Source organism: Pecten maximus, chromosome 3, assembly GCF_902652985.1.
Source record: "Pecten maximus chromosome 3, xPecMax1.1, whole genome shotgun sequence".
In the NCBI taxonomy this organism is placed as follows: Eukaryota; Metazoa; Mollusca; class Bivalvia; order Pectinida; family Pectinidae; genus Pecten; species Pecten maximus.
The window spans coordinates 43249308-43314988 of record NC_047017.1 but is presented as its reverse complement, the minus strand read 5'-3'; the positions used below and the strand labels follow the sequence as shown (position 1 = coordinate 43314988).

Genomic DNA, 65681 nt, shown 5'->3' with positions numbered 1-65681 from the left:
CCGACGATGTAATAGAAGACACACGTAACGAGACTACCGTGGGTTACCGACGATGTAATAGAAGACACACGTAACGAGACTACCGTGGGTTACCGACGACGTTATAGAAGAGACACGTAACGAGACTACTGTGGGTTACCGACGATGTAAATGAAGAGACACGTAACGAGACTACCGTGGGTTACCGACGATGTAATAGAAGAGACACGTAACGAGACTACAGTGGGTTACCGACGATGTTATAGAAGAGACACGTAACGAGACTACCGTGAGTTACCGACGATGTAATAGAAGATACACGTAACGAGACTACTGTGGGTTACCGACGATGTAAATGAAGAGATTTGTAACGAGACTACCGTGGGTTACCGACGATGTAATAGAAGAGACACGTAACGAGACTACCGTGGGTTACCGACGATGTAATAGAAGAGATTTGTAACGAGACTACCGTGAGTTACCGACGATGTAATAGAAGAGACACGTAACGAGACTACCGTGGGTTACCGACGATGTAATAGAAGAGACACGTAACGAGACTACCGTGGGCTACCGACGATGTAATAGAAGAGACGCGTAACGAGACTACCGTGGGTTACCGACGATGTAATAGAAGAGACACGTAACGAGACTACCGTGGGTTACCGACGATGTAATAGAAGAGATTTGTAACGAGACTACCGTGAGTTACAGACGATGTAATAGAAGAGACACGTAACGAGACTACCGTGGGTTACCGACGATGTAATAGAAGAGACACATAACGAGACTACCGTGGGTTGCTGACGATGTAATAGAAGATACACGTAACGAGACTACCGTGGGTTACCGACGATGTAATAGAAGATACACGTAACGAGACTACCGTGGGTTACCGACGATGTAATAGAAGAGACACGTAACGAGACTACCGTGGGTTACCGACGATGTAATAGAAGAGACACGTAACGAGACTACCGTGAGTTACCGACGATGTAAATGAAGAGACACGTTCCAATATGATAAAAAAAAAATATTACAACATAGTCATGCTTCCATGCATTTACATATAATGTCATTATGATGATATAAAAAAAAATTATGATTACAACGGTTATAAAGCTAGATATTTTCAATACGACAGTCATCAATAGTTATTCTTCAACTTCAATTGTCCATGGTGTTGGAAGTTAAGGAGTATTGATGAAGCCGGGGCCTCCTGAGTTAGGCGTTACTGTACACTAGCACATCTTAATGTATATTTCATCCTAGATCGATGAAGTGTGATCCTCAGTGATTTTTCTGTTAACAACAGATATATTCAAGTACACGAAATCTTGTAAATTATTTTGCGTTAATATGCGTTTAGAGCTAAACATTAATTTATGGCCAACGAACAAGTCTAAAACTGAATGATGAGGTCACATCGCGCTATGATCGTACTTTCTGCATTGTCTTTCCGTATCGGAACACACGGTAGGCAGCCGGACACAAGATCCGGAATCGTGACAGGCACACAGGTCTATCGGCTGGGATGGTGACACCGACAAACTGTAAATTATACATACAAGGCTTACACAACGTGAAGTGACAGAGGGATCGACTTAAAGACGATGCTATGCATACATATGGTGTCTATAATGCTTTATTCCTTCTTTGCGAATCTTACGGTGCAGATTTTACCGTCTCTAGATAAAGACCAAATGTGACTTCATTTTTTTTCTACTTTTGCGCCACAGCGCATTACTTTTGAAATGAATATTTATTAAGACACAAGCAATCGTAAACCGAACATGTAGAGGAGCACGCGCACTCCTGTAGGGGGTCTTACGGTAGATGAAAGTGTTTCCAGTGTGGTGTTAATCAAGTTACCTAGTGGAAAGAATGTCATTTATAATTATCAACAATGAAGATGAAAACACCATCAGGGTCGGTATGAGTTTGAACAGCGCCTTTACTGTCTGTGTGCTGTTGTATCATACATGTATCATACTGGTACAATAAACCCACATCTGTAAATCAGTCCCGATACTATATACTATATACCCACAGACAATATCTGTAAATCAGTCCTGATACTATATACCCACAGACAATATCTGTAAATCAGTCCCGATACTATATACCAACAGACAATATCTGTAAATCAGTCCTGATACTAATACCCACAGACAATATCTGTAAATCAGTCCTGATACTATATACCCACAGACAATATCTGTAAATCAGTCCTGATACTATATACCCACAGACAATATCTGTAAATCAGTCCCGATACTATATACCAACAGACAATATCTGTAAATCAGTCCTGATACTAATACCCACAGACAATATCTGTAAATCAGTCCTGATACTATATACCCACAGACAATATCTGTAAATCAGTCCTGATACTATATACCTACAGACAATATCTGTAAATCAGTCCTGATACTATATACCTACAGACAATATCTGTAAATCAGTCCTGATACTATATACCCACAGACAATATCTGTAGATCACCTCTGATTCTATATACCCACAGACAATATCTGTAGATCAGTCCCGATACTATATACCCACAGACAATATCTGTAGATCAGTCCTGATACTATATACCAACAGACAATATCTGTATATCAGTCCTGATTCTATATACCCACAGACAATATCTGTATATCAGTCCTGATACTATATACCAACAGACAATATCTGTATATCAGTCCTGATTCTATATACCAACAGACAATATCTGTTAATCAGTCCTGATACTATATACCAACAGACAATATCTGTATATCAGTCCTGATACTATATACCAACAGACAATATCTGTTAATCAGTCCTGATACTATATACCCACAGACAATATCTGTATATCAGTCCCGATACTATATACTATATACCCACAGACAATATCTGTATATCAGTCCTGATACTATATACCCACAGGCAATATCTGTATATCAGTCCTGATACTATATACCCACAGACAATATCTGTAAATCAGTCCTGATACTATATACCCACAGACAATATCTGTATATCAGTCCTGATACTATATACCCACAGACAATATCTGTTAATCAGTCCTGATACTATATACCAACAGACAATATATGTAAATCAGTCCTGATACTATATACCAACAGACAATATATGTGTATCAGTCCTGATACTATATACCTACAGATAATATCTGTAAATCAGTCCTGATACTATATACCCACAGACAATATCTGTAAATCAGTCCTGATACTATATACCAACAGACAATATCTATAAATCAGTCCTGATACTATATACCAACAGACAATATCTGTAAATCAGTCCTGATACTAATACCCACAGACAATATCTGTAAATCAGTCCTGATACTATATACCCACAGACAATATCTGTAAATCAGTCCTGATACTATATACCTACAGACAATATCTGTAGATCAGTCCTGATACTATATACTATATACCAACAGACAATATCTGTAGATCAGTCTCGATACTGTATACCAACAGACAATATCTGTATATCAGTCCCGATACTATATACTATATACCCACAGACAATATCTGTATATCAGTCCTGATACTATATACCCACAGACAATATCTGTAAATCAGTCCTGATACTATATACCCACAGACAATATCTGTATATCAGTCCTGATACTATATACCCACAGACAATATCTGTTAATCAGTCCTGATACTATATACCAACAGACAATATATGTAAATCAGTCCTGATACTATATACCAACAGACAATATATGTGTATCAGTCCTGATACTATATACCTACAGATAATATCTGTAAATCAGTCCTGATACTATATACCCACAGACAATATCTGTAAATCAGTCCTGATACTATATACCAACAGACAATATCTATAAATCAGTCCTGATACTATATACCAACAGACAATATCTGTAAATCAGTCCTGATACTATATACCCACAGACAATATCTGTGTATCAGTCCTGATACTATATACTATATACCCACAGACAATATCTGTAAATCAGTCCTGATACTATATACCCACAGACAATATCTGTAGATCAGTTCTGATACTATATACCAACAGACAATATATGTAAATCAGTCCTGATACTATATACCAACAGACAATATCTGTAACTCAGTCCTGATACTATATACCAACAGACAATATATGTAAATCAGTCCTGATACTATATACCAACAGACAATATCTGTAAATCAGTCCCGTTATAATACCCACAGACAATATCTGTAGATCAGTCTTGATACTATATACCCACAGACAATATCTGTATATCAGTCCCGATACTATATACCCACAGATAATATCTGTATATCAGTCCATATACTATATACCAACAGACAATATCTGTATATCAGTCCCGATACTATATACCAACAGACAATATCTGTAATTCAGTCCTGATACTATATAATATATACCCACAGACAATATCTGTAAATCAGTCCTGATACTATATACCAACAGACAATATATGTAAATCAGTCCTGATACTATATACCAACAGACAATATATGTGTATCAGTCCTGATACTATATACCTACAGATAATATCTGTAAATCAGTCCTGATACTATATACCCACAGACAATATCTGTAAATCAGTCCTGATACTATATACCAACAGACAATATCTATAAATCAGTCCTGATACTATATACCAACAGACAATATCTGTAAATCAGTCCTGATACTAATACCCACAGACAATATCTGTAAATCAGTCCTGATACTATATACCCACAGACAATATCTGTAAATCAGTCCTGATACTATATACCTACAGACAATATCTGTATATCAGTCCTGATACTATATACCCACAGACAATATCTGTAGATCAGTCCCGATACTATATACCCACAGACAATATCTGTAGATCAGTCCCGATACTATATACTATATACCCACAGACAATATCTGTATATCAGTCCTGATACTATATACCCACAGACAATATCTGTAAATCAGTCCTGATACTATATACCCACAGACAATATCTGTATATCAGTCCTGATACTATATACCCACAGACAATATCTGTTAATCAGTCCTGATACTATATACCAACAGACAATATATGTAGATCAGTCTTGATACTATATACCCACAGACAATATCTGTATATCAGTCCCGATACTATATACCAACAGACAATATCTGTATATCAGTCCCGATACTATATACCAACAGACAATATCTGTAATTCAGTCCTGATAATATATAATATATACCCACAGACAATATCTGTAAATCAGTCCTGATACTATATACCCACAGACAATATCTGTAGATCAGTCCTGATGCTATATACCCCCAGACAATATCTGTAAATCAGTCCTGATACTATATACCCACAGACAATATCTGTAAATCAGTCCTGATACTATACACCCACAGACAATATCTGTAAATCAGTCCTGATACTATATACCAACAGACACTATCTGTATATCAGTCCTGATACTATATACCAACAGACAATATCTGTAGATCAGTCCTGATACTGTATACCAACAGACAATATCTGTAGATCAGTCCTGATACTATATACCCACAGACAATATCTGTATATCAGTCCCGATACTATATACCCACAGACAATATCTGTAAATCAGTCCTGATACTATATACCCACAGACAATATCTGTGTATCAGTCCCGATACTATATACCCACAGACAATATCTGTAAATCACCCCTGATACTATATACCCACAGACAATATCTGTAAATCAGTCCTGATACTATATACCCACAGACAATATCTGTATATCAGTCCTGATACTATATACCCACAGACAATATCTGTATATCAGTCCCGATACTATATACCCACAGACAATATCTGTAAATCAGTCCCGATACTATATACTATATACCCACAGACAATATCTGTACATCAGTCCTGATACTATATACTATATACCAACAGACAATATCTGTAAATCAGTCCTGATACTATATACCCACAGACAATATCTGTAAATCAGTCCTGATACTATATAATATATACCCACAGACAATATCTGTATATCAGTCCTGATACTATATACCCACAGACAATATCTGTAAATCAGTCCTAATACTATATACCCACAGACAATATCTGTATATCAGTCCTGATACTATATACCCACAGACAATATCTGTATATCAGTCCTGATACTATATACTATATACCCACAGACAATATCTGTATATCAGTCCTGATACTATATACCCACAGACAATATCTGTATATCAGTCCTAATACTATATACCCACAGACAATATCTGTATATCAGTCCTGATACTATATACCGGCAGACAATATCTGTATATCAGTCCTGATACTATATACCCACAGACAATATCTGTAAATCAGTCCTGATACTATATACCCACAGACAATATCTGTATATCAGTCCCGATACTATATACCCACAGACAATATCTGTATATCAGTCCTGATACTATATACCCACAGACAATATCTGTAAATCAGTCCTGATACTATATACCCACAGACAATATCTGTAAATCAGTCCTGATACTATATAATATATACCCACAGACAATATCTGTATATCAGTCCTGATACTATATACCCACAGACAATATCTGTAGATCAGTCCTGATACTATATACCCACAGACAATATCTGTAAATCAGTCCTGATACTATATACTATATACCCACAGACAATATCTGTAGATCAGTCCTGATACTATATACCCACAGACAATATCTGTATATCAGTCCCGATACTATATACCCACAGACAATATCTGTATATCAGTCCTGATACTATATACCCACAGACAATATCTGTATATCAGTCCTGATACTATATACCAACAGACAATATCTGTATATCAGTCCTGATACTATATACCCAGACAATATCTGTAAATCAGTCCTGATACTATATACCAACAGACAATATCTGTAAATCAGTCCCGATACTATATACCCACAGACAATATCTGTAAATCAGTCCTGATACTATATACCAACAGACAATATCTGTATATCAGTCCTGATACTATATACCCACAGACAATATCTGTGTATCAGTCCTGATACTATATACCCACAGACAATATCTGTAAATCAGTCCCGATACTATATACTATTACCCACAGACAATATCTGTATATCAGTCCTGATACTATATACCCACAGACAATATCTGTATATCAGTCTCGATACAATATACCCACAGACAATATCTGTAGATCAGTCCTGATACTATATACCCACAGACAATATCTGTAAATCAGTCCTGATACTATATACCCACAGACAATATCTGTATATCAGTCTCGATACTATATACCCACAGACAATATCTGTATATCAGTCTCGATACAATATACCCACAGACAATATCTGTAGATCAGTCCTGATACTATATACCTACAGACAATATCAGTATATCAGTCCTGATACTATATACCAACAGACAATATATGTAAATCAGTCCTGATACTATATACCCACAGACAATATCTGTATATCAGTCTCGATACAATATACCCACAGACAATATCTGTATATCAGTCCTGTTACTATATACCCAGATACAATATCTGTATATCAGTCTCGATACAATATACCAACAGACAATATATGTAAATCAGTCCTGATACTATATACCCACAGACAATATCTGTATATCAGTCTCGATACAATATACCCACAGACAATATCTGTATATCAGTCTCGATACTATATACCCACAGACAATATCTGTAAATCAGTCCTGATACTATATACCCACAGACAATATCTGTGTATCAGTCCTGATACTATATACTATATACCCACATACAATATCTGTAGATCAGTCACGATACTATATACCCACAGACAATATCTGTATATCAGTCCTGATACTATATACCTACAGACAATATCTATATATCAGTCCCGATACTATATACCAACAGACAATATCTGTATATCAGTCCTGATACTATATACCCACAGACAATATCTGTGTATCAGTCCCGATACTATATACCCACAGACAATATCTGTAGATCAGTCCTGATACTATAAACTTTATACCCACAGACAATATCTGTATATCAGTCCTGATACTATATACCCACAGACAATATCTGTAGATCAGTCCTGATACTATGTACCCACAGACAATATCTGTAGATCAGTCCTGATACTATGTACCCACAGACAATATCTGTTAATCAGTCCTGATACTATATACCAACAGACAATATCTGTATATCAGTCCCGATACTATATACCCACAGACAATATATGTAGATCAGTCCTGATACTATATACTATATACCCACAGACAATATCTGTAAATCAGTCCTGATACTATATACTATATACCCACAGACAATATCTGTATATCAGTCCTGATACTATATACTAACAGACAATATCTGTAAATCAGTCCTGATACTATATACCCACAGACAATATCTGTATATCAGTCCTGATACTATATACTAACAGACAATATCTGTAAATCAGTCCTGATACTATATACCCACAGACAATATCTGTGTATCAGTCCCGATACTATATACCCACAGACAATATATGTAGATCAGTCCTGATACTATATACTATATACCCACAGACAATATCTGTAAATCAGTCCTGATACTATATACCCACAGACAATATCTGTGTATCAGTCCCGATACTATATACCCACAGAAAATATATGTAGATCAGTCCTGATACTATATACCCACAGACAATATCTGTAAATCAGTCCTGATACTATATACCCACAGACAATATCTGTGTATCAGTCCCGATACTATATACCCACAGACAATATATGTAGATCAGTCCTGATACTATATACTATATACCCACAGACAATATCTGTAAATCAGTCCTGATACTATATACTATATACCCACAGACAATATCTGTATATCAGTCCTGATACTATATACCCACAGACAATATCTGTGTATCAGTCCCGATACTATATACCCACAGACAATATATGTAGATCAGTCCTGATACTATATACTATATACCCACAGACAATATCTGTAAATCAGTCCTGATACTATATACCAACAGACAATATCTGTATATCAGTCCTGATACTATAAACCCACAGACAATATCTGTAAATCAGTCCTGATACTATATACCCACAGACAATATCTGTATATCAGTCCTGATACTATATACCAACAGACAATATCTGTATATCAGTCCTGATACTATATACCCACAAACAATATCTGTAGATCAGTCCTGATACTATATACTATATACCCACAGACAATATCTGTAAATCAGTCCTGATACTATATACTATATACCCACAGACAATATCTGTATATCAGTCCTGATACTATATACCCACAGACAATATATGTAGATCAGTCCTGATACTATATACTATATACCCACAGACAATATCTGTAAATCAGTCCTGATACTATATACTATATACCCACAGACAATATCTGTATATCAGTCCTGATACTATATACTAACAGACAATATCTGTAAATCAGTCCTGATACTATATACCCACAGACAATATCTGTAAATCAGTCCTGATACTATATACCCACAGACAATATCTGTAAATCAGTCCTGATACTGTATACTATATACCCACAGACAATATATGTGTATCAGTCCCGATACTATATACTATATACCCACAGACAATATATGTGTATCAGTCCCGATACTATATACTATATACCCACAGACAATATATGTGTATCAGTCCCGATACTATATACTATATACTCACATACAATATCTGTAGATCAGTCCTGATACTATATACCTACAGACAATATCAGTATATCAGTCCTGATACTATATACCAACAGACAATATCTGTAAATCAGTCCCGATACTATATACCCACAGACAATATCTGTAAATCAGTCCTGATACTATATACCCACAGACAATATCTGTAAATCAGTCCTGATACTATATACCCACAGACAATATCTGTAAATCAGTCCTGATACTGTATACTATATACCCACAGACAATATATGTAAATCAGTCCTGATACTATATACTATATACTCACAGACAATATCTGTAGATCAGTCCTGATACTATATACTATATACCCACAGACAATATCTGTGTATCAGTCCCGATACTATATACTCACAGACAATATCAGTATATCAGTCCTGATACTATATACCCACAGACAATATCTGTAAATCAGTCCTGATACTATATACCAACAGACAATATATGTAAATCAGTCCTGATACTATATACCAACAGGCAATATATGTAAATCAGTCCCGATACTATATACCCACAGACAATATCTGTAAATCAGTCCCGATACTATATACCCACAGACAATATCTGTATATCAGTCCTGATACTATATACTATACACCAACAGACAATATATGTATATCAGTCCCGATACTATATACTATATACCAACAGACAATATATGTATATCAGTCCCGATACTATATACTATATACCAACAGACAATATCTGTATATCAGTCCTGATACTATATACCCACAGACAATATCTGTATATCAGTCCTGATACTATATACCCACAGACAATATATGTACATCAGTCCTGATACTATATACCAACAGACAATATCTGTAGATCAGTCCTGATACTATATACCCACAGACAATATCTGTACATCAGTCCTGATACTATATACCCACAGACAATATCTGTATATCAGTCCTGATACTATATACTATACACCAACAGACAATATCTGTATATCAGTCCTGATACTATATACCCACAGACAATATCTGTAAACCAGTCCTGATACTATATACCCACAGACAATATCTGTAAATCAGTCCTGATACTATATACCCACAGACAATATCTGTATATCAGTCCTGATACTATATACCCACAGACAATATCTGTATATCAGTCCTGATTCTATATACCCACAGACAATATCTGTAAATCAGTCCTGATACTATATATACCAACAGACAATATCTGTATATCAGTCCTGATTCTATATACCCACAGACAATATATGTAAATCAGTCCTGATACTATATACTATATACCCACAGACAATATCTGTAAATCAGTCCTGATACTATATACCAACAGACAATATCTGTATATGAGTCCCGCTATTATATATATATATATACCTACTGTATGCTATATTAGGTATGGTGTCTGTAGGAATGTTATATACTTAGGATACCTGTGTAATAGGTTACCTATTGTTATATACTTAGGATACCTGTGTAATGGGTTACCTATTGTTATATACTTAGGATACCTGTGTAATGGGTTACCTATTGTTATATACTTAGGATACCTGTGTAATGGGTTACCTATTGTTATATACTTAGGATACCTGTGTAATGGGTTACCTATTGTTATATACTTAGGATACCTGTGTAATGGGTTACCTATTGTTATATACTTAGGATACCTGTGTAATGGGTTACCTATTGTATCTATATCAGGTATGGTGTATGTAGGAATGTTATATACTTAGGATACCTGTGTAATAGGTTACCTATTGTATCTATATCAGGTATGGTGTATGTAGGAATGTTATATACTTAGGATACCTGTGTAATAGGTTACCTATTGTATCTATTTCAGGTATGGTGTCTGTAGGAATGTTATATACTTAGGATACCTGTGTATGTTTAGGCTATATTTCATTTCCCACTAAAGTAGATTTTAGAAATGCCGGAAACGGGAATTACAGAAAACTTCCGCCCTTGTTTGACACGCACCTGGACTTTAGTGTTTGGGAGGAGACTCGTCGGTATATTAAACTCCTTCTTGTGGGGGATATTTCTTGAATTTTTGATGTTCCGTTAATGTGTAACAGATGAAAGACCTAATAATGAAAATCACGTGTCATTAATAAACATTTCTGGTCTAATTAGATCGCGTCATGTACGTTTGACCTTACAATGAACTGGTTTTCCACGTGATTTATTTGTTCAACTGCAAACATTTGGGATTTTAAAGCGCTACAAAGAAAAACGTGATTATGAAAAAATCTTATTTGTTTGGATACAAAGTACTATTATAATTCTTGATAAATGTCTATCACAAGTATGTTGGTATGTCTTCCTTAGGACAATGGGTTTTTTAAGGGTTTTTTTAATACACATGACATTAATTTGATTTGTATGACGTAACGCTCCATACGACCGTTTCCTGTCAGTCACCTTACACTATATTTGTAAAGTTCAGGTTATGTAAGCACGCGAAAGATCTGGCGCAGTATTGTTTAAGTTAGTATAGGTCAAAGTCATTTTAAAAGTGAAGATAAGCGTACACAGAACATCATGCGCCAGCGTCCTCTGAATCTAATTAAGACAGTACATACACTTTTGTAATATACTAGTTTTTGGATCAATATTTTGGGTAAAATGGACTGCCAAAAACAGTGTTTATTTTTCAAGAGTAACCTTAATATAAGGAATCGCCCATACGTACTGACCACCAAGTTTCTAAATGTGATATATTCGGATACTTAATCTATCCTGAAATTTTGAATTACTTATTATTCCTCTATATTCAAAACAGTATAAATATCTTGTGGGTAAGTTGCAAAGTACTATATCGCAGCAGCATATCTATGAATTAACAATTTATGGATTTGAATACCATGTAAACCGCTCTAGGATTATTAGTAGTCTGACACTGTAAACGTGTTAATTTACGCTAGTGGCGAATTTTCGTCAAATACACGAAGGTTATTCGTGTGTATTGTTCTGTGATGAATCTGATACTTATAGAACAAGTGTGAAAAGAAAAATGAGGGAAATAAACCCCATCCGTTATGCTTTCCTTTCAAAATAACCACCATCCGTACGTCACATATCGAAATCACAAAATTGATCCCCGCGGAAATAACCCCCACCGTAAAGTTTACGTATCGAAATCACGAAATTGATTCCAGCGGAAATTATACCTATCGAAATTACAAAATTAAAACCCCCGCGGAAATAACCCCCTTCCGTAAAGTTTACCTATCCAAATCATGACATTAAACCCCTCGGAAATTTACAGCATACAACACAAACGATTATGACTACCACATATATAATCCGTACCACCTGTCTATTAAGATCTAAGTATCTATGCTCAATACACCAAAGTTTTTCGGCTGTGAAAATTGCCCCCTTCTTCACAGCAAGAAGTGTTGATGGCACTAGTACATGAATATATTGTATCAAATAATTAGATGGTTGCACATGTTGAGATATCTAAGTATATTTTAGAGTATCTTTAGGCATATGTGATCTTAATTTGCTTCGAAGCCTTCTTGAACAAAGCTAAAGGTCTGAATGGCTGGAGCACTGTATCGCTGTTGGTTTATGTAGAAGTGTTTTCGGAACACTCACTTCGGCGGTCTTCCTTGAATATTTTGAAGTTCTCCGAGATTAAGAATTTCCGCTATTTCTGTCGAATCTCTATACAAAATCTGTGTATAAGAAAAGATAGCTTGTGAAATGACTTAAGAAAGGGTGATGTATAGGATTCCCCGTGTACAAGGTGCACAAACTGTTTAAAAGAGATAGGATTTTGATAGGATCATTCGGAGTAACTCATCATTTGACGTTAGCTAAAGCTGTGTCGTGTGTTTGCCTTTTAATCTAATAGCAGTCGACATAGAGTTATATCTACAATACAATGATTAATTTACTGTCAATTATTCCGGTAAGTGTCGTCTTCCTCCTCCACGTGATTACGTCGTAAATCGATTGTCTTAGTGCTCGTTTAAACAGTAAGCGAAGGTTTTGGTCTGGATAAGACAGTGCAGCAAACATTCACGGTTACGTGTTACTTGTGTTAGATACATATTTTACCCATTTCAGTTATAGGTAGATTTTGCCATTCGCCACTGACTGACATCTCTAGCTAATATTCCTAGTGATGTTTTATGTTCTAGAAAAACGTATTGGTTTGTTTTCTTGCATATAACACAGTTATATCCTTTCTGAATAGTTTAACTCTTCTTGCTCCTAACATGGCATATAACACATTCTTTATCTCAAGGGAAATAAACATTCGGTAAGTATCTTATAAATAATAATAGAGTTTGATCAAATGTTCTGATAGGTACACCTAATACTACTCGGATACCCTTATCTACACAACAAGATTTCCAATTACAAATGACAGGACGCAGACAAAATATTTCCAAAACTTCGGGGACTTACAAGATAAAATCAATGTTCAATATTTGTGTTACTTCATTAGGACTCGAGGGTGTGTGTAAGTGTCATTGTCTTTAGGGGTTCCTGGCTTGGAAGTCATTTTAGGAGAACAACCTGTTTTATCTGTAACAACATGAAGTTTCAGATACATACATAATGATATAGGCAAGATCTACCTATACTATATAGGAATTAGTGTGTATGGTGTATCATGTGTATTTTTAGCATACAATATGATCCATTTTGTTGAAATATCATGATGACAATGATTACAACGAGTGTTGAAATGATGTATCAATGTTATGATGATAATTGATGTAAGGGTGAGATATCGGTATCGTTATATATACTAGTACTTTGTTTGAACGTGATGGTAGTGACTATGACAGTGGAGGTACGTAGTGATATGTGTAATTACAAAGTCATGAAATACTGCAGGTATAGTAATGTACTGATGTTGTGATGAAATGATGATGCAGAGATTAAATGGAGATATCATTATGGAATAATGATATACATGTAGTTATGAAAGGATGATGTAATGGCGATGTAGTGATGGCACGATGTTGTAGAGAAGTAGTGTTTGATGATGTAATGATGTACATATATGTAATGGCGATATAATAACGAAATAATGATGTAGAGACGAAATGATGATGTAATAATGTAATGGCGATGGAGTGATGACATGATGTTGTAGAGAAGTAGTGTTTTATCATGTAATGGCGATATAATAACGAAATAATGATGTAGAGACGAAATGATGATGTATTGATCATGTAGTGATTAAATGATGATGATGATGATGATGGCTGTGGATATGTAGGTCAAATATGGGGTTACATATGTAGTTAATCCTCAACATGAGAACTATGGTTGTTAAAATCATAATATGATGATATCGTACAATACGCCAGGTATATCAACACGTCTGATTTCATATAGTACACTACAACTGGCTATCAACACGTCTGATTTCATATCGTACAATACAACAGGCTATCAACACATCTGATTTCATATCGTACAATACAACAGGCTATCAACACATCTGATTTCATATCGTACAATACAACAGGCTATCAACACGTCTGATTTCATATCGTACAATACAACAGGCTATCAACACATCTCATTTCATATCGAACGATACAACAGGCTATCAACACATCTGATTTCATATCGTACAATACAACAGGCTAGCAACACGTCAGATTTCATATCGTAAAATACAACCTGCTATCAACACGTCTGATTTCATATCATAAAATACAACAGGCTATCAACACATCTGATTTCATATCGTACAATACAAGTGGCTATCAAACCGTCTGATTTCATATCGTACAATACAACCTGCTATCAACACGTCAGATTTCATATCGTAAAATACAACAGGCTATCAACACATCTGATTTCATATCGTACAATACAACAGGCTATCAACATATCTGATTTCATATCGTACAATACAACAGGCTATCAACACATCTCATTTCATATCGAACGATACAACAGGCTATCAACACATCTGATTTCATATCGTACAATACAACAGGCTAGCAACACGTCAGATTTCATATCGTAAAATACAACCTGCTATCAACACGTCTGATTTCATATCATAAAATACAACAGGCTATCAACACATCTGATTTCATATCGTACAATACAAGTGGCTATCAAACCGTCTGATTTCATATCGTACAATACAACCTGCTATCAACACGTCAGATTTCATATCGTAAAATACAACAGGCTATCAACACATCTGATTTCATATCGTACAATACAACCTGCTATCAAACCGTCTGATTTCATATCGTAAAATACAACAAGCATATCAGCAAGTCAGATTTCATATCGTAAAATACAACAAGCATATCAACAAGTCAGATTTCATATCGTACAATACAACAGGCTATCAACACGTCTGATTTCATATCGTACGATACAACAGGCTATCAACACGTCAGATTTCATATCGTTCAATACAACAGGCTATCAACACGTCTGATTTCATATTGTACGATACAACAGGCTATCAACAAGTCAGATTTCATATCGTAAAATACATCCTGCTATCAACACGTCTGATTTCATATCGTAAATACAACAAGCATATCAACAAGTCAGATTTCATATCGTAAAATACAACAGGCTATCAACACATCATATTTCATATCGTAAAATACATCCTGCTATCAAGACGTCAGATTTCATATCGTAAAATACAACAGGCTATCAACACATCTGATTTCATATCGTACAATACAACAGGCTATCAACACGTCTGATTTCATATCGTACGATACAACAGGCTATCAACACGTCTGATTTCATATCGTACAATACAACAGGCTATCAACACGTCTGATTTCATATCGTACGATACAACAGGCATATAAACGTGCGAGATACATGTCTGAGAGGGTTTAAGGAGGCTGCGTTATGTTCGTGTTTGTCCCCTTGTAATGGCACAGAATCGGTATCGACTTTATAGTGCTGCCTCACTGAAGCATTCTGCCAAAGACACCAAGCAGGACACCTCACCCAGTCACATTATGCTGACAACAGTCATCTCACTTCCGAAAATATTAATCGCTAAGCAGGACTAGTGACTACGATCTTTTATGGACTCGGCCAAGGGACAGTGCCAAAATCCTTCCTCACACCGGCGAACACTCAACTTAAGTTATTTAATTATAATTTTTTCTAAAAGTGATACAAAAGTGTGATTTTGACCAATTTCTGGCTAGTTACTAACTCGATACCAACTTAACCACGGTGAATTATACAAAAGCATTGCTAAAATAATATCCATCGAATTTTCAGTTGGGTTGAAAAGAGTCCGTGGCATGTGGAGAATATACAAAGACAACGAAGAATCCGGGGAAATCTGATTTACTAAAAAACTCAGCTATCAGGGTTAAGTCGATTAGAATTTATTCTACCAACCCAAACATCCCATTTGATTACAACGACAATATGACAGCAGTTCGCGTTAAAAACATCCCACTCCCAACAGAAGACGACCAGAGAAAAATGGCCATTTCAGTTTACATCTGTGAAGTTGTAAACATGTAGAGGGAGAGACTTAGAGGTGACAGTTTTCTCAATAACTGTAAAACAGGTGATATAATATTGATCGTCAAAGACCTCAAATCCCCTCTCTCTTCACTCATGGAGATAGGGAAATACAGTGAAGTACATAGGCCAACCAAATGATAATAACAATTCAAAATGTGGAAATCGTCTGAGGAAGGGACACATTTCAAAATACTGTACCAAAGATAAGATCTGTAGAGAATGCATACAGCCAGGCCACATAGAATGCCACATCAAATGATAAAACAACACAGGTACGGATGACTCCAGGACTCTGACGAGGAGAAGTGTTCAGATGGCGCTTGATAAGGTACAGGACAATGTAAAGATAGGGGCGATACCAGTCTTGCAGAAAACCAGAAACACACGGCCAAAGACTTTTTGTGGAAGCTTCTGAAAATCCGCCTCATACTCATACTAAGAGGGACGCCATAAAGCAGACAAAAAAATAAACACTATCAATCAGAATAAAGGTGACGGACAAAGTGTGTGGCAATTTTATGAAGGATACTCCTTCAAGGAAGTCTAGCCACCTGCGTTTTGCTGTCCGTTCTTCTTCAGATGATATTAGCATGTCAGTTTGATGCTAAGAAAAAGACGTAGAATACTATGTATGTCTTCATTGTTTATTGCTGATGAATTCCAAAATTAAACAGATGGAAAGTAACCATATGATGTATATGATGAGCCGACCTGATAAGCCGGATATTTGTAGTTTCCAAAAAATAAGAATAGTAGTAATACAATTTATATATGCATATATCACTAATTATGTTTTTTTAAACAAAATAATAAATGCGAACGTGTAATGAGCGAAAGCCCTCTTGTGAGAGGACGATAATAAATGTCAAAAAAGGATATTTTTGAATTAAAAACAAAAACAAAACAAAAAAACATTGTAGGTATATCAAGCATTTGATGGGATGGATTTTGTTGAATTTTTTTTTCTTTTTTTTTTTTGAAATGTTTGCGTTATGTTAGCAAAAAGAGTATTATCATTCATTTCTTGAAAATACAAAGTAGGATATATCCTTTTTCTCCGTGTCCGAACAATACCGCGTGTGTGTGCACCAAATTTTGATTCCAGTTCTACAGACGTGCCTGCGTGTTAGGTGACTTTGATCCTGGTTAAATGAACCACCACCCCGGGGGTAAGGTATGGCAAAATGGGTCCAATTGACTACGATTTAAAATGACCCTGGGGTATCACGTTTGCCCTGATGAAAGTTAAAATTTACATGTACTATATATCATATAGGAAAATTGTATTTTCAGCATCAGTTGTTACTTTAGTAAATTTCTATTGGAAATATTTCAAACTTTTAAATTTGAAATATCAGTTTGGGATGGCAGTTGGACGGTATGCACATATCCGTATTGATTAATTATCCCTGATATATCAAAAAGTTTGTTCTAAATCAGTTGTCTTATATTTCGCAGCTGTTTTCAAGCAAATAAACACCTTTTAGGTTATCTTGTTTGTTATAGATTTCAGTTTACGGGGTGTCGCTGTGTGTATTTTTGTTACTGTTATAACTTTAGTTATACATAGCTGTTCCATTGCAGTAATTGGAAGCATTACACCCAAGTGTTTATTCTGGATACTATCCTGACATTTTAATTGATAAATTAGTTATTTTTCTGATCATTTTTATGGCATTCGGATTTTGGAAACCGATTTGTTGTTTATTTTACAGTTGATGAGGCCATGCCTTGCTAATCAGAACTAGTACCCACATCCTCGGCTGACAGAGCTGTGGGGTTATATCTCGGCAAGCATGTAGGTTATATACGGAGAGCAATGAGCGCACACCGATATAAGTTTATGGCAGTAAGTACAATGGATCGAACTGTGTATGGATGTGGTTCCTATACCAGGTACAAAACCACCAACTTTATAAACAGATGTATGTGTAGAGTCTAACGTTTAAGTAGGGCAACTCTGATACCATACCTTAAATATGGGAATTTGGAATAATTCTCAAGGTAATGAAAACAGTTTTCGATATACATATCTTGTCTGCAGCTTTAGAATGTTTTGTGTCAGGATCAAAGACTCATTGTTAACCAGTTCATTGGTCCCAGACATCAATAGCACCTATCGCGTTGTCGATACATATTACTGATAATTACAGAATGCATACTAACTACATCCAAGCAAAAGACGGTCAATCTCATCGACATACTACCTTGTGGTCCATTCTATCTTACACAAAAGGGCTCCCACACAGTCAGTTTATTGTGTTTTCCACGAGGCATTCATATTGACTTTATTTATATTTATCTTTTTTCGCTCCCGATGATTTATCTAAATAATATTACATGAACACATACATATGTGTGTTACATCATCTATGATTGCATATAGCGCAATAATCATATTTTATAAATATGTTATGAAAAGACAATTATATTTCATGGTGCGAATCCTATAATTTGGTCGTGAACAATGTGTCCAAAACGATGAGTTTTAAACAATCTCCAGGTAGCAATCATGTTCCACGAGTTATGATTTTACACTGTTATGGCGGGCAAGTTTCCATCTTATTACATAAACGCTGCTATTATCGCCTACAATTTTGATGAATCGTCTGTAATCTTGACGTCTGGATGATAATTCATGTTTAAATTAAAACCCCACAGGGAGGAGGAGGTGAACGGGTTATCACTATCCGATAGACTTGTCATATGTAGGAGGGAGGGGAGGTAACCGGGTTATCACTATCCAACAGACCTATCCTATTTTAAAATGTAAACAGCGTTTAGATTCATTCCTCAAACGAACCAACAAATGTAAACTTCAAAACTTTTGACAAAAAATATAATATATCAGCAGGGAAAAATCCATCGTCATCACAGAGGCTTGAACAATATTTACAGACCGAAGGCAAATGTGTGTTGATTTTCAATCTGTGCTTCGGTGACCATCTCGTTTGCCTTTACTCCTGCTATTTTCCTTTGACACAAACGAGTGGAGAGCGATTTTTTATATTACTACAGCAAGCGAAAAACTAACTCAATGCCATACACTGTATTATACCTGTCGTCGGTATTATATTAAGCATGTCTGCTTCTTGAACACCTGATTCATTAGCCAATATTTTCTAACACATTCTAGGAAATTGATTGGGATTTAGGCCAAATAATTTTAAGACAACGTTGGTACATGCATATCGACTGCTCCTATGTGGAATCAAATGATCAACTGAAAAAAAAACAATGAATCTTATTGCAATACTAGAGCCATGTTGAAGACCCTTTAACAAACAAATGGATGAAATCGATATTACGAATCTAGATATTGAGAGACATTATAATGTAAATCTTCAGGAAAGGTAAAAATGACGTTGATAAAAAGCATGGCAGACAACGTGATGATAAAAACATGCTTAAAAAGTACATCCCTCTTACATTGTAAAGAGATATCCTTATAAAAACGGTAGAGAGATAGGAAAGCGAGGTGTAATGAAAAACAATAAAAAGTTAGGAGAACGTGAGGCGAACGTGAGGAGAACGCGAATATGCTACCACTGTCAAAAGTAAGACCTCACCCTGATAAAAACCCTGACTGACATACTACCTATATAAGGTCACTACGAGATCAATCATACAAATGTTAATGATAAAATCATCTATAACAATCGGGAAACCGGTGTTGTTAAACAACGGAATATGTATACTAAAGGCAACCGAAGCAGAAATGATCTCAGACCTTGGAAGGATCTAAGTATCCTTCGTGTATATACTAGGGCAGAAGTGTAACTCAGAATTGACAAACGAAGACAGAGCTTTGACAAAGTACAGATTAATGTGCAGACCATTGAAAATGTACGAGAATACGACCAGGTAGTCAGGAAGGATATGCGTCTTCTGCTTCATTGACGCTACCTGCCATATAAATCTACTGAGAACCGAGGCTGTGACAAAGAACAATTAAACATATCTACAAGCAACCCCATAAATATCTGCCCTGGTAATATAGGCTCGATAATTATGAATGAACAGAAAATGGTGTCATTTTACCGAATGGTATTCCTGGGCCTTCTGAGACATTTACAACATCTAAACTATCAAATGATCTCAGGTTGTTGTGCACCCCACCAGGCCGTGGCTTAATCAAGGTTCCTTAACTTAAGAGAGTATTTTAACTTAAAATTTCCATAGGAAAGCATTATAGAAACAGCTTTAAATTGTGTAAGGATTTTCCCGTGGGATATATAAGTTAAGGAATATTGATGATACTGGTCCCAGACAAAAAATTACAATAGCTGTTCAAAAAGGCCTGTAGCTCGAAACCTATTCATCATTTTATATTAAGTAATCAATAGAAAATTAAATTGCTTAATTAAAAAGTTCAACAGGAGAAAACAGTGTTACATCAACAACAAAATTAGACATTGTCCACGACAGCCCATAAAGGAAAGAACAAAGATCAGGCCAATAACTGACACTACTGGATTCGGTTAACAGATGATGATAGTACTATAAAACCATAATCATTACCCGGTATGTACAATTATGTATCAAATTGAACTGTCGTATTAAATTAAGGACAAATACGTCCACTGAACGAAATACCAATCAGAGGGAAAACCTATCGACCTGTCCCTAGGATTTACTCTGTCAAAATGCAAAGGGTGCATCTGATATCTTTGTCGGACGGCTGTCAATATATCATAAAGGGGCCATTGACAGTTCGGACAACAGTGAGCCATGGAAGGTCAACTTAACCTTGGAGAAGTTGACACAGGTGCTGATGTCACCGCCATACCAGAAAATACTTTTCAAAAGTTAGGAACATTGAAGTTAATGATGTCAGACCGCATACTGATAGGGCTTGGAAAGACTCGTCTAAATGTCGCAGGTAAGTTCATTGGAGAACTGAAATCGGAGAAGTCCAAGACCTCGACAGAGATTTATGTCGTCAGAGGGTTAAGCAAGCCATTACTAGGGAGACCAGCTATTGAGAAGCTTGATATGGTGAAACATGTAGCTTCTGTCCAGTCAGAAGAATATGTCGCGAAATACCCTACACTTTTTAAGGGACTTGGAAAACTAAGCGGAGAAAATGAGATAAAGCTTAGAAGTGACTGCAAACCAGTTGCAGTGTCAACACCTAGACGTATACCACTACCGCTTTTGGACAAAGTGGAGGCAGAGCTAAAAAGGATGGGGAAAATGGGTGTTATATCGCCTGTTGATGAACCAACAGACTGGTGTGCGGGCTTAGTTGTGGTTCCAAAGAAAAACAACACTGTGAGACTGTGTGTGGACTTGACTCAACTCAATAAGTCTGTGAGAAGGGAAAATCACCAACTACCCAGTACAGAAGATACCCTACACAAGTTGACTGGTGCAAAGGTGTTCTCAAAACTTGATGCTAACAGTGGGTTCTGGCAAGCACCACTCGCGCAGTCATCGAGATTACTAACAACATTCATAACGCCATTTGGACGATACTGTTTCAACAGACTGCCATTCGGAATCACGTCAGCATCCGAGTATTTCCAGAAACGCATGCAGGCACTACTCACAGGGCTACCAGGGGCACTGTGCCAAATGGATGATATATTGATTTTCGGAGAAACTCAGGAAGAGCATGATGTGAGACTCCAGATTGTACTAAGGAGACTTGTTGAAGCCGGAATCACTCTCAACAGCGATAAGTGTCAGTTTTCAAAGGACAGAATTATCTTTGTTGGTCATGTGATTGATGCCTCAGGAATCCAACCTGACCCCAAAAAGGTTGAGGCCATTGTCAACTTCCAAGCTCCAACCAATGTACCAGAGTTACGACGGTTCTTAGGTATGGTAAACCAAATTGGAAGATTTACTCCCAATCTCGCAGAGCATAGTAAGCCTATTCGAGATCTACTCCAGAAGGAAAGCTCGTGGATTTGGGAAGATCCACAGATACAGGCATTTGACCGTATCAAGAAGGAACTCAGTTCTACACCATTGTTAGCCTTATGTGACCCAAAGGCTTGTACCAAGATCTCTGCCGCCGCATCATCATTTGGATTAGGTGCAGTCCTTCTTCAATGCCCTGAAGGAAGTGGAGACAAATGGAAACATGTTGTGTATGCATCAAGAGCAATGAGCAGTACAGAACAGCGTTATGCCCAAGTAGAGAAAGCTGTCAAATGGGCATGTGAAAAATTCGCCGATTTCATTATTGGGGTGACATTCCAAATAGAGACTGACCACAAACCCTTCGTATCTCTTCTGGGATCAAAAACAATGTCAGATTTGCCACCAAGGATCCAGCGTTTCAGAATGAGGCTGGCGCGATACCAATACGAAGTAAACCATGTTCCCGGAAAGTTTCTGTACACTGCCGACACTCTTTCGAGAGCACCACTGCAAAGTACGACAGTAGAGGAAGAAGAGTTTCAGAATGATGTTGAGGCCTTTGTTGACAGTGTTATAAAATCATTACCAGCCAGTGAAAAGCGTTTGGAGGAGCTACGTAGAGCAGTTCACGAAGACAGCGTGTTAAGTGTAATCGTGAAATATTGTCACGATGGCTTGCCAGGGTTCGAACAACCATCTACAAACATCGCGACGCGACCGTATTGGCAAGTTCGAGAGGAGTTATCTCTATGCCAGGGATTGTTGATGCGTGGAAACCGTCTGAGAGCGGAAATGCTTCAGAGGATACACGAGGGCCATCAGGGCATCGTAAAATGTCGTGAACGTGCGCGAAATTCTGTATGGTGGCCAAGAATCAATCACGAGATCGAGGACATTGTGAGAAACTGTACAGTATGTGTCAAACAGAAAACTGACCATGCTGAACCCTTGAGACCAACTGACTTTCCAAAACGACCTTGGCAGAAGGTTGGCACTGATCTATTCCAAATAAAGAACGCGAACTACTTGCTCGTTGTCGATTACTTTTCGAGATACACTGTATATTGAAATTGCCTTGTTGAAATCAACAACATCCCAGGCAATCGTGAACCATATGCAGTCAATATTTGCAAGGCACGGAATACCCGAGACTGTAGTGTCGGATAATGGTCCGCAATATACGAGTGAAGTGTTTGTGAAATTCGCAAAGGAATATGGATTCTGCCATGAGACTAGCAGTCCATATTACCCTCAAGGTAATGGTGAGGCGGAACGCGCAGTGCAGACTATCAAACGTGCGATAAGGAAAGCAAACGATCCATATCAGGCTTTACTAGCCTATCGCGCAATACATCTAAAGTGCGGATATAGTCCAGCAGAACTTTTGATAGGTAGGAGGTTGCGTACAACTCTCCCCGAAAACCCTCAAAACCTTACTCTATGGCCAGACTTGGCTAAGATCTGCGAAAGGGAGACTCGGGAACGAGCGATGCAAAAGGAGAACTTTGACATTTCCCATCAGGCCAGATCCTTACCTAAACTACAACCAGGTCAGACGGTATGGGTATGAGGGCCAGGCGCAGGATTCGGTGGGACTGTGACATCCTCAGTAACGCGCGCGTCGGTCGTTAATGCTAGGTCCTACGTTGTAGAGACACCTACCGGACAATAGGTCAGGAGTAACAGACGCCACCTGGTGTCAGCACCCATGTTGGTGCCAGAGCAAGATGAGGCTTTGAACAGTCCTACTCCGACTGTAGAAACTTCAGACATTCCAAAATCTCCAGAGATACTTAACGTTAGTCCTAAAGACACTGTTCAAGTTCAGAGTACATGCAATACTAGTTCTACTTCAGGTAGAGTAGTTACATAGGATGAACTTGTAGCTGTACATAGAGTCTATGTTTACATACTGTGTTTATTGTAAGAGACGCTCATAGTTCTGATTCAGAACATGAACTGTGTTAACTTTTATAAATGTGTTCATAACACTTTGTTCCTAGTCATTTCTAGTTCGCTGTTTTGATATAGTTGATAGTGTTAGAGTATTTCTTTACAGTGTTTAAAGCAACAGCCTGAGAAAGGGAGATGTTATGTTAGTCATAGTTACGTATTTGTGTACGTGCGTATTACGTCATATGTTTTGGGGTTACACAATAAAGAGCACATGGCACGCCAAGACGAGTTTTGTTTCTGTATCCAGAACTCCCAACATACAACGTAACAAACAGGATATTTTAGAACAACTTTCACTATAGAATATTACTGGCCACGGATGGCTGAATGAATCAACTTTACTAAGGTGTTGACAATACATTATAGATCATATCCAGATCCAACTTAAGCTAACCATAGTAGCATGTTTTTGTTGATTTCTTCATGCCCAGCGAAGATATATATCGTTAAATGACAGACCGTGAGTTAATTAATATCCTCATGTCCATAAATTGCACTTTTATTGATAGATTTTGCCATTCCGGATAGCATGATGACCAGTCCATGTAGCTCGGATTATGAGGTGAGATATTCCTATGCTACGATCCATGGCTTTTGTCCTGCCAAGAACTGGATTGAGACATGAGGCCAATCCTGGCAACATGTAAGTTGATATGGGTGAATTCTATATAATATTGCAAAATTATGTAACAGGAACTGTCCAACATTTGAGATCTTGACTATGCAATTTGAAGTCCTTCACATGGGGAACATTAGAGAAATCTAGTCAAATAAATTATGTACTTGCTAGCCTTTAAACTTCAATCTTGTTGTCTTTTGAACAATCCTTTGAGATTGCGGGTTGTAGACACTTTACCATTTGAATGTACAACTGTACGTAGTCATCGTAGTTTGTAGTATTCTGCATGCCACGTTAATTCATTTGAATAGTAGTGGCAGGGCTTAAAATATCAACCTGTTGAAGTCCAATGTTGAAACATTAGTGAAGTGTATTATTGAATCATTGGGCTGTTATACCTTCTCCATCGATATTTGACATTTCTAGTTTCCTCAGTTGCTTCCTCGGTATGTTGCCAGGTACTGACCGTAGGCCGGTGGTTTTTCTCTCGGGTACTCCGGCTTTCCTCCACCTCCAAAACCCGGCACGTCCTTAAATGACACTGGCTGTGAATAGGACGTTAAACAAAAACAAACAAATCCTCGGTATGTACGTACATGTATTTGTTATGTATTAACACTTTAGGCCCACAGCCTCACTGACGAAGATGCAGTTTATCTCAGTTTTCCCTCTGTCCTTTGTCTGACTCTCAGTTTGTATTGAAAAATCAAATCGACTAATATCTTGTGTGACCTTTTATAACCGCGCCCTATATACGGTGGTCATCGGCTGTTCTATCAAAGTTACTTCCCTTCGTTTCACTATGTCAATAGCCTTTGGGCCGACACTTGTTCGGCAAATGAATGTCTATGTGTATTACCCGAAACTCTTCCTCTCATTGTTAACCTTTCCTTTATAACACAATGTTGCTCTACATCTAACATGCATTCACCAATCTATCATTTTCCTTGTGATACTACAGACAGTTTTACGTATATTTGATCCGCGACACCTTGAAGGTGGACCCATGACAATGTAAAGACACACTCTGTGTCCACTGTCCAGGTGTACTGGCCTAGGTATAGTAACGTTGAGTATTGTGGAACTTTGGAGGTAGTTCTGACATAGTTTTCTACCAATTTAATCCCATATGTTGACATTTGACTCAATAAATATTTCAAAGTTGATCTTCGACTTAAACACAACTTGCATTTCCAGCCTACATCTTAAGAGGAAATCTCTACACTACTCTACACGCTCGTCCTTCATTAGTTACAGTTCGTGTGGCCCGGCCAGTCTTGACCTTAACATTATATACAAAAGTCTAGCATGTTTAATATTTCTGATTTCATTGTATCATAACAACATTTTGATAAATGTATGCAGTGAATGTTATTAAAATTCATATTTTCAAAAAACAAAAGCATAAAACACCAACAGATCGCCGAAGGACAAAGCTGAACATCGGGAAGGACAAGGATACATTGACAATCAGATGTCTAGATCCGTAGTGAAGCTCAATGTAATCCTCGGGCAAGCATGTCACATATACATATAATGTACGTGTGCATGCCTGCGGTACAACAGATCTCGCTCCCGAGAATCCCTGGAGCTGTTTTCTGTCAACTCATCAATATTGGATACGTTTACGGCGGCTTGATCGGGAAAAAAATAAATCTTATCAAAAATATAATTGGATAATTGTGTTGCCAAGGGCACACATCTGTATTTAACAACTTATAACTGAAGCGGTGATACATATTATATATATATATGACGAGCACGGCCACAGACCTCAATTTTAATACCTAAATTGTATCCTGAATTATATGTCTCTCGGAAGACCGGTGAAAAATAAATGATGTGAAAAAGCTTTATAAAATGTAGTTATGTATATATATACAGAGAACTATATAGGTCTCTGATATATAGTAATACATTTATTACTTATGATTTGTATCACATACTACTAATATATATATAAGTGTGTGTATTTACGTGTATCGGTTCACTTATAAATCCCCTCAGATACATGTATAATTACATACATAAGTGTATGTGTCACAGTTAGCTAGAATTCAGTCACTTGAAGATTTATGACTCAGTAAAGGTGCAGATTGACTTTTCCTTATATACGAGTGTGAACGTGTATCTATTAATATCACTGAGATGTCTTTCAGTCCAGGTGGTAAAAGTCTGGTTATCTTTCATATGCTGTATTCAAATCTTGCAATGTATGATTGTATTGTGTAACGATATACAATGTATACATATCGATTATTGTCGAATTGTGGATTCACATGTAAATCAGTGGTCTACATCGTGTACTACAGTTTACCGTGATGGCCAATACATACATGACCTAGCTACATCGATATCGTGAAGTATATTTTTCATGCCATTGCATCGGAATTTAAATTGTTGTAGGTAGAAATATTGACAGCTTTAATTTAAAAAAAATAGTACGCTTCCCACGCTAGATACCGTGCACATCTGACCACTATAGTATCAGTCAGTTGTAAATTAGTGTTTAAAGGGACTAAATGGTTAGATTTCAATAATTTCTACATGCATTTGATTTCCGGAAAGCGTTGTGATACTTGAAATTAAATTGTTTACAAAATTATGACACTTTTTGTGAAATATTGGCAATGTTTATCAACTTCGAATTATCGCTGAACAACATTTGTTGTTTACATCGGAGAGAGCCGAGTGCGTCACATGATTTCAGTATCCTCGCTTTCACCCGACGAAAATGGAATCGAGGTAAGTGTAAACATTTTGTCACGTGGATGTAGAACGTGATTACTTTGCAATCGGATGGTTTATACGGTCTCGAGGAGTACCGATCGTTATTCACTATTGTTGATTGAGAGCTCAAACAGATAAAAGTACGTATAACCCTCAGAAGTAGCATGTAAAATTTTGACATTCGGCAATGGGGCCTCCAAAGGGGACTTCGTTTCGTTTATTGTGATGTAGGAAAACATTATTATTATTCATCTTTGAAGTGTTCATTCAATTCAATATCGTCCCAATGTAAGAAATCGAAGTGTAAACTCAAATTGGAATTGCTATTTTGTATGACCGTAAGTGCTATGACGACGTAACAGCTATACAGTTGTAACCAGACATATATGTCTCTGTTGTAACATACAAAAAAAATGCCGATCACTAACGTGATAGGCCTACCCAAAAGTGAATTCGATTTAAATCTGATTAATGGAGATCTACATTGTAAATTGATTGCACTGAGAGCAAAACACAAACTGTAGGTCTAGATATAAGAAAAAATAATTCAGTTTTACACAGAAATTGTAATTTATTCGACTGTTTGAATCCCTCGGCCTTTCAGATTGACATCCTAATTAAAAATCGGAACCTTCATTGAGTTAGTAGTTTTTGCACTTAACTTTGCTTCTGTTTAATGCTTGTAGTTAAAATGTTGTTGAAAGCCTTGTACGTTATTTAATGAATTATATAATTAAATATGTACGTTAAGAAATGGATAACACTGATACATGGTAAAAGATGGATATGAGTATTGTTGATTATCTCATTTATATCAATAATGTATTATCTCACTTATATCAATTTATCATCGATATAAATGAGATATTTAATTCACAATACTGATGTCCATACTGTTTTAATAATTCAATGATTAGCTGACAGTCTCAATGACAGTCATGGATTGAGGAATTGGACTATTCTCAAGTTTACCTACATGTACAATTATGTTCATTTATATGTTACATGTTCTTGTATTTCAGTCAACCTCAATATCATCTTGATTGGCAAGTCAGCAGAGCATGCAGTCTAATTATATATGGGTAGAGGTCAAGGTGACAGGAGTAAAGAAAATATAGAAATCGTGAAAATTTCAGCATTTTATTGGTAATCACTTTGTCTGTTTGCCCATACACATAAGCTGAATTATCTTATTTCAAGGAAGTTGTTTTGACACCTGTGCAGTGAAAAGGTTTGATATAAAATCAAAATAAATTACATTACATCATTGAATTCATGGAAACCTTTTGTTTTATGTACCATATTTCATATGCAGCAGTTTTCACTGATACTGGCTTATGTAAAACAAGAGGCCAATTGGCCTTAATGGTCACCTGAGTTTTGAAATATTCAATTTAATTGACCCTTTTTAGCCTCGCCCAGAAGGTCAGTCAAGGCCAACATGTGCATGCGATCAAGCTGTCATCCCATGCTGATAATGTTAATGAAGTTAGAATGAATTTCAATAGAAATCAAACAAATGCTGATCAAAATTGTGATTTCCCTATATAAATTTAGTCCCCCATCAGGGTCATGAAATTCACAATTTTTGTTAAAGACACCAGTATATGATTCTACCATATCTGCGAGCTGAGAAGATCTTTCAAATTTTAGTCAATTTGACCCTTTTTGACCCTGCCCCTCAGGTCCCTGGAGGTTGGGACTATGTAATCCACAGTTTTGGTTGACCTTTTGACCATGAAAGCTTACTGACAAATTGTTTAAAGACAAGCAAGGAAAGACGACGGACAAAAGTCAGTTAGAATAGGTCACTTCATACTTCATCTCAGGTGACCTAAAGATCCAACCCTAATTTATCAGAATATCAACAGAACAGTGACTTATGATGTTGATAATACACTAAACAGTAAATGCACAGTACAATTTGTCTCACAAATAGTTTTGATATAGAAAACACTGAGAAAAGTCAAACATGCAAATAAAGAATTTACCACATTGTATTTATTGTCTTGCTCAGATGTAAGCATTGGCATCAATGACTAGAGAAAGTTGACTGCCATGACTAGTGACTTAACATCAATGACAATTGTTGGCATCAGTGATAATTGAGTGTTGACATCAATGACTATTGAGTATTATGGAGTGTTGACATACATGACTGGAGTATTATGGAGTGTTGACATACGTTACTAATGAGTACTAGTGAGTGTTGTCATCCATGACTATTGAGTATTAGTGAGTGTTGACATAAATGACTATTGAGTACTACTACTAGTGAGTGTTGTCATGCATGACCATTGAGTACTAGTGTGTGTTGACATTAAAGACTATTGAGCACTAGTGGGTGTTGACATCAATGAATTTTGAGAGTTTATAAATTACTTGTGAGTGTTAACATGAATATTTCAATAGTGCACACATGTACAGCTATGAATAATCATTTTTGACTAAGCATTTAAATTTCAGACCAGACAATGTTGTTTGTCTCTTGAGATTATATAAATTTTGAAATTAAGGCTGCACTGATTATCATATGACATTAATGGAATGGATAACAGCTAAGCTATTATAGTAACATTATACCAATAAACTAAATACTACTCAAATTTAAGTTACATTTCAAACATTTTTCTACTTTTGAACTACCTCTCCCAACAATGGTTCAAACTACAAGTGGACTAGATGTAATTCTTGAAAAAAAAAATGAGTTAAATCCTTTTTTTTTTTGCTATACCAGGTAATTCTCTTATTTTGCCCCGAAAGGTGCCACTCAGATGATGGTGACGCTTCATTTATGCAACATATAACATTGCCACATAATTCTCCTGACCAAATTTCATCAAATCCATTTAATTGTTCAGGACTAGTAGAATTTCTAAAAGAGTTTCCATTCTGACCAGTGAACTAAAAAAATGTTAATAATAAGACCATTACAAAGGGCAATAACTCTGCAAACTACTGTCAAAAACTACTGTCCAATAATTTCTATTTTTGAAGTTGTCTGAGATCTTGTCGATATATGGCTGCTTATAAAGTTTTATTAAATTTGGTATATTCTGACATTTACTCAAGTTATTCAAATATTGTGTTCACAATGTTGACAGACGAATGCCGGACGCCTCAGTATGGCATACTCACCTTGGTCCTTCGGACCAGGTCAGCTACTAAACGTAAGGACAGATATTCAAAAGTAATAGTCTCTGGAACGTGATTAGTCTCAAAATGTCAATTATTCCCATTCATCTTAATTGGGATTTCTTCTCCTCTACCATTTGGGCAGTAGATGGTGGAGGAGCATGGGCTAGGAGTTTGAATCTTCTGGGATCTATTTGATGCAAGGGTTTTGGCTAGATATTCCAGTTCTATCTGTTATTCTGTTGGCCACTATCAGATTGATGAGTCCCTGGATGTGTTGGTATGTCCTTTCCACCTTGTACGGCACTTTTTGTCCTCCAAGAACTTTTGTGTTATAAATCCTGTGATATCTATAAGAAGAAGAAAAGATATTTTCTTACACAAAATCAATGTAATTTCCAGTTACACAAACCAACAAAATGTGCAAAATTGGCAATATTATAATCATGCCTTATATTGAAACATAGCAGTCATTATTTATCATGCAAAGATGGCTCTTCACGATATTTTGTCTGATTTTTCATCAAATAATTCGCCTGTCAACATTTTCTCAACTTACATTCAAGCTTAATTAGCCTCTACACACAATCAAGGCTTCTGCTGGGTCTTAAATATGTATACCAGTATCAATAGTTGAAAAATGTAAATTCAACACAACATATGTTGTGTTTCGCTTACGTTTTCGGGCCTAATGACTATCTTAAGGCATGATATTGTATATATGTGACATCATAATGTGGTATCCAAGACGTCAAATAAATGAAGCGTATGAAGATGGCCATTAGGCCCGAAAACACCATGGGAAATAACTAAACTAATTATGGTGTTATTGCATTAATTTGGTGAATCAATCACTATCAATATATAATGCAAAAAAAAAAAAATACTAAATTCACGAAATTGATACTCCAGAAGTTTTTCAATCTCCAATTGCACAATATCTTACCAAATACACTAAGAATTCAGCAATTTTCAACAAGTGTTAAAAGTAGAGGATACATGTGTAACAGGAGATCAGGAGATAACGTAGCGTAAGCGGCCAGACCGGGGTTCCAACCCGGGCCTCCGAACACCAGCCGGATGCTCTACCAACTATTGAGCTACCTGGTCACTGATGATCGACTCAGTCCAGTCCCGCTACACATGCATGCAGCTCATGCATGAATTATAGTGGTCAAAACTGATTGGTTCACTTATTCTGATTCAAATTATTAATTACAAAAAAAATCCATTATTGGTAGCTGCTAAACAAAAACAATATTTCAAATCCATTCATTTTAATTAGAAAAAAAAATTGTTATCGAAAATTGATCGGTTGGTGGTATCTGATTACAAACCAATACATGTATAGGAATTGGTTATGTTTTCAAACTGATTATATACAATATGTGTCATATACTATAGACCAAAACATGTAATCAAACTTGACGCCTATATTATATACATATATATATCTACATTTTTTTGTATATCAATATGCAAATCATAACGTAATAACAGTTCACAGTGATACATGACTTGTGTTGTATAATTATGAGAATTTTGAATGTTAATTAGCATCGACAGAAACTATTCCACGACTTTTTAATTATACGACTCAATAAATAAATAATGTTCTTCCTTCGCATCCAAATGCTAATGATTTATATAAATATTTGTTAATTAATGGCCTCAAGGATTAGTAATTAATTAACTATGAAAAATACCTAAGTGCGACTAGTAATAGTGTCGTCCGTAGTGGCTGCATGTACTCCATGTCGCCTGTGGTCATCTTCATTGCTTGGCTTCAGTTTCTTTATGACCAGATCTACGTACGCTCTAGATCTCAGGCTTGCTTTCAAAACTGTACAACGGAATATTAATAACACAATGTAAACTTAATGTGTAATATACAGGCAGTCTAACAAAAGCATAAAGTCATCAAGTTTACTTTCTGGTATAATACGATTAATTTGACAAATGTCAAAATTCCCTCTTGGGCGCCCCCTTTGATTTGTATTCCCATTTAGGACATGTTGAGGCCAATACCAAGCGATTCATGCCGTGTTAACACTACGTGACCTTTCTTAAGCTTAATCTCGATATCAGTTGTTACCATTTATGATAATTATGTATCATCAAGTACTATCAAGTCATCATCTGGGCGTACACGACAGTTGATCTACGAAACATCGAAGTCCAGTGCTGTCAACTAACCTGTTCAAGGCATTAGCTTGGCCAAAGGAGGGTCTGTTTTAATCCCTTCGGTCTTTTTTAACTGATGCCATCTGCTTGCTCTGTCTCTAAGATACGTGTTCGTCTTTGTGAAGTTAAAATCACGTTCTCGATTATTCGTTTCTTCTTGCTCTCGGTTAAAACTGATTCAGGACCCTTCCACTTAGATCGGGTGTTCGCCATTTTTGTTATGATGTTTCCAATTTCCCGCATCGCGCATGCGCAAAGGTACGCAGAGGTATTTGTTTACACACATCGAAAAATAATAATATGAAATAACTACTAGGTTAGTCAAATTTATTTTATTTTTTTCATTAAATTTTAACAAATTGTTATGGACACTTTTGAAATGTATAATTAACATAAAGTGCTTAACTTTTTACATCATTTTAAATCGTATATCCTTTTTTATATATTATTTAAGTGGAAATCTAGCCATTTAGTCCCTTTAAATTGTTATATGGCAAGCCGTCATTTATTCGTGAAACATTGTCGATCCAGTATTTTACCAAATTATTTATGAGATATCCTATATGTTTGTAAGATATCTTATCTAAAATTCATGAGATATCTTCTATATTACATAAGATATATCATAACAGATATATCTCATAAACTTTTCCGCATGTCAACTTGCATTGGCTTGTTATAGTTTTATCACAGACTTGTATATACAAGTCTCTGGTTTTATGTAGGCCAATATGTCTCTGATATAGATAAAACTTCACCTTAATTGTTGAACAATATCAAAGACTTTAAGTCCTTAAATCTTCATCAGCTTCCATATAAAAATATTTGTTCTACAAATAAAGATTTAATATTCTTGATAGGTTGGAGCTTCCTATTTTCCGGAATATAATTCTTCCGGTCTAGACGTTGTAATAATCCCGTCTCAAAACGAGGCTGTCACCTTTGACCTTCACTCCATCCGGCTTCAATGACGCGGTGTGCAGACGAAATATACCTTGATTTACACTAGATTTTTGCAGATATGTCGGCGGAAAAGGTTGTCAAAGTCGGCTCAAGGAAGAGTGAGGTAAGACAAATACTTGTATATTAACGTCGATCTTTGAAAACTAAACGAAGTGTCTAACTAAATCGTCTTTTGAGTCTTAAACATCATAAGACAACTGGGTTCTGTATGTTGACACGTGGTGCTCAGGGATCGGACACGAACTTGACGAAGATAAGATGTAGGTTGAGCTACGGGGACATTAGGTATTCAACAAATATTTACTCTGGCAATAATCCGACGTATGGGCAGTGTACACTTTGTTACTTGGTATGGTACTTACGGAGAAGTAAATGTAAAATTACTAGATTTATCAGCCGTATATCATAAATTACTTTTGTTTATTCTGTTATATCCGAGTTATAAACATATATATATACATATATAAACTGCATGAGATGGTACTGATTGCCTGGGCCCCTGACATTTAGCCTCCTTAAAGATCAGAAGTATGTAATCTATGAAGTGTGGTTGACCCTAAAATTTGTCATGTCTACATGTAATATCATGTATGTGTCACGTTAATGATTAAGTGATCATGCCATCAACCAATTAAAAAAGATGTAAAATATATATCAAGAATAAGATGTATGGTTCCTGTGCTTGACAGAGACATCTTCATGCTGAATTACTTTTAAACTTGTACAGTGTTTGTAAGGAAGTTTTTGATCACAGCAGGGCATAAAAATGACGAGAGATCATTGGCATTACATATATGTAGAAAACAAGTCAATTATCAGGCCTATACTTAATACATTTATATGCTACTTTTGTAGTTTGATCTTTAGCTAATCTGCCCAAAGGGCAAGTGACCTAATGTATTAGTGTAACCTCCAGTAAGGCTAAAGGGAAAATCCCACTAGTCTGTGTGACCTTTAACCTCCACTTTTACAAGTAAATAATGACCTTGCAACTTTTGTAAGTGTAAGGTCCCAGGGTGACAACAAAATATTCAATGTGACCCTGTCCTAAAATTTCGAAATTTTGTCAGCATTTTCCTGTGTTGTGATAGTTTTATTTTACTGGTTTCCAAACTGCATACTCATCATCAGAATCTAAAACAGTCAGTTATAAAATTTACAATTAGGAGACTTTGAGACTTTTGGTGTGAAATTCTGATCAGTCATGAAAATTTAGATACATATACTTGAATTGGGGAAAATACAGGGTCAATTACGGGAATGGTGTCATATATGGCAGTTTGATCAATTGAATGACCAGTCTCTCCCAATGTTTAGGTTACAGTGTCAATATACCATAACAACCTCTGAACAACCAAGAGAGCAGTGTCATTATATTAGACAAAAAGTATGGTGTGGCTACGGCATTTTAAATAAATGACATTGACCCAACTGTATAATGTGTCAAATATTTATGGAAATCTTCAAAAAAAAAAACCACTTCATGTGAGCAACAATGCATGCATGGATCCATGACATTTAGACAGTAGCATATATACAAGTACTGTAAATGTACTAGGATGTAGGGCTACCAATTATGAATGGCTTGGACATATTAAAGTACACAATGACAAAGGTCAGATGTGTTAAAATCTAAGATGCTAGGATATACCTATATTAGCCAGGACTGCCAAGAGGATCAGGGCTAGGGTTGTGACAATTATACCTATAAGATCTAGAATTTTAAATGAAGGGGATATTCAAAAAGTTTGGGATCCACACAATCAGAATGACCTTGGTCAATTTTTGACAGTAGCATGAATAAAGTATTTCAACAAATAAAGTTCATCATCCAATCATGATGTGGTTATTAACCTCTCCTGAGAAAGATCTTTTTAATGACACAGACTAACTCAATCACAACATAAGGCCAGTTTGAATTTCATAAAAGTCAGACCTAGAAGATCTTCTGTTTGAATGGACATAAGCTGGAGTATAGTACATGTACAGTGTACATGTAAATCGAGATATTGTTAATTTACAAATTAGAAAAAAGATGCCCAGTTTAACAAATCTAAGATACGAGAATATTTTAAACACTGCTATATCTATGGCTCTTCTAGCCTAGGCTATGATGTGTAAGACAGCACAACAAAATGTCTTTATGATATATATGCCCAAATGAAAAATGAGCAATAATGTTTAAAACATTTTATTGTTCAAAAGCAATATTCATGGGCAACGTTTTTTCAATCAACAAGGTCTAGGCCTGTTATTGTTAATTTTCAAAAATATCTTTTTAAAGCTGGCTTTGAAACAGACAAACACAGTGATCAACAAATTAAAGGAGTACCATCCAGATGTTACCTTTGAAGTTGGTAAGTATTTTCTTCGTATTATGGTTCACAGTGTGGATATAGATTTAATAGTGTTGGATATACTAATAACATTCATCAATAGAATTTTATTTTTATAAAGAGTTAACAGAAGTATCAGATCTTAGTCTTATAGTCCCTAGGTAACATGAAACTGATATTTGAATGGAAATTTTATATATTTCAGTTACCATGGCAACAACAGGAGACAAGATTTTAGATGCTGCTTTGTCAAAGGTAACTATGTTTGAATAGTTGTTATGCTCCACCAATATTTAATTAGGTCACTTGACCGATGGCTCAGGTGAGGATGACCTATATTCATTGTGTTTGTCAATCATCGTTCAGCATCCGCCAGGCCTTGTGCATAAACTTTAAACGTTTCGCACTTCTTCTCATGTTCCACCAGGGGCCGCGGTGGCCGAGTGGTTAAGGTGTCCCGACACTTTATCACTAGCCCTCCACCTCTGGGTTGTGAGTTCGAAACCTACATGGGGCAGTTGCCAGGTACTGACTGTAGGCCGGTGGTTTTTCTCCGGGTACTCTGGCTTTCCTCCACCTCTAAAACCTGGCACGTCCTTAAATTACCCTGGCTGTTAATAGGATGTTAAAACAAAAACAAAACAAACAAAATCCACCAGTGGCACTCTGCTCAGACTTGTCTGTACTGATCCTGAGATTATTTTGACCAAGTGTTGTTACCTTGCTAGGTATATTTCGGGGTGGTCCATCATCCAAGATGGCCACCATGGCTGCCATCTTAAAAGACACATTTAGAATTTCTCCAGTTCATCCAGTTGGATTCCATTCAAACTTGCCTGAAATGATCCTGAGATGGTTCTGATGTATTGTTGTTAATTGCGGGGTTGGTCAGAAATAGAAAATGTCCGCAAATGCCAAGCCATGGCCATCAGTATCGCTATACTTGCTACTGAGTACATATTTACTTCAATAGTATTGCTTCTTGGATGTGAATGGATAGTAAGTCATCATTAAATTTTCTGTTTGGCATTGACCCACTTTTTTTTAGAGAACTTTGGAGTTAGGGAAATATTTTATTGGAGAAAAAAAAGAAAATCAGCACTTGTTTGTGAATATGATATAAAATGACAATGGTTAACAACACAGTATACTATGTAGAACATCCACTAGTTAAAGTGAATCAATTAAGAAATATTTTACTTTATATGGCATACCATTGCATTTAGATACTCTTTCTTAATACTGTTTATGAGAGAAAACTTAAGGGTTGGAAATAGAATTATTTCAGTCTGGGATCAAGTTAGTTGGACAATGCCAAACAAACAATATTTTGATTTTGGCTGTAAGTTTGTCATGTTTTTGTGGTTTAAATGTTATCAGACTTCAGATATTACTAAATATCAGCTTGGGTCAACTGAAATGTCCTGGTCATACCTCAGATACACATTTATAGTGCTTATCATCAGGTTACATTGGAGTGTGCATTTGCGGCCACTGCATGTGGGCAAGACGAAACAGATCTTTAAGTTCTTTTTATCTCTACTGAGTGGTGACTTTATACAGAATTCAAAAATTATGCACTGATGAATGTAGAGGATAAGAAAACATGCTTGAAGTGTATGTGTGTTCCTTTCAGATAGGAGAAAAAAGTCTGTTCACACGGGAGCTGGAGAATGCTCTGGTGGATAAATCTGTTGACTTCGTTGTGCATTCTCTCAAGGATCTGCCTACCAACCTTCCAAAGGACCTAGTGGTTGGATGTGTCTACAAGTAAGTATAGTTTCAAAAGTATTTCAATGAACAAATTAAATATTAATGTAATTTAGGTGGTAAGACTGCAGCTATAAAGTATTGATAAAACAATTCATTTTGATATCATGTCAAAATATTAATGGCACAAATGATCACAAGTAACTGCAGATACTAGCCTATTGTTTTAATTCAGATGAGTACAATGCAGAAAGTCTTCATCAAATCATTAGATAGAATCACATCAGTTCAAATTTGGATAATTTGTTTTCAATAGCTACCCTGGTAGTTGTGTTTGAGTTTTATAATCTACTGTGTTCTTGAAGAAAGAAATCCCAATGACACTAGTAAATTTTGAGCTGTGTAACATACTGCTTTCCAGAAGAGACAGTCCGTATGATGCTGTAGTGATGCACCCAAAACACAAAGGGAAAACTCTCAAGGATCTACCAGATGGCAGGTAGGTCATGATAGAATCGTAAAAATGTTGGAAGATAGAAGAGCAAATTAAATGAGACGAAAAGAAAATGAATGAATGAGAGAGTCCTCCTACATTTCATGCTGGAATGGAGGTGAACACTTTTATATATTTGCCATCTTCTGTTGCAGTGTTATTGGAACCAGTTCCCTGAGAAGGCAGTCTCAGATAGCCAGGAAATTCCCAACATTTAAGTTTGAGAACATTGTATCCTTCTAAAAGAAGAGAAAACTGTATATATTACATAGACAATGTATGTCTTTGATTTTTTTAAGTATATTCTTGTATGTATGATGATTCATTCTGTTTTACCAGGGAATCTTATTAAGCTCATAGGTAGTTTATGTACGGAGATACATAAATACTGTATGTACAATCAGATATGTTGAAATTATATGAAGAGTTCTTCACATTTTTGAGCGAGACGTACCTTAACATTTGTCCTAGCGTGGTAATGTGAACACTCGACTAAGGAAATTAGATGATGATAATAAATACGATGCAACCATACTTGCTGTAGCAGGCCTGGATAGAATGGGATGGAGCCACAGAATAGATCAGGTATGTACTCATGTGTAGTTTGTTAGGAGTGAGTTTGTGTTAGAAATACTATTCCAAGTCAGTGTAAGAATATTAAAAAGTATTCATAAAACTATTCTCATGCTCAGACTAGTCTGGCAGTAAGAAAAGTACTAAAACAACGTAATGTTACATATGATAACTTCATAACCAGCTTGTTCTACCATGTGATATTGATAAGTCTACTTTATCAATATCATAAGATATATGTTGAATTCAATGTATTACAGTATTGTAACATCATAAATGTTAAATATATAATGACCAAGGTTACAGTAATATAGGACATTCATTATCTTCTCTGCAGAGAAACACACCATCTATGTCCAAATTTACAATTAGTACACAAATTAATTTGCCAGTTTTTACTTACATTTTCAAAATTAAGATTTATCTTGTAGCCCTAACATGGTTTTTTCTTTAACATTCTGAGATTTTCTTGAAAATGATACACTCATGAAGCATGTATTTTTTTTATCCTACTGTAAAAACTTTGCATGTTAAAAGAAAGATAACTGGAACACATTAAACTGACTTTTTAAAGGTTATTATACAGATTATACAGGCTCCTTGCACTGTTTTACATGGAATTGTTGACCTTTATGTCCCAGGTTTTGACCCCTGACCTATGTATGTATGCCGTGAGCCAGGGAGCCATGGGTGTGGAGTGTCGATCTGAAGACAAAGACACTCTGGATATGTTATCAGCTATCCATGACAAGGACACTGTACTACAGTGTGTCACGGAGAGGGCCTTCCTAAAGACTTTGGTACGACATTCAATCTTAGGATCTAACTTTAAAACAGCTTTTGATGTGAAGTTATCAACATAAATGTTTCAAAACAAAGTGTCATTACACATGAATGGGCTTAATATCCTCTTTTGAATTGTTGATGCTGTTACATGATATAATGTTCGTTTGACAATATGTTTTTTTTTTACATTTTTAAGGCATATGTCCATATGAGATATTTATATTGTACAGTAATTGATGAATTATGATCACTAATATCAGTATCTCACAGCCATATTTCTTGTGTATGCAGGAAGGGGGATGCAGTGTGCCGGTATGTGTGTTCACAGAGATCAAAGACAGTCAAGTAAGCATCTCGCCTAAAACAATGGGCCTCCATTGATGGCCTTGTAGTACATTATCATGCTGAACAATTGGTTCCACAAGCTTTTATAAAAAAACATTATAATTTTACCTATGTAAAAAAATATTTACAATCAACACCAGATTCTAAACAAGAAAAAAGGTGTTTTCCATAAATACCATGGTTCCTTATGAAATTGAATGTTTAGTTATATACTCTGTAAATGATGAGGAAAATTGAATAATCAGATGATCATTATTTCTGCAGCTGAATATAGATGGTGGTGTATTCAGTATTGATGGCTCCAAGCACAAAATTGTCCATATATCAAAAGATCTCTGTCCCGACCAGGAGCCAGCAAAGAAGGTAAATCAGAGTTTTTGTGTCTCAACTCTTTTGGATACCAGTTAATCTTTAAAATATTAACTGTTTATCATGAGTTTATTGTTAGCAGTTGTTAACACAGGATCATAGCTTTTCTTCAGAGAGAAAGAAAAAAAACCTCCATGATGGTAAGGAGGGACAAATAAGGCAGAAAAGATATGTCCTGTACAAAATAAATTCTACATAATTATGAACTTGAAAAACTAGCTACAAAACATAAGAAACACATTGGCATGAAAAGAAATGCAAATTTAATGAAACTTAGTCAAATCAGTTACTGTAATTAAATTTTAAAAAATACATGTGAACAACAAAACCTTCATTTTCATATTTTGAGGTATTGATTGAATGATAGTCACTGATATGAAACATATTCTAATATGAAAATAAGAATATAGAAACTTTTAAATGCTCTGAAGCTGTTAACAGGCACAGATTTCCTTTTAGAAAAGATTTAAATAAATGTATCTTTTTGTGCTTGTTTGTTCAGTGAAAATCTAAATGTGCTTATAGTGTCACTGCAGTGAAAATATATGTTTATTGAAAATATGATTGAGAGCAGTGGTAATGATCAGAGGCAAACACACACAAAAGTTTATTGTTTAAATGTGTTTTGTTTTCTAGGTTTGTCGAACAGAAAATGGAAAGACTTATGCCAGTGTTGTAAGTAATGGTGTGTCTAAAGAAGAAATGCAGCTTTGTGAGGATGCTGGAATGGAACTGGCCCGTTTGATTTTAGACTCTGATGCTGGTCACATTATTGCAGAGGCCAAAGAAGAAATTCGGCTTGCAATCATTGAGGACAATAAAAAGAAAATAGAAGAGGCTAAAAATAAAAGCAGTGAAACAAAAACAGAAAATGGTTCAAATTCAAATGCACAAACAGTATCATAGATATATATATATTCAGAATATTGAACATATGTATGCTATTAACAATGCAAAACCCAAAAGTGTTGCATATGTATATAATTTATGCAAATTTTTGTATATTAAAAAACTAAGGATTTTGTTATAAAATATGTTTAATTTTAGTTATTTGGTAGACATATCACAAACATTGTGTTTTGCTTTTTTTAGACATATGGAACTTACAGTATAAATTATACCATTTTAAATAATGTCACCAACTGGATAACCTATTTTAACATTCCTTCTGAAAGTTTATAGATGTTGATGGTCCTATTTCAATGCTGAAAAATCGTTTAATTTGTCTTTAAAGACGTATTGAAAAACATAATATCATTGATATTCAGAAACCAGCCCACCATTATAAATACATTACTAACAGTAGAATTTGTTTCATTCACTTATGGTATACAGACCACTTCTATATCTTTATACAAACGAAACATGCATTACTAGTATTATAATATGTTAATGTCCTTCATTATTTTTGCATTTATTTATTTATAGAGACAAAACATATGTATATATGCATGTATATATGCATGTATATATGTATACCCGGTAGATGATAAAATGGTACAGAATTTTGTGTATCTCTTCAGGTTGATAATATATATTCCGTGTACTTGATATCCAAATTGTCTTCATTGTGTGATTAATATTTTTGTTATTAGACAAGTATTGATAGTATTATATACTCCAATGTGTGATTTATTTTTGTAGAGAAGACTTAGAAAAAGAGTATGAAATCATAACTATTGCTATGCTAAATGCTGTATAATGCCATTTAAATTTTGCTTTGTATTAATTTTCACTCAGAATCGCAAAAGAACTTGTAAGTTCTATTTCATTAAAATATCTACCTGACCCCAGGACTCCACAATAAATCACTTTCTATCCATGGTTGGATTTCCTTTCTATTACCTCTTTGTTATTTACTAAATAAATTCTATAGGTGGTACCCCTTAATCAGACCTGGAGTCCTGGGGTGGGGTAGATGTTTTACTGGAAAAGCCCTAAACAAAAAAAACTCCTGAAAAAGAATAACTTGCTCTCTTGCTTATAATGCTGAAAGGGTGCTATTATTACCAAGCTATGCTCAATAGAGTATCTTGATAATACCATGATGCTAATATAAATCTTTACAAAGTGCACTCTTACTTCAGTGAATTAATCCATGACAATTGACCTATCAGTAATGAGGTAGAATTCAATAGGTTCAAGAATTATTATATTTCTTGATAAAATACATATATTTTAATTTTGCTGTGTTCATCTGGTTCCTCAGATTGACTTAACTTTTATCCGTCACAATTTTACGTTTAAATATTTCAAATGTATATTTTGTAAATACACGCGTACATTTTGATAGTTCATAGTTTTATAGCATATATTAGATCTGTGTGTATTTTATATTTGAATTCTTGCCAGTTAATCTTACACTTGCTTAAGAAATTTAGGATGTCTATAAATCTGTTATTGCTACCTCTTTAGAATTACTGCATATATTTCAACAAAACTCTCTATACTGATTGGGTATCTGATTTTTTCTGTGCGCAAACTAAATTGACTTTCCGATTTATTTACTTTTCTTGAAGAGTTATTTCCCTTATATAAAGAGATATCAATGAAACTCTCCTATCAGTATTCAGTATCCTGTATACATTAATATAGTGTGCTGGGTCTTTTTCACGGAGGGCACACAGATAGACGAGCACAGTATATTAGTTGATAGTGTTGGCATTCAGTCTTAGCTTCATTTTTATGAAACAGTTTGTTGAATAGGTCGTTGAATAGGTCTATGCTGAATGTTAGTTGTTAATGTCTTGTTATATATTATTGTTTTATAATATTTTATACGAGAAACTTGTTTTTGTATATGAGTATAATAGTTTTCATGTTTAGAATCATTTGAATGCGGAATGGCAAAAATTATATTTATATGAAAGTTGATATTCAGCAATTTTGTAATTGTAATCTTAATAAGTGAAGTGTACAGCTGAAATGTTTATATCTGCATTGAAAAAATTAACAAATTTACATTGATATAATAGCATGTAATAATCATATATCTACATATTAATGATGGTCCTGCCCATTGTGCAAGTGTTAAAGAAAATCATTTCTAAAATCTTAAAATTTAGCTTTTTTTTTCTTTTTTTTTTTTTCGAGTTTGGTTTCAAATTTCTTATTTCTTGAAGAATATTTTTGCCATCACTTTATTAAAAAAATACAATATATTGATTAATATCCTGGCATTATAGATATGACTAAAATGTGGGTATGATTTGGTTCTAAACAATTATGATTTATTAAATCACTATTGAAAATAATATTATTACAAGCTTACCGGTTATAAGTAATTATATATTAAAGTATTTAAAATGCTGAAGTACCCATCCACGTAAGTATGGTATATCATATACACGTCTCTTCCAGAAGGTAGAAAGTTGTAGTAATCCATTATGAAGTGTTTACAAAGGGATACGATAGTAACGTGACCCTTGGGTCAGGGTCTGCTGAGAGTAGCCAGATCACACCTGCAGACCAGTCAATTCTAAACAAAGATGCACCCTATACATGAGAAGTACAAATGTACCTGATAGAACTATCCCGTGAAGTAATTCGACTATGGTTGAGAAGATGAATTATTTATATGACCATATCCGTAAACTGTAGAGTGGGGGTACGTAATTTCGCACACTTTCGGTATGTATTTAAATACATTTCCATCAAATCAATTTCAAATCAAGAAAGAATACCTCACATTGTTAGATGTACAAATGCTTCGTAACATACAAGTGTGCAACCTGATATGCGCACACGTATCACTGCGCATGGGAGCTGTTGTTAACTTGTGTTTATTGCTGGGTTTGAAGACGATCGGGAACGTAATTTCGCACACCCATCTAACTTATTTAATTTTGTTGGTAAAAATAGTTTCCAGTCATCTTGTAGACAAACAACATCCTAAACTAAGATTAAGCCCAATGCCATGATTAAAAAAATCTTTAAAAACAAAATAATGTGAAATTAGAAAGTGTTAATTTACCGCCATTTTAGCTTTAAATAATGACCGCTCCCTACGGAGGTAACGTAAACAAGGCGGTGAAAATGACGGGGTGTCTACAGGTCAGCGCTGCTATAAGTTATACTTAAGTGGATTTGTATTCAGTTTTGTTTATAATCTGATCAAATAATATTTTCCCTAAATATTTGCAAATTCACATGCCAATCAACAACTGGGATTATTTTAAATAAAATATTTAATCATCCGGTATCAATTTTATCGGAAGAGAGTCGTATCAATTAAAATTTGTTTTCAAAACGAACTTTATCTGAAAAGATGTACTTAAAATGGCAAATGTTCCACTAAAGGTTGGCATTAGTCAACATATAAACAAAAAAGCACAGTCCTCGACCACTTAGAGGAAAAACGCACAAAATCGTCAGGTGTGCGAATTTACGTACTGTGCGAAATTACGTACCCTTGCTCTAAAACGAAAGTAGGTCTTGCCCAACTACATAAATGATGTATAGATTACGATACGATAGCTATGAATTAAATCAGTGTTACTTTCCATTGTAATTTAGCACAATGGTGTCTCAAAAATTGCGAAAATAATCCGGTAATGTTCAATGGTCTTCTGTTTTTATTATCGTCGTGTTTTCTGGGTCACGTTCTAAGCTAATGGACCGAAGTGTTATCCACTCCAAACCTCCACTTATCGACTATAGATGCCTGATTCTATAGCATGTGGGCTTCCTACGTCATCAAATTAATTTCCCGCGAAATAACTGGGAAATCTAAAACAATTCTTTAAATGAAATGAAGCGAAAGAAATAGAAAACGTTAAATAAAAGCATCGTGATCAGTACTGAGTACAACGTTAAAGTTCATTGTAAATAATTGCTACTATTTGCCAATCTAAAGCATAAGTAATTTAAATCAAATTATTTTAAAATCCATATTTCGTTTCTATTATTATCTTAAAAATTGTATCGCAAGATCATTTAGAAGCTTTGCAGTACTTACTCTTCAAAACGCACAGATGCTTTGATTTTAACAAAGATGGCGACCTGAAGCTGCGAGGCGGTTTGGATTGGAATTAAATTGCGTATATTTCGGCAAGTAAACATCGTACAATGTTCCCGTATGGTCAGATCATCTAATTTTTTCAATATGTATTCAGAACAGTTGTTGTTTAGTCCCTACGGTCATTAACATAAAAATTCGGATTATTATATAAATACTTATTTAATTATATTTTTAAGTTAAGGAATCATACTAACTTACAATTCTACCTTACAGTTAAGGTAAGACTATATGCAAGCGTACATTTATTGCATTTTTAAAGATTTTTCGAAATATCACTGGTCTTTGATCATGATGTTGACCAACAGTTTTTCTGGCTCATGCTTTATGCCTTTACCAAGGAAAGTGCTGCATTGATCACTGATTTTTGGTAAGAGTTACCTCCCTTCTACCTTTAAGCATTGCACTGCACAGCAATTCGATTAAAATTTAATAATCAGATTGCTTTTAAAATGGAGCACCATGCAATATTTTTCGAAATATCACTGGTCTTTGATCATAATGTTGACCAACAGTTTTTCTGGCTCATGCTTTATGCCTTTACCAAGGAAAGTGCTGCATTTATCACCGATTTTTGGTAAGAGTTACCTCCCTTCTACCTTTAAGCATTGCACTGCACAGCAATTTGATTAAAATCCAATAATCAGGTTGCTTTTAAAATGGAGCACCATGCAATACTGAACATATGTTCTGGTGACAGTTGTGTTGATCTGTGAGTAAATAGGGTGATTGGTATCATTGCATATAATCAGAAATAAATCATGAAAGTACAATATTGTTGCTAATAGTTGTTGTTATTCTACCAGGGACTTATAATGAGATTATTTCTGTACGTCCCAGACTCCACCAGGGACGTCCCTGATTCCACCTGCTCATTTTCTGGAACTGTTTATTATTCCTATTTTAAAGGTAAATTCCGGACTGAAATTATCAGATCATTGGCAGTACACTTGAAAAGTCTGTAGCAGAAAACCGAAGACTTATATAGCATTGAACGTAAACCAGAGCAACAGAACTAGAGTAAATGTATCTTGCCCAAGGACACTACCACGCGTGTACGACAGCACAGGACTGTTCATGATCTCGTCCATAGCTATATATACATACTTTGTATGATTGTAATTTATTCCTGTAGTGTGGCAAGTGTAGGTCAATGATGAATCCACAATCCATACCTAACAATACAGGTATGACATTCCACAATCCATACCTAACAATACGGGTATGACAATCCACAATCCATACCTAACAATACGGGTATGACAATCCACAATACGGGTATGACAATCCACAATCCATACCTAACAATACGGGTATCACAATCCATACCTAACAATACGGGTATGACAATCCACAATCCATACCTAACAATACGGGTATGACAATCCACAATCCATACCTAACAATACGGGTATGACAATCCACAATCCATACCAACAATACGGGTATGGCGCTACATAAGGGGACACGTAATCTCGGACTTAATGTATATCTAAGTCTATGATATAATATAAAGTTACTTCACTACCAAGAAAACTGCCAGCTGAATGCCAAACAAATTGACCCTAGATACCATAGGAGTTATTTCCCTTTGTCGCTGACCGTTTCAAATGTGTTTTGTTAAAACAACCTTCTTACAGTGCTTGCCATATCTAAACGATACCCACCACAGTAGTACATACAGAACCATTTTGAGTAAGGAAAACAAAGTTTAATTTCGCGTCATAAGATTTTAGCTGGAGTCCTCTTGTACTGGTATGTGGAGTGCTTCACAAACTCGACCACATCCAGGTCGGTTAAAACTTGATGAAATTATAGGGTTTCCTGTTAACGCCATGTACGGATCGAATCAGAGACGTGTATATCTGATATACACGTCTCTGATTGAATGTAGCTTTTTATCAGTTATCGTATACTACGGGGTAGTCCATAGTATTTAAATTATCATCTTCGCTTAACATTAAATATCGATTTTTCCTAACGATTTGGAAAATGGTGGTGTCACGTTTTGTTAGCGAACTTCTTCGAGTACAATGATCACTTAACAGTGGCGTAGGAAGTCATCAGAAAGTGTGTGTGTGTGTGTGTGTGTGTGTGGGTGTGTGTGTGTGTGTGTGTGAGAGGGGGGGGGGGGGGGGGGGAGGATGCACGCTTTTTTGGTAACCTTAAAATCGTAAGCACTAAAAAAAATCGTATACTATCTCTTGTATCAATTTATAAAGTTTGTTTTTGTAAAATTTACTACATTTACCTAGATTATATATACTTAAAAACTGAGGCTATTTTTTTCTAAATAATTGCAGAGGTTTTTAACTTTCCGATTCTGATGACTTTTCCGTCATTCGTCCCTGTCGGCAATTATAATTACTCTCTATTCACGTTAATCTCAACCGTGTATTCTTTTCTGTGTTGTGTTTCTGTCTTGTTCTCATAAAAAAATCAATCAACTTCGCAAATTATCACCAACTTATCGAATCTATGTGATAAAGTTAAACCAATTTCGTATTAATATATAAGATATGTTATGTACTATTTCGTGGGATATATGACGGGTGCAACAATTGATGATAGGGTCTTGACGGATATCACGTGGTGATGGGCACGTGACATGTATCACACGTGGTTATGCGGACGTAACAGGTATCACACTTTGTTATGCGGACGTCACAGGTATCACACGTGATGATGGGGACGTCACAGGTATCACGTGGTGATGGGGACGTCGCAAGTATCACACGTGGTTATGCGGACGTCACAGGTATCACACGTGGTTATGAGGACGTCACAGGTATCACACGTGATGATGGGGACTTGACAGGTATCACATGTGGTGATGGGGACGTCACAGGTATCACACGTGATGATGGGGACGTAACATGTATCACACGTGATGCTGGGGACGTAACAGGTAGCACGCGTGGTTATGGGGACGTCACAGGTATCACACGTGGTTATTGGGACGTCACAGGTATCACACGTGGTGATGGGGACGTCACAGGTATCACACGTGGTGATGGGGACGTCACAGGTATCACACGTGGTTATGCGGACGTCACAGGTATCACGTGGTAATTATGGGGACGTCACAGGTATCACACGTGGTTATGGGGACGTCACAGGTATCACACGTGGTGATGGGGACGTCACAGGTATCACACGTGGTGATGGGGACATCACAGGTATCACACGTGGTTATGGGGACGTCACAGGTATCACATGTGGTGATGGGGGCGTAGCATATATCACGTGGTGATGGGGAGGTGACGAGTGCCACATGTGGTGATGATTGACAATGACAAACATGTGTGGAGACAGAAGACATGACGTGCGTCACGCGGTTACCACAAGTTATTCTCCGGGACTTTTTAAGCAATGTTTCCTATTTATTACCATTTTTTGTTGATATTTATATTTCTTACATCATGGTGTCTCCTAAATTTCTGGTATTGTCTCATTTCTGCTCCTCTAAGATTTAGTCTTTGTATATTGATTATTTCTATGGGGAGGGATGTAGGATTTTAGGTTCATTGTCGTCACAGTCGCAGGTGTTCTAACAGTTTATAGATAATGACATGGCGGTATGTCCACAGTTTGATCAGACGGGTCGATAGAATTGCCGTACCACCCACTTGAAGTACAAGGTACGTCAGAACAAGTCTCAAAATCGAACTTCAGAAATACAATGTAGGTTATGTAGCTTATGTTCATATATATATGCTTTATATCAATATCTCTCGGAGAGGATGATTTAATTGTGTCACAATGACGTCTTATTTTCCGAGCTTTCAACATTAAAATGATATTCATTTAGCTTATTAAAATATGTTCAAAATCGCTGAATTCAGTTAATCAAATTCAAAACATAAATCGGTCGAAGGAATTGTAGCGGCAGGTGGTTTCACTGCATTCGATCTTTAGAGCATACTAAAGAGGTACCTCAAAGTAAAACTATATAAAGCTATATCGCCATTTGATGAACACGTCTGCCTGCCTGCTCGTCCGTCCGTCCGGCCGTCTGTCTGTCTGTCTGCCTGCCTGCCTGCCTGCATGCATGCATGCATGCCGCATGCACTGTATTATCCTATTTCAAGCCTTACATGCAGAGTGCGCGTCGGTGAAAGTTAAACGGTAAAATAAGTGATATAAAAGTTGTGTTTAGTGGTGGAAGATGGGAATTAAAATTTAATAAAAAAAATTAAAAAACCAGAACAGAACAGAAACAGTTCATTTGTACGGTTAAGATATGGTTGGTAAATGTAAAGTTGTGTTTTTTCGGAGATAGAGAGCATGCGCAGTGAGGCCTAATATTGGACTTCTTATTGCTATAACTGGAAGATAGTTCCACTGAACGTAAGACCACTTAAACTTGTCGGGTGGCCGGTATGGCAGAATTCTCGCGCACCTTTTCTAAAATTAACGTTTAAGTTCTAAAGTATATATCTTAAAATTTCTATTTATAATTAACGACGTCCACCTTATCAACAAGTATTCCAAGATTTTACAGACATTTAGGTTGTTTGTTATTTTATATTCTACAGTTTTAAAGCAAACAGAGCTGAATGAATGGACCGGTTTGTGTAGTAGATTCTAGTCTTTAGCAGTAAAAAACTACTTGTCGGTATGGAATCTATCCGATGATTTGCAATAGCGTGGAATGGTTGAGATCCACCGTGTAACTCCTGCACGTAAATATTATATATGATATCACTCAGAAGGGAAAGGCTATTAAAGCATACGCCTCCGTAAGTAATGCTGAAAAGGTTATCCCTGAACATAACACATTCTCTCCTTTCGTTCTGTGTTTGCCATTATTGATGTAAGTCTGATATCTAGGTTCAAATATGATATTCTGTCTCAACCATCTAATGGTTAGGGGTAGTGCTGTAAGTTTGTAGTACCCAATAGCCTCTACAAAACAGACATAGTGTGAGGGCCATTCTCTCTTTTAGATATCACATCCCCTTAGTTACTCACTAAATACATTCAAAAGATTTTTAACATGACATGCAGCAGACATTGATGATTGTAAGTACTAATAGTACACATGCAATGTTCCTTCACTTGAAATTCACTTGAAATTCACGTGAATTTCACGTGAAAAGGGCAAAAAAGTGAAATTCACAAGTGAAATTCACTTGAATTTTACATGAATTTCACATGAAAAACTTCACATGAATTTCACGTGAAGGAATATTGCCTGTGTAACAAGGGTTATAATTAAGGATTCCGTATAAATGGTTTGTGTAGAAATAAATATTTAGATAAATCATGAAAATTTCTAAGCATGATAATCACATTTCTCATTTCCTAGAGTTTGAGGTGCTTATATGAACCACTGATGTGAGAGAAAGTAAACTGTCTAAATGGACAGTTGCTCTTATAGACATGTTCAGTAGTAGCTATAAAAACCCGAGGTTGTGTACAATACTGTAAACGCCATAAATCGGTGTTATACATGTAGATAGTGATAGACACACTCTCTGTAACTGAAATGGTTATACATTGCAATGTCTTAGACAGTTAGACTTGATACGAAATTGAAGGTGACCGTTACCGACAATTAGTCTCTATATGAAGGTGACCGTTACAGACAATTAGTCTCTATATGAAGGTGACCGTTACAGACAATTAGTCTCTATATGAAGGTGACCGTTACCGACAATTAGTCTCTATATGAAGGTGACCGTTACAGACAATTAGTCTCTATATGAAGGTGACCGTTACAGACGATTAGTCTCTATATGAAGGTGACCGTTACAGACAATTATTCTCTATACGCTTCTAGTGACCGTTACAGACAATTAGTCTCTGTGTAGAGCTAGTGACCATTACAATTAGTCTCTGTATGGAGCTAGTGACCATTACAATTAGTCTCTGTATGGAGCTAGTGACCATTACAATTAGTCTCTGTGTAGAGCTAGTGACCATTACAATTAATCTCTGTATGGAGCTAGTGACCATTACAATTAGTTTCTGTGTAGAGCTAGTGACCATTACAATTAGTTTCTGTGTAGAGCTAGTGACCATTACAATTAATCTCTGTATGGAGCTAGTGACCATTACAATTAGTCTCTGTATGGAGCTAGTGACCATTACAATTAATCTCTGTATGGAGCTAGTGACCATTACAATTAATCTCTGTATGGAGCTAGTGACCATTACAATTAATCTCTGTATGGAGCTAGTGACCATTACAATTAGTCTCTGTATGGAGCTAGTGACCATTACAATTAGTCTCTGTGTAGAGCTAGTGACCATTACAATTAATCTCTGTATGGAGCTAGTGACCATTACAATTAGTCTCAGTGTAGAGCTAGTGACCATTACAATTAATCTCTGTATGGAGCTAGTGACCATTACAATTAATCTCTGTATGGAGCTAGTGACCATTACAATTAGTCTCTGTATGGGGCTAGTGACCGTTACAATTAGTCTCTGTGTAGAGCTAGTGACCATTACAATTAGTCTCTGTATGGAGCTAGTGACCATTACAATTATTCTCTGTATGGGGCTAGTGACCGTTACAGACGATTAGTCTCTATATGAAGGTGACCGTTACAGACAATTAGTCTCTATATAAAGCTAGTGACCGTTACAGACAATTAGTCTCTATATAAAGCTAGTGACCGTTACAGACGATTAGTCTCTATATGAAGCTAGTGACCGTTACAGAAAATCAGTCCCTATATAAAGGGGACCATTACAGGCGATTTGTATCTATTTCAAGGTGACCGTCACGGACAGTTTGTTTAAGACAACCTTTACTGTGTTGTTTGATAGAGTAAACTACCGAGTGAGGTCGGAGACGTACAGAATGTTTCGATAGCGAATGTGATCGCTTTGGTATCGTCAATTTATCGCCGTCGACAGAAAGAATTGTATGACATGTATCATAACTTTATCAGCGAGTCGATCATTCTCGTGGTAGTCCGAGTTTGATCCCCCTTATCCCTTCCCAATGTGTAATAGCATCACTAATCTATATATCGAAATCAATCCTCAATAAATGTCACATAATTCAAAAAGTGATTTTGGCCTCCGTTTATTTATTCATTTATTCCAGTTCATATCTTATTTTTTACAGTGCTGCATGCCGTGTTATGTGAGCGCTACCCAGTAATGTACACGGCCTCATCCTCAGCAACCCTTCCGGCTACACCAATTACGTCACCCGCATACTATAACAGCTAAACTCAAATGTGAAAATATTTTAAGGTTCATTGAGTCATTAATTTCTTCGTTTGCCTAACTTTGTTAGCTAAGACAGCGGACTGATAAGATTGATGAGATTATGCAAATGAGAGTGACACTAGAGGTCAGGGGTGGCCTTACATCACTCTGGGGCGGTGAACTGTTTGTGTTCGGTCCTGAAATACGACGTGGAACAATGACTCAACGTTACGCGGAAGCTTGAATGTGTCATGCATTGTCCCCAACTCAGCAACCCGAGTCATCGGTATGTTTGGTCACGTGCATTACGTCGTAGAAAGTTCACAAGCTTTTCTTTGTTCATACCCGAAGGAAAAGTTTGTAAAATTACACTTTGCCTTATATGCAATGAATCATGCGTATGGAAATTTGTCATGTGCTCTCGATTTTCTCATTTAAATATGTCATAATGAGGAAATGATCAAGATTTTCAAGACTATTTCCTTTTTTATTTAAGGCATTTTCCATTCTAATATTACAAATGTATTTATAAAACAAAACGATAGCATTGTCGGCGGGGACGCTTTGAAGATTAAGTTTACTCGTGGGTCTATAAAGACTTTAGTAATTCGGTCATCAAACCAAATGTATATGTACTACTGACGCACGATACGTAACGCGTAGTGATACATATCAATTCTAGAGCACCAGAAATCTGATTAAAATACAGACCAACAAATCGTAACTTAAGATGCTTAGTAAAACTCAGTACAGCATTATGTACTACGTTATCCAAGTAAAATACAGATCATCATTATACACTACGTTATCTGATAAAATACAGATCATCATCATACATTACGTTATCTGATTAAAATACAGATCATCATTATACACTACGTTATTCAATTAAAATACAGATCATCATTATACACTACGTTATTCAATTAAAATACAGATCATCATTATACATTACGCCATCTGATAAAATACAAATCATCATTATACACGACGTTATTCAATTAAAATACAGATCATCATTATACACTACGCCATCTGATAAAATACAAATCATCATTATACACGACGTTATTCAACTAAAATACATATCATCATTATACCCTACGTTATCAAATTAAAATACAGATCATCATTATATACACTATACGTTATCTGATAAAATACAGATCATCATTATACACGACGTTATTCAACTAAAATACAGATCATCATTATACCCTACGTTATCAAATTAAAATACAGATCATCATTATAACTACGTTATCAAATTAAAATACAGATCATCATTATACACTACGTTATCCAATTAAAACACAGATCATCATTATACACTACGTTATCCAATTAAAATACAGATCATCATTATACACTACGTTATCCAATTAAAACACAGATCATCATTATACACTACGTTATCCAATTAAAATACAGATCATCATTATACACAACGTAATTCAATTAAAATACAGATCATCATTATACACTATGTTATCTGATTGAAATACAGATCATCATTATACACTACGCCATCTGATAAAATACAAATCATCATTATACACTACGTTATCTGATTAAAATACAGATAACCATTATACACGACGTTATTCAACTAAAATACTGATAATCATTATACCCTACGTCATCCAATTAAAACACAGATCATCATTATAACTACGTTATTAAACAATATTAGCGTATGATGATGAACTGTATTTAATCAGATTTGAGCACAAGCACGCTTCTTACGATTTAATTTTAACTTACGATCAGAATATCTCAATATCAGTCGGGAGAGTGTTAACTCTTAACGTGGAATCTTATCAATTAATCTACCTCAATACTCCCGATTCCAATCAACAATGGTCATAGTCGTCGTGGTCTATGTTGTGGTTTGATGTCTGCCATCAACTGCCCTGTATATATTTGAACCAATTCGAACCAAGGCTCTGATAATTATGTGAGTAACGTCATTTTCCATATTATGACGTCACAATCTGTTTCCGCTCCATGGTATATTGCACTAGTGACATGTGCAAAGACATCACATTGGCGAATTTAAAAATAGGATTACAGGTTGAATATGTGATAGGGGTATGACTTACAAGTACCTGTGTATCTATGGTTATTGGCCAAACTATAAGAAGGTTACGAAGAACCATTAAGGTTTTTGAAAAACATCCTCTAAAAAAATGCTATTTACCAGGTTAATAGTCGAAAGTGCTATTTACTCGGAATGAGCGAATTTTTTTTTTTTTTTTTTTTCTTTGTTCAGTCTGATTGGACAATGTATTTGTCATATCTCTTCGGTTCGTCTCTATCGCCATCCCTTGTATTAGGATGAAGTCCGAAAACTTTGGAAAACGTAAGCGTTTACTATAATCGTTCAAGTGAATGCTACAGGAACATTTCACCTACAAGATTATATCTGGATGAAGAAGCGCTGGAGAGCATTGTTTTTGAAAGACAACGACAACTACAACACACAAGTATTTTTTTTTTTTTTTTTTTTTTTTTGTTGATTTTGAATTTGCATTAAAATTTGATCACTGAAACAGACTTTGCTTTTATTACTAGTCTTAAACAAAATGGAATAATTTAAAGGTTGGTTTAATAAAACAGTTATTTTATGGGTATTTCTGGAAATAACACTTGTATTGTCCCCCGAGACATTAACTATTTCCCTCGGTTTTCGGCTTCGTCTCGGAAAATGGTTAATGTCTCGGGGGACAATAAAAGTGCTATTTCCCTCACACCCATTCAATAACTGTATAATATAGGTACCAGATAACGGATACACACTATTAATGGGAGATATGATAAGATTAACGTTTAAAACATGATATCATAATCAAGGACAGAATGCAATATGATATTGTAAATCAGATGCCAACACTCAAATCTAATGATGAATGCCTGAGACATGAGATAAGATGTTTCCATCTGTCCACTGTTAAACCAGATTTCTCTATTTAACGCGGCTAAATATCAATTAATTTTTCCGACCGACTCATACATTGTAGCTTTGTGGAAAATTTCCTTCCATCATTTATGTCATCGCCTACATCTATTTGTACAATGCCTATAGATAATGCATTGAACACTATACTTTGGGAGAGATTAGGCAGATGCTGGTTATTATTCATGAATATGAGATGTCAGATACTGTTTCACACCACCCGATATTGTGATATCTCCTCAATTACTTTTTTATGTTACTAATTGTGTCTTCTCGGATTCTTGCATTTTATATTAGAGCACTGGATGTTGCTAATTGTGTCTCATCGGCTTATTGAGAATGTTGTATATTGAAATTCTGTATTTTATATTCATTTCCCCAACTTGGCTCATTACACAATACTTCTTCGTTATCACGATTGAGCTTCCAAAGTCTATCATGAATGTTTTGCTGTGGGTTTTTTTTTTTTTTTTTTTTTTCGCTGTAGTTTTGAAAATCTACACTATAATATTTGCTTCCTAGGTTACTTACTTTTCTCCCTTCCTTCATTACCAAAATATTTATTGTTTGTGTTTTTAATTTTATAGCACCTGTTTGTCCAGATGTACGTATCCATGTAGTCCTAATAAGGGAAGAAACCGAAGTATCCGGAGAAAACCCATTGTGGCTATACATACCTTTCACGCCTCAATGGGGAATCGAAGCCAGATCGTCTCGAGAGAAAGGCGAGTGCGCTTTCTACTAAACATTAATTAGAGTGTATATTGTATTACATTTACTGTTCATTCTCAGCGTCTAATGGTCTATTGCGCCTTGTCTTGCCTCGCCTCACCTCGCCTCGTGTTGTCCGTAGTTGTCCTTTCCTAATTTGGTGAAGGACAATAACGAAATCTGGTATAATTCAATGTATTATAATACGGACGTTTTGTATGGTATAAATATAAGTACATGTTGACTAAGAAAGAAAAGAATGATTCGGCATATATATATATATATATTTATTGACTCTGTGAGAGATTTACATAACTTGTTATTTTAACTTAATCTTACGACACATGTTTAAAATGCTGCATGCATATTGAAGGTTAAAGAAAGGTGATAAAAATAGGACAAATTATTAATGGAGAGTTTGGATTGCTGCTGTGACCCCAATCTGTGGTGTTATGGCATGAATGTCTGAGCACCAGTTCCCAATAGAAGGCCTCCCCAAACTTGTCTGTATATTCTACCTTGTGGATAGATGCTGGAACGTGTTGACTTCCACCTGTACCTCCTCTGTATACTGTTTTGTAATCCCATATTTTCATAGGTTTTGCCTTTTCCATTAATTTATACAATTTACTTGGAATTATGACCTATATTCTCAAAGCTCGCGATGGTTTTCGAACGAGTCTCATTGTCCCAAAGGGAAATGCCATTTTAGATCGTGTAACTATGTAAGAAGACATATTATCGTTTTTAGACAGATCTTTTGATGTAAATGATGTCGGTAAATATTTTTACGCTATATTCCCTGAAGAAGTATTTTATCAGCCATACTTAATGTAATGATTAGAACCTTGTACCATTCTTCAACACTTTTTTGTATTACGGTGGCGTTTTCATTTCCTTGTTTGATTATAGAACTTATTCAATACTCACTTCAGGTGTTGTATTCCACCCAGCGGCTACAGTCAAAAATCGATAATGAAAAACCACCATGTCGTCGAAACAGGATATTAGATGCATCAAAGCAAACAATAAAAACCCACATACCCACAGTCAACACCAGTTCACCAAGGCCTACATACCCACAGTCAACACAAGTTCGCCACGACCCACAGTCAACACAAGTTCACCAAGGCCTACATACCCACAGTCAACACATTGGTACAGTATACCAACTAGAAAGTTTACCAAGGCCTACATACCCACAGTCAACACAAGTTCACCAAGGCCCACATACCCACAGTCAACACAAGTTCACCAAGGCCTACATACCCACAGTCAACACAAGTTCATCAAGGCCTATATACCCACAGTCAACACAAGTTCACCAATGCCTACATATTGTATATACCCACAGTCAACACAAGTTCACCAAGGCCCACATACCCACAGTCAATACAAGTTCACCAAGGCCTACATACCCACAGTCAACACAAGTTCGCCAAGGCCCACATACCCATAGTCAACACAAGTTCGCCAAGGCCCACATACCCACAGTCAATTCAAGTTCGCCAAAGCCTATATACTCACAGTCAACACAAGTTCACCACGGCCCACATACCCACAGTCAATACAAGTTCACCAAGGCCCACATACCCACAGTCACAACACATTGGTCAATTTTGTGAAACCATCCTTCCCAAATGAGCGAGAACAAATCAAGTTCGCTTTCAGAATCCATTGTTCCAGCGGAGCACAATACTATATAAGAGATATCTAATCCGATATTTAAACTTTAGCTTCGTGGTAGAAATAACACTAGACACAGTACTACTACATTTAATGTTGCGACTAATGACGAAAAACCTACAATACAAAACAATATCTCTCATATAATTTGGGTGACATAACTTTTAAAACTTCACTAAGCTTTTAACACTGTTAAACCACTACGTGTGTGGTTTACGGAATGGCTTCTGAATATGAATACCTTATAATTTACAAGCTGATGCACAATGTCAGTAGCGAGATAAAAAAAATATCACACTTTGTTACTGATAGGAGCTAGAGACTGGACACAATGCATTGCTAATCAATTTCTGGTTGTAATCAATGATGGTAACAAAATAGCTTTAGTACCCAACGATGTGGTCAATGTGTTTACTCACAGGAATAGATTTCGAGATGAATTCACGCCAATAGACTGAAATCAATTACCTTAACCCCCGACAGGTTGCAATTCTGCCAATAAAACTTCATGTCGATTATTATCGTGAGTGGACAGTCCAGAACGGACAAGAGCTTTGCTCACTTGTCATAACCTTTACCATAAAGATCGGGCCAACTCCCCAATCCCCCGTTTAACAAATTAACCCAATATTAAATTAGCATTCACAGCGTTGTTTTTCTCGCCGATAAACTTAAGCCGTGATTTCGACTACAAATCTAATGGGACTTTTGTCGTCTCAGCACTGAGCACGATTTTATTCCGTTTTCCCACTGTTTTTCATTAATTTCGAGATCCGCCGACTTTGCTGGCTTTAATGCGCGTTCATTGGAGATAAACTCGGCTAGACGACACTGTCGATGGCTTTTTGCAACATAATCTTGTTTGAGAAATATTCTCTCCATAATTGTCGTCACTGCAAGAATAATTGGTCGATTTTTATATCTTTCGTGAACAATGGTTCATAAAGATAATTGGATAAATTTGACAAAATTGTCATTTCTCCAGGGACCTAAGCTTTTTCTTGGAATGATAGCGATAGAGAGTGAGCGCGGATTCCCGTACACGTTAATGGGCCGACAGCGTCCTAAATCTTAATCAATGTGTCTCACAACGACTCCCTCTGTCAATAGCGGGCGAACCGACCGCGCACTGCACGGCACGGCCGGGCGAATTGTCGCGGGACTATCGTTTGATCTGGTAATTTGGTATTATCTTCTGACCTCCGCCGTTAATAAGCACCGGAATAGGAGTCAAAAGCTTTCTGAGAAGCCGCCGGCTAGGGTAGTACCAGACACACTGTAGAAAATGGACAAATATTTTCATGGAAATGAATTCCTGAATGTCAGTGCCGTAATTAAGAGAAAATAGAAGTTGCCTAGACGCGGTTCGTATGAATCATGGCGTACATTGCTACAAAGCACATATGGCCACGCTTTTGTTTCTCCGACATGGACGTCGCGCGGAGGCATTCGGCGCACGAGGTGTGTAATTCCTGGTTAATGCCATAAATAGCCTAGCACTATTGCATGTAGTTTAACACTTTGATGATAAAAATGTAATTAAATATGGCCGAAGATACCATTTCATTATTCCCTATCAGAATAAATAGGTTCGGAACTAGCCATTGTGACAATGCTCAATTCTTACGAAATCGCTTTTAATTAGTGGGACAGTCAATCTCGTAATCCTTTCCGAGGGACTATTGGATTCGTGGACGAGCGTGGCCGATATGATTGGTACCGTTAAGGCTGTCCCGTACAGCTGTTCACAAGGCTGGGGTATCGCCCCGGCTCCTAATGCGCCTAAGTACTAATCCCCGTGGACATAAGTTTGCCGAATCTACGACCTCAGAGTGGAGATAGACGCCACCATCGTCCGATAGTTCCGGAGTTATGATGGACACTCGACGGTCCACAGGAAGATTTCGGGAAGTTTGACAGTCTGCTGTAGGATTATTATCACCCGTCCTATTATCTATCAAAGCGAATAATTGTTATGAATCATAGGGGTCGGCGCTGACCGGCTCGTAACGTTCTATTAAAGGATTCATTAATTGCATTAATCAATTATTCTCAAACATGTAGCACGGAATAATTATGGTAGAACAATATCTCGCAATATGAATCCAGTCCTCGGCTGTTCTGCACTTTAGGTCAGATTTCAGCACTGTATTAAGTTGCAGTACTTGAGCAGTTCTCGTCAGCGTACACGACAAGTACTGTCGTCATACGTATACTTTTCAAGCACACAGAGACGGTCTATATAATTTTGTATCATGATACATATATTTGTATATTGACCATTGGTTGGAAATATGTGCTTTCAAATAATTACATTTTTATCTGTTTTCGAGATACAATAAGATGATAAAACAATGGATCTTTATAGCATATAAGTACATTGAAAATTGAATTAAAAGAGAGCACTATAGTTTGTTTTCTCTGTGAAAAATCGGCCTTATTTGCTGAAACAATTTGTAAAACTGTGAAAATTTTAGCTATTAAAAAATCACGATTCCAGTACGCTTCATCGTAACTATGTCTAATATATCGGGGTAAACAACCATGTTCACCCAAAGCCCACGACCCATCGGTCACAGAACGGGTATACGTTATATTCATTAGCTCCTTACAAATCAAAACCAAGAAAAAACACAAACAAAACAAGAAAACTCAAAATAAAAACATCATTAACAAACCGTCTGATTAGCGTGATAATAGCAAACACTCATTTCATCAGCAGTAACATGCAATGGGCCATGTATAAAGACTTGTTCTGTCATATTTCGACAATTATAGACGAGTCATGATTACAAATAGACAGCTTAGTCATGATTCGGTGTTTGGTAGAGACTTCTAATGTTAACAGTGTATACCATTTTTGGTGTTACATATATATATTTACTTCTGATTTGAGCTTTCTTAGGCTGTATCTACAATAGTAAATATATGTTTCTCTGAGCTAGATAGTCTCCGCTTGTTAACATTCTGTCTGTATAATGTAAATGATATATGTATCACTGGAAAGTTTTCTTTGGATGATATTATCAAGGATAAACAACCTACTATTAAAAAGAAAACACACATGACATGGCTAACTGAACCCATTACCCATCCTGATGGTGATTGTTAGTAAACTGTTGGAACTATTTTGTCAATGTTGACGCATTACAATGACTCGACTGTGTAATATGCATACTCATACTGATAACTGTTCTATACGTGTTAGTAACAGACGTTCCCGTATCATAACGGGAAATTAAGTTTACTACGTAATGGAATTAACCTCTGAAAATAGAATATCAAATTTAATTTCTTGAAAAATGCATAGCACATAATTTCGGTGGCAGACAATTTTCACCTAGAAATCGCATACAAATGTTTTGACTTTATTTACGTAATTGGTTTGGAATGTGTCAATAGCGAACATAAATGGGATAATTTGGCTGTGTAATTAGAATGGGTAGAATCTGTCCTTACCCATTCTAATGAATCACGGCTGCTGGAGATGAATCACGAAAGACCATCTGACGAGGTTTGGCGCGTGAATCACCCGACATACCGTACCAGGGTGACACAACGCTCCACCCCGTCTCTTCGTGAGGGAGAGCTCGAGATCATCCAGATAGCGCGTTCTACCCTGAGTACTCGTGCGGAACTGTTGTGGGTACTAGACATCATATACCTCCGTATCTGAACCGTTCGTACTTTGTAGCCATAGCCTCTACTTTCTGGTGTCAACGCCGAAGTATAGTAATGTCTTTTATATAGAGGAAACGCTATTGTTAGATTGTAAGGTCCTGGATGGTTTCTTCTTTTTTTTTTAAATGCTTGGCTACATTTCTTTCCAAAGAAGTTACTACAATTTATATGATATGATTTGTTAAATTATACTGCATTAGGAGGTACCTTTTCAAATACATATCATATGCAAACATTCATGTTTAAACACATATCATATAATAACTTTCATATTCAAATGTTTTATTATTTTATCACTAAATCATTTGTTTTACAATGACTTTTTTCCAATTGATGCCATTTTTCATTCAATATGGTATCACTTAAGCATGGGATGGTGTATACTATTGGCATTTAACATGCAACTAATGAATAGCGTACGGTTTGTAGACGTCGCTATTCTTTACTATCAGTATAAAGTATGTTTGTAATTTCTTATATTTTATTATGTATATAGTTTGTAGCCATAGTCCTTCTTATAGCTAGTAAACATTGTCACACTTCATTACACATACAACTGTATCATTCTTTGTATAAAAGAATGCACTTTTGTCTTGTTTTCGTTTGTTTTAAGGTGGATGTTCAATTTCTCAACTTCTCCCATATGGCAGTATTCGACAGTAGGCAAATTGAGGAGCACCTTACGTCGAATTTAGCTTTGTCCATGTGGTTCATACTTTGAATGATTAATGACAGCAGTTTATTTTTCATTTCAAACATTTTTGGATATTTCAGTCTCTGACAATTAACATGCAGCATTCCTATGATCCTAATTCCATCATAGTAAGGTGAACTAATGACAATGTCCTATGATGATTAATATACAGTAATGAACTGTCTGTTGTCCCTTAATCAAATCCATAATGGACATGAGATTAATTAAATGGACAAACGTCATATACGCAATTAACTACGTTTATCATCATACGACATTGTTTAAGTAGTATTCCTATCAACTGTGAGAATGACTACCCATTAATAACATACATAAATAGGCACACAATAACACAAAGAACACTTTGTAACTTAAATACTAATTTCTTGGCAAGTTGTTGTCGTTGCATATCAACATCAGAATAATTTGGAGTGACCAGTGGGAATGAAGAATAATCCAAATATACTCTCAGCAAAGAATGAAATTGATATGCATCAATTTATCATAGAAATGTGCTAAGAAAACAGTTGGTATTTTTTTTATGATTGTCAAACCGTCTTCTAGCTAAAATTTATTCACATAGAAAATATACTAACACGTCCCCACTTATTTCTCCATGACCACCAAATAATATGTTACGACGTAAAGAGTGAAGACACGTGATTTACAAAAATAAAAAAAAGACTGGTACAATAAATTATAGATTTGTTAGGGGGGGGGGGGGGGGGGGGGGGGTATGAATCTTGACTTCTCAGCGGACAAACGTCATTCAATATTTTATATGAGGGACAGTTATGTTACATTGCATAATAGATTAAACGGATATTTAAATTAAACCGAAAAAATATGATATCCGGGTCACTGACATATATTAAAACATTATTCTTTTGCCATTGTGATAATTTGCTTGAAAATATCATTTAAAACTTATTAAGTGACCCTCCATCAAAGAAATCTGTTCTATCCATTAAAATAATGCATTGAAACTAAATCCGGAATTTCGATAAATTCATTACATTTGATATGCTAGCATATCTAAGTAGTGGTAAATATAATTAGTGAACTGTTTCCCGGTCGTTTATCGCCAATATAAATGTTGAATAGAAAGAGTTAATTGAACATGAATCGTAAAGGCGCTCAATGAAATATTTGCGCTTTATGGAATTCATAATTTCCGTATTGTATTCACTAAAACTCAATATCAACTAAAGGCAAACCAACGCTTAAGTGACCTTCTATTATGTCAAATTGGCATGACAGAGTAGATTAGCAGCGAAACCATCCCGAAATGGGACCTCCAAATGTCGCTATCAATTTGGCCCATTCCATGACCTCATAGAGGTAACGCGTGCTGTAATAACCAATTATCTCGCGACACAACCAGGTGTATAACAACTGCTGCAGTGTGGCCCATCGTGGGAACTTGACACATTTTTGACAATTTGTAATACTTTCTCCACCAAAATTAGGACCCTGATGCCACGGAGGGTAGAGTTCCCGCTCGGACACATTCATTCACACAATATATTGCCTGCTTGTGCGCATAAACCTAACTTTGTATGTCGGAGCAATATGAGTTTGAGTGGATGGGGTCTCTTAGGGGAATACGGGGCTAATTAGGTAACGTAGCGCCATAGGAATGCCATACATCTGTTCCTCGGCTCCAAACGTCTTTTTTCACCAAAGGACCCATCGTTGATAAGTCCCTGATGATATAAAATTTGCCAATTTTGTCACCTCGTCTTCTTCTTTGTCCCATATGTATGATATTTATGGAGAACTTCTAGATAGGGGAGATAAGCATTTGGAGAACATAGAAACATTTGTTAGCTGCCCATTTAGTGTTGCCCCTGGCAAAATAGGGCGCTTTCATGTATTGATACCGGTAACTGATGATAGTCTAGTAGCATGTTAGACACCACAGGGTTCATAACGTAATCTGTACACATCAACCCAGAATTCGATCGGTAGTAAAAGGAGACATCATCGTTCCGCTCATATTTGCAATATCAAACAAATTATATAGTCTTATCTCATTTTTATTGACGTTCGCGTATGGAAGTTCGTGTAAATTAAAGAAACAGATTTTGAGAGAGACATTGCAATTTAACAATACATGAGCTTGTCTTTATTTAGATACCAAATGTGCCAAGATGCACTATTACAATGCTGGCGGGGCATTATTTATTGAATCAGCCGAAAATGTAGAGGTGCTTTTTTAAAGGACGCTTTGAACACGCAAATGGAAATATTAAAACATTAAGGAAATGCCGGAATTCACTTTAAGCCAATGATCACTGACTAAAGGAATGAACTTTTTTAATCTTATACTATATACATCGATTGACAGACAGATTACACCTAATTATCCTATGCCCTGATTGGTCTGACCGTGTCTTCATTGTAGTGCTCACAAAATCGATTCTC

At 36.0% G+C, this 65681-nt stretch overlaps 3 protein-coding genes and 2 long non-coding RNA genes across 5 annotated transcripts; 4 read left to right on the top strand and 1 right to left on the bottom strand.

Annotated features, from left to right (window-relative positions):
• The first annotated feature begins 22000 nt into the window (after nucleotides 1-22000).
• On the top strand, nucleotides 22001-24208 carry LOC117322775 (uncharacterized protein K02A2.6-like). Its single transcript, XM_033877714.1, has one exon. It carries the CDS (start codon nucleotides 22001-22003, stop codon nucleotides 24206-24208), a length of 2208 nt encoding a protein of 735 aa, XP_033733605.1.
• Nucleotides 24209-24254: 46 nt separating this feature from the next.
• On the top strand, nucleotides 24255-24710 carry LOC117322774 (uncharacterized protein K02A2.6-like). Its single transcript, XM_033877713.1, has one exon. The coding sequence runs from the start codon at nucleotides 24255-24257 to the stop codon at nucleotides 24708-24710; it is 456 nt and encodes a 151-aa protein (XP_033733604.1).
• Nucleotides 24711-28239: 3529 nt separating this feature from the next.
• Nucleotides 28240-29717, top strand: LOC117324283. Its single transcript, XR_004531953.1, has 2 exons — nucleotides 28240-28585; nucleotides 29468-29717. It is a non-coding gene; the product is annotated as an uncharacterized LOC117324283 (long non-coding RNA).
• A 711-nt stretch (nucleotides 29718-30428) lies between these two features.
• Nucleotides 30429-34136, bottom strand: LOC117324282. Its single transcript, XR_004531952.1, has 3 exons — nucleotides 33777-34136; nucleotides 33287-33423; nucleotides 30429-31930 (listed from the first exon to the last, which is right to left on the bottom strand). It is a non-coding gene; the product is annotated as an uncharacterized LOC117324282 (long non-coding RNA).
• A 566-nt stretch (nucleotides 34137-34702) lies between these two features.
• On the top strand, nucleotides 34703-43180 carry LOC117324281 (porphobilinogen deaminase-like). The gene is made up of 11 exons (XM_033880063.1): nucleotides 34703-34830; nucleotides 37012-37084; nucleotides 37269-37318; nucleotides 38700-38833; nucleotides 39195-39272; nucleotides 39422-39497; nucleotides 39738-39851; nucleotides 40481-40639; nucleotides 40917-40970; nucleotides 41235-41333; nucleotides 41976-43180. The coding sequence occupies exons 1-11, from the start codon at nucleotides 34786-34788 to the stop codon at nucleotides 42243-42245; spliced, it is 1152 nt and encodes a 383-aa protein (XP_033735954.1). The 5' UTR covers nucleotides 34703-34785; the 3' UTR covers nucleotides 42246-43180.
• The last annotated feature ends 22501 nt before the right edge of the window (nucleotides 43181-65681 follow it).

What these genes read in the sequence shown, in the direction of transcription:
- LOC117322775 (XM_033877714.1), top strand. Translation starts at nt 22,001, where the DNA reads ATGGAAGGTCAACTTAACCTTGGAGAAGTTGACACAGGTGCTGATGTC.
- LOC117322774 (XM_033877713.1), top strand. Translation starts at nt 24,255, where the DNA reads ATGCAGTCAATATTTGCAAGGCACGGAATACCCGAGACTGTAGTGTCG.
- LOC117324281 (XM_033880063.1), top strand. Translation starts at nt 34,786, where the DNA reads ATGTCGGCGGAAAAGGTTGTCAAAGTCGGCTCAAGGAAGAGTGAG. An exon ending in GGAGCCACAGAATAGATCAG is followed by an intron (nt 39,852 to 40,480) that starts GTATGTACTCAT and finishes TTTATGTCCCAG; the next exon opens with GTTTTGACCCCTGACCTATG. An exon ending in CAGAGATCAAAGACAGTCAA is followed by an intron (nt 40,971 to 41,234) that starts GTAAGCATCTCG and finishes TTATTTCTGCAG; the next exon opens with CTGAATATAGATGGTGGTGT.